At 40.0% G+C, this 72089-nt stretch overlaps 1 protein-coding gene and 1 non-coding gene across 5 annotated transcripts; both read left to right on the forward strand.

Moving 5' to 3' along the window:
- Positions 1-4194: 4194 nt before the first annotated feature.
- TMX1 (thioredoxin related transmembrane protein 1) lies at positions 4195-48556 on the forward strand. 4 transcript variants are annotated; one of them, XM_046007447.1, is made up of 10 exons: positions 4195-4423; positions 7368-7483; positions 8410-8455; positions 10650-10778; positions 12777-12822; positions 12922-13023; positions 13137-13203; positions 30076-30128; positions 42301-42389; positions 45824-48556. In XM_046007447.1, the coding sequence occupies exons 1-10, from the start codon at positions 4272-4274 to the stop codon at positions 45960-45962; spliced, it is 939 nt and encodes a 312-aa protein (XP_045863403.1). In that variant the 5' UTR covers positions 4195-4271; the 3' UTR covers positions 45963-48556. The 4 variants fall into 4 exon arrangements, with proteins under 4 accessions (XP_045863403.1, XP_045863406.1, XP_045863405.1 ...); XM_046007450.1 differs by lacking the exon at positions 42301-42389 and having other exon boundaries at positions 4198-4423; positions 46434-48556; XM_046007449.1 differs by lacking the exons at positions 42301-42389; positions 45824-48556 and adding an exon at positions 35047-35133 and having other exon boundaries at positions 4198-4423.
- Positions 7589-7721, forward strand: LOC123945144. The gene has a single exon (XR_006819061.1). It is a non-coding gene; the product is annotated as a small nucleolar RNA SNORA70 (small nucleolar RNA).
- Positions 48557-72089: the final 23533 nt, after the last annotated feature.

The raw sequence follows: 72089 nt of genomic DNA on the forward strand, positions 1-72089 counted from the left end.
AATGAATCAAAGATCTAAATGAGTGAGAGAAACTATAAAGTTCTTTTTTTTTTTTTTTTTTTTTAAAGATAGGGAGAGGGAGAGGTGGGGGAAGGCAAGAGGGAGAGGGAGAGAGAGAATCGTAAGCAGGCTCCATGCCAGGTATGGAGCATGATGTGAGGCTCAATCCCACGCTTAACCAACTAGGCCACTCAGTCACGCCAAAGTATAAAAACTCCTTTATGAAACCTAGGTAACCCTAGATTAGGCAATAGTTTCTTAGATATTGTATCATAAACACTTTCATTTCAAGGTGGGTGCCCATGAGAAATGAGAACACTATATCCACACAGAAATTTGTACATGAATGTTCATAGCAGTATTATTCCTAATAGTCAAAGAGCAGAACAAACCAAATGTCCATCAACTGATGAAGAGATCACCAAATATGTTCTATTCATACAATGGAATGTTATTCAGCAATAAATGGAAATGAAGTACTAATACATGCTAGCTATAACATGGGTGAACTTTGAATACATTATGCTAAATAAAAGAAGTTGGGGCACCTGGGTGGCTCAGTGGGTTAAAGCCTCTGCCTTCAGCTCAGGCCATGATCTCAGGGTCCTGGGATCGAGCCCCGCATTAGGCTCTCTGCTCAGCAGGGAGCCTGCTTCTTCCCTCTCTCTGCCTGCCTCTCTGCCTACTTGTGATCTCTCTCTCTATCAAATAATGAGATTATTATAAAAAAGGAAAAAAGAAACCCTTCAAGATTCCAGAAGAAAAAAGATAATGGCATGTATCAGGGCTGTGACAGTGGGATGAAGAGATAGATTTGAGATGAGTTTAGTTGTTAAAATCAACAGGACTTGATGAGTTAGTTGATTGGTTAGGAGGGTTAATCTACTAAAATTTGAACTTTAGTAATTCAAATTTAAGAGTATTTCTTTGCGAGCTTTTGTCGTAAGCCATAGCAGTGACACTAGATCATCAGTGGCTCCTCCCCCGAAGCCTAATGTAAAAACCAAAACAGTGAAAAACTAGCTCTCAGAGGAAGAGGAACAGCCCTAGCCTGGGTTAAGTCTTCAGTTACATTGTGATAGTAAAGCTGCACTAGTTGATAAAATATTGAAATACTTGGTTAGTAAACAGCTGATGCCTGGAGCCCAACTCCGTCACTGGGCTCCACCCCAGGACCCTGAGGTCATGACCTGAGCTCCTGGCAGATGCTTAGTTGACTGAGACACCCAGGTGCCCCTATGTATGTTTTTGTTCTTGTCCTTGTATTGTTGTCGGTTTTTTTTTGTTTGTTTGTTTGGTTTGTTTGGGTTTTTTTAGAAATAGTTTATGTGCATAGAAAAATTCTGAAAGCATACAAAAGAAAATGTTAATAGAGTTGCGTACAGGGTGCAAATTCTCACAGGAGCTGAGAAAAGATTTTAGAGGGTATTTCTTTTACTTTATAGTCTTTAGCCATAAGTGCACTTTTTTGTAATATAAAAATTCCCTTAAAATGAAATTTTAATAAATTATCTTGAATGACTTACAGTTTAAAAGAATATTCATTTTATCCTCTTATCAACCTTGCGACTATAAACAGCAGGCATTATCTCTATATTACACATAAGGATATATATACATTCTTCCTTAATACAGCTCATACAATATAATAAAAGCATGGCATATCTTTAATTATGATTTTCCTCATTCAGTCACTCAACAAATATTTACTGAGCACCTATTATGTACTAACTTCTATTAGTGGCTAGGCACTATACTTTAGAGATTATAATAGTGAACAAACCAGAGAAGTTTTCCACTGTCATGAAACTTAAATTTTTTATTAACATTTTATTTATTTATTTATTTAAGAGAGAGTGAGAGAGAGAGCATAAGCATGGTGCCGTGGGGGGAGGGAAAGAGCAGAGGGAGAGGGACAAGCAGACCCTGTGCTGAGTGTGGAGCCATCTCATAACCTTGAGATCACAACCGGAACTCAAATGGAGTCAGTCGCTCAACTGACTGAGCCATTCAGGTGCCCTGAAACATATTCGTAATGAGTGAGGAAAGAAATCAGATCATAAACAAGGACAACAGTTTAACATTATGCAGAGATTTAGAGTGGACTAATATGATGGGTAATATGACTTTTAAGAGGTAACATTTGAGATCAATGACAAAATGGAGTGATACAAAGACCAATGGATAAGTAGTGTAGGTAGAGGGCACACCCAGTGCTAATTCTCTAGTGTGGGAATAAGTTTGGCATCTTCAGGGAACCACTGGAGTGTAGCACGGTAAAGAGGAGGAGGGCAAATACTACATGAAGGAGCAGTTGGGCAGGTTTCAGATCATGTAGGACTTCTTAAGTGATAGTAAGGAGTTTAAGAAGTTTGGACTTAATTTTAAATAAAGTGGGAAGCACTTGGAGGGTTTTAAAGAGAAATGTCTTGATCTTATTTAGAGAAGCAAGAGAGGACACAGGGAGATCAGTTAGGAATCTATCATCATACTAGAGGCAAGAGATGATAGAGCCTTGGACTAGGGTGTTGGCTGTGGAGATGGAATTGGTGCTCAGCTTCAGGCTATGTTTTGGAGATGGAGTTTTTGGGACTTGCTGATGGAGTACATGGTAAAGAGAGAAAACAACAAAGAATTAAAATGTAAATTTTTGTCTTGAGTAACCTGATGGTCCTTGGGGCTCTTTACTGAGATGGAAGTCTAGGAGAGGGAGAATCAAGAATTTTACTTTTGGTTCATGTTATGTTTAAACCACCTATTTGATATCCAAGAGCTGTCCAGCAAAGAGTTGAATACATATGTCCAAAGTTCCCAGAAGGGTCGGAGCGGAAATAACAGGTATACAACCAGACTGAGGTTACCTGGAGCAGTGTGTGGATACAAGGATAAGGAAGGGCTGGTGGGGCATCCTGGGGCAAGCCGATAACTAGAATCACATAGAGGAGGACCCGCCAAGAAGCAGCCACTAGTGAGGAAGGAGAAAAAAACAATCAAGGTGAGGCTCAACTGAAGGAAGACAGTAAACCAGCTTCAAGTGTGGGGACTGTAGAATGCTACTGACTAGTGGAGTAAGATGAATATTGAGAAGAAATAATCAGCTTTGTTAACATGCAGATCACTAGTGCCCCAGAAAGTGCCTTTCAGTGGAAGGAGGGGTGAAGAAGTCAGCCAACTGGCGTGAGTTTAGGCAAGAATGTGAGGTGAGTTGATCTACTGGCAAAGACTATCCTTTCACTAGTACTTTCTAAAGACAGTGCACATTTTGATTTGAAATTGCATTTACAAACGCTTGAGAGAAAAAAAATCTCAAATATTTGTTACAAGCCTATGTGTTTTGTTTTCATGTTGAATTTCAGATGTCGCATCTCTGTAACTACTATATTTAAAAACAAATTGAGGGACAACATACACCCTAAAGTGCATAAAGTGCACTCATCTCATCATGTACGGTTTGATGGTTTTTTATGTGCACGCTCGTGTAACCAAGTGTTGAGACCAAGATAAAGAATGTGAAAAGCATCCCCTAAGGTTCCCTTGTGCACCTTTCCAGTCTGCAATCCCCCAGAAGTAAACCGATACTCTGATTTACGTAAATATTCATTGTTTTTTTTTTAAGATTTTATTTATTTATTAGAGATAGAGAAAGAGCAAGTAGGTAGAGCAGCAGGGAGAGGGAGAAGCAGGCTCTCCGCGGAGCAGGGAGCCCAGGGCGGGGCTTGATTACAGAACTCCAAGATCAGGATCTGAGCCAAAGGCGGCAGCTTAACCGACTGAGCCACCCAGGCGTCCAACATTCATTAGTTTTACTACAAAAATTTTCAAAAGAAACAAATGAAAAATCTGAAGGGCAGTTAACTGGAAACTGTGTAAACTTACCAATTGGCTTGAATAAGTATGAATACCATTATTTGGCGCCAAAATGCGGAAGCAGTTTTGAAGCCAGTCGTCTCCGAAGCCCCGCCCCATTTCCTACGCCATGACCCCTGTTTGCTCTTCTCCTTCCCAAAAGTACTGGGGCTCACCAGGCGGTGCGAAGAGACCGCTTTTCTGTCATGCGCACTAGGGATAGGCGCGCTTCCCTCTTTTCCACAAACCTAACTCACTAGGACCTGACCTCGTCATGCGCATTGAGAGTTCCCAGGAACGCGCGCGCGCACGCGCTGACCGCGCGGTCAGGCGCATGAGCAGATAAGCTCGTGAGGGCGGAAGTGAGGAGAGGCTGCGCGGAGGTGGGGGCTGCCGCGCTTGCTGTGGGGTGGGAGAGCTGCAGTATGACGCCCTCCGGGAGTCCCGTGGTTCCCCTGGCAATGATGCTGCTCTTGCTTTGGGGGGCTCCTTGGACCTACGGGCGGCGGAGCGACGTGCGCATCATCACGGACGAGAATTGGAAAGAGTTGCTGGAAGGAGAGTGGATGATAGAATTGTGAGTGTGGGACCGTTGTCTCGGATCCCCTCGGTGGGCCGAAATGTCCGTGTCTAGATCCCATTTCACCTTCATTCACCACCTCCTGCGGGTCCCAGGTTCTCCAGTACTCCACTCCGAGCCGTGGAGCAGGCGTCCCTGATTCTTCCAGATCCTTTAACTCCTCTTCGGATCAGCTTGGTCCCACCCCCTCCTCGTTTCTTACCGTGGAATATGAAGTTTCTTTTAAAATGTGCACCCTAGTTTCGTTTCTAGCGCTGTGGTGCACCTAAAAGACGGCGTTCAACTTGGAATTCTCTCAACTCACGAATTTGGGGGTGGAGGTGGTTCGTTTGACTAGTTTCTATACAGTTATTTATTTTACAATGATCCTTCACAAATTCTAGACTTACCTTTTATCAAATTTACAAAACAAGAAATTGAGCCGAAACTGTCTTCTCCTTTTATCTAATTATCCTTTGAAACTCCATTTACAGTGTTGGAATTTGAGACTCCTTTATCTTAAATTTTATTTTATAGATTGGGTATATTTTTGTTTTAGGTGCTGAGTAAATTCAAGTTGGGTTATTGTTAATTTTTTTTTTCTTTTCTCTTTCTCCGCATCTCAGTTTTCCTTTGGATGTGTGTTTTTGCAAAGTACTGAGTATCCTAGATTGTTACTCTTACGTCCAAGTGATACTGCATTAAAAAATTAATGTATGAGTGTGATTATAAACTCTTAAGACCACCGGGTCACCATTATATTTCTGGGGATTCTGTTATAATGTCTCTTCTGAATAGGTAGAAAGTAAACCCCCTGCTTTTGCTATAGTTGCTAAATTGGTGGTGGTGTTATTATTGATACAAACACCACTACTGAGTGTTAACTGTACTAAACACTGCTAACCACTTTATATACATTATCCTATTTAATTCTCTACAAAGTCTATAAGATGGGTATTATTTCCCTCATTTTACAAGTGAGAGAAATACGTAAAGGCTTTCATTAATCTGGCCTAGTATGGCAATAAAGCCTAAGAGTAGGTATGCAAATTGTTACAAAAATTGTTATAAAATTGTTATAAAAATTGTAATAATTGTTAGGACATCCCCCTTGTTTAAACAGAGTTCAGTGAGTGTTTTCCTGTATGCTTGGGTTGCCAGTTAATGGATGGAGGTGGATGTCCCTAAAGGAGAGCGCAAAAGGCCAAATCAATAACTCTAGAGTCATAAAATCGAAAAAGACATAGAACATTTATATGGGGGAAAAGATAGGGAAAAATGTTTATGTAGTGTGCCTATAATCTGTAACTTAGTGAAATGAATTTTCAGACACCATTGAAGCTGCAGGAGAGTGGAAATATAATCAAAGACAATATTGGGTTTTTATTGTCATGAATAACTTGTTTTAGCTTGTGTCAATAAAATATTCATAGTTTCATGAACATTAAACAATAGTGATTATGAATTTATATGCAAAATACAGTCAAGTAATACACGAGGTTTTTTTTTATTTAGCTCATTCAAGTAATACATGATTTTTTTTTTTTAGCTCATTTGATCAAACTATACAGTGGTCAAAAATTTATTAGATTTGAATTTAGAACTGCTCTGTGAAATTAGAATATACTGTAGTACTTGTTCTTTTTTTCCTTTAGCTTTCTGAGTTTGAGGTTAAGACTTTAAAACCATCTAAGAACAAAAGGAACCTGAAAACGGGGCCCAGTACTAGTCCTGTTGATAGTCTGCTCTTATTGCAAGTTTGTTATTTGCATTACATCCATCCTGATCAGTTTTGTTACAGAGATACTTTCAATGAAATATAATCTCTTGTTAAGGGCTTTGCCTTTTATGTATGGTACTAGTCTTGTTTTATAGTGCCAATTACTTTTAGGAATTCTATTTTCATAAAATAAGCTCAAATATAATGAAATCTAGAAATTGTACTCTTGTGTTCAACAAGTACTCGCTTTATTCTTCTTGGTTCCATTAAAAAAAAACTGAGACAAATTAGAAAATGATATACAATAAAGTGAAGAATAAAATCTTAGAGAGAATTCAGGGCCTTAAAAGATGTGGAATATCAGAGGAGTAATTAAAAAGCTAATAAACTTACCCATAGATTTGTAAACCTGAGGTCTTAGAAACTGGCTGACCAAGGGCTGGCCAAAGTAATTTTGTTTGGCTTGCCTAGTGTTTGTGTCTGGGTTAAGTTTTGAGGTAGCATTTTTACATAAAAATGCAGATTTTCAGCCTCTTTAAATAAGATAGAGCCTGCTACCTAGCTATAAATCCCTTCCTGATGGTCTTGCTGCGTGATGGTTCCCCTCTTAAGTAGGACCATGCATTTCCTTGTTCACCTCAGCCCCGGGCACTTCTATTTTTCCCATGTGTGACTCCTGTAGTGCAAATTGTTAAAACCAGTGAACTCCAAATTTGATTTTGAGGTTTCTGGTGGCCACATACTTACGGAGAAATTCAAAGGTGTTTTTTGTTTTTTGGTTTTTTTTTAAAGAATATTTATTGAGAGAAAGAGCCCATGTCTGGGAAGGGGCAGAGTGAGAAGCTGACTCCCCTCTGCTGAGCAGGGAGACTGATTCAGGGCTTGATTTTAGGACTTTGGGATTATGACCTGAGCTGAGGGCAGACACTTAACTATCTCAGTCACTCAGGGACCCTGAGAAATTCATAGGTTTTTAAAGAGCTGTTTTGCATGTGAACTTAGGAACTAATTTTTGCGTCTTAAGAACTTACTCTCAGAATTACTTTTCTGTGATTAGCATTATCATTTAGTTTTGACTTCCAGAATGTTAGACCCACAGTTAAAACTTTTTCATCTTCACAAAATTAGTCACTTTGCTATCTTGTGTTGTATAAAATATTCTTCATGAATTATACACTTAGAATTTTTATCTCCATATGATCATATTAGAGTGCTTAACTTTTTTTCTGTTCTGTTTCTCAGTTACGCTCCATGGTGTCCTGCTTGTCAGAATCTTCAACCGGAATGGGAAAATTTTGCTGAATGGGGAGAAGATCTTGAGGTCAATGTTGCAAAAGTGGATGTCACAGAGCAGCCAGGTACTGTAGGTCTGTTGTTAGTCTTTGCAAATTGGGTTCATAAGTTCATCCTGTTTGTCACATCACTTGGTCTTAACTACCTTTCATTAGGCTTTGAAAACATAACTGTACTACTTAAGCTGACTCACCTACCTCTCTGAGGAGGGATCCTTGTGCAGTAGCTGTAGAAAGCAGGTCCGTCGTTGTATATGCAGCTCATTCCTTTTGTGTGTTGCTCTAAGGGACCTTGGAAACATTACCTTCTCCCCATTCTTGCCCATTTAACTGCCCCTGATCTTTCTTTCCTTTGTATCCCAGGGCCCAGATTAGCGTGTAAGATGCCTTTAAGAAGTCCTAGAATACTGTGGATGCCAAGCCATCATTTGCATCTATACCAAGCTACTACTGTTAAATCGTGCTGCCCCATTACTTATCACTAGTAGTCTTATCATACAGTGGCATAAATGATCAAATGTTAGTAAATATATATTCAGATCACTTCAGCAGTCAAACTTTTATGTACTTTTAGTTGAGATGATACACAGTAGTGTTCTTTTTTTAAAGTTGCTTTCAGTACGTAATTGGGATTTTTTTTCATTGTTACAAAGCTCAGCTGTTTTTAGGTATAATTTCATATGCTTTCTCAGTTAGTATTTAAATAATTCAGAATCAACTTTTTTTTTTTAAGATTTTATTTATTTCTTTGACAGACAGAGATTGCAAGTAGGAAGAGAGGCAGGGGAAGCAGGCTCCCTGCTGAGCAGAAAGCCTGATGCAGGGCTCTATCCCAGGACCCTGGGATCATGACCTGAGCTGAAGGCAGAGGCTTTAACCCACTGAGCCACCCAGGTGCTTCCAGAATCAACTTTTAAGTAGTGATTGTTGGGTCATATAAAATCTGTTGTGTGTTCTTTCTTGTATTTATTTCTAATCTTTATCATTTTTAGGGCTGAGTGGACGATTTATCATAACTGCTCTTCCTACTATTTATCAGTAAGTATTTGAAGATTCTTAGTTATGGAGAAGGATGCAACATTGTATAATGAGAATAGTAGGCCTCTGGCCTGGATCATGTTTAAAGAGCATTATATTCAGTAAGGGTCATTTTGCTCTTAGCACTATCCTAGGTGTCTTTAGGTAGATGGATGAGGTATCAAACTGTCCCTGGTCTCAGAAGTTTGTAATTATTTTGGAGGGTGTTCACATGAAATGGTGTGATACCATATAGCGTAGTAAATGATTATGAGCCCAGAGTTGTGTTAAGTCCTGTAGAAAGTTTGGTAAGGGAAAAAAAAAATCACTGGGTTAGGGTGGCTCCTGGAGAAATGGGGATGTAAACACAACCCTGAATTTTCAAAAGAGTGCAGAAGTAAGCATTCCATCCTTTGAATAATCTCATGAATGGTCATAAATAGGGACATGGTGTGTTCAAAAATTGGCTAAGAAAGGGCTGTAGCTCAGTCTTCGGACAGTAGTAGGTGAAATGACAGTGCTAAATTGGAATGAGCAAGATTATGTAGTCTCCAGTATCAGGTCTTTTAGTTTGAATTTGTCTAATAAACTGGGGATAGGAAATCTCCATTCTGTGCAGGCATACCTCATTTTATTCTGCTTCCCAGATACTACAGTTTTTACAGATCGAAGATTTGTGGCAGCCTTGTATCAAGCCAATCTATCCACCATTTTTCCAACAGCATTTACTCACTTTGTATCTCAGTGTCGCATTTTGGTAATTCTTGCAGTATTTCAAACTTTTTCATTACTCTGTTTCTTATGGTGGCCCATGATTACAGCTTGGTGAAAGCTCAGATGATGGTTTACATTTTTTAGCAATAAAATATTTTTAAATGAAGGAATATACTTTTTTTTAAAGATATAATGCTATTGCATTCTTAATAGACTATAGTATAGTAAATATATACATGTACTTGGCAACCAAAAAGTCCTGTGACTTGCTTTATTGTGATAATTGTTTTACTGGGGTGGGACTGTGATACCATGGAGGTATGCCTGTACCTGCCTGATACCTTAAAGTTCATCTAGCTGGTGGGTTGAATGCCAGGAGGTACTTCTCATTTCAAATATGAAGCAAGCTGGCAATTCTTTGTGTGTTTATAGCTCCCTTTTTTTTGGGTCATCTTTTTTCTTTTCATGTTAATGCCTGTTTCCCTCTACCTTTGTATTCATCCCTACTCCCTTTGTGTCTGTTCATGTCACCATAAGTATTACTGTCCCTTTTCACTCAGTCCTTTTCTCCACATGTCCCTAAGTGGTGCTAATTATTTTTGTCATCTTCCTTCTTAGTTCTTAACATCCCCTCAACTTACCTGGAATTTCCTGTCCTTTCTTTAGCTTACATTGTTTATCATGCCTGTTCTTTTGCCTGTTGAACTCCTACCTGTTTTTCAAAAACAGCTCAAATGCCATTGCCTTTACAAAAAGTTCTTTTTTGGGTGGGGGCTTCTTGTGGTCTTTGACTCTGAATGACTGCAGGATCCTCTAACCCTACTATAGGTAGTAGGGAGCTCTTGAAATTTTTTGCACTTATGTGATAAAGAGAGAAGTATTCTATAGGATTAGACTGGAAGTATTATTGAGAGTATTTTGGAAATAGTGATGGTGTAGGAGTAGAGAGAGCATTTTTGAACCTATGAGAACTCCATACATTGGGAATGGGAAGGAGGGAGGGGGCTGTCAGGAAGAATGCAAAGTAAACTGTAGAGTAGAATTACTGAAATAGGAAAGGAAATACGACCAGATACCTCCAGCAATTTAAAGTAGCTTGGTTAAGATGATGAGATTAGGGCTGAAAATACCAGAAAAATGCCTTAAATTTTTTAACCTATATACTTAAAAGTAACTAGTAATTAATAAGTGCAGACACTGTTCTAACAATTTTTCATAGTCATTCTTTTATATGGGCATCACACATTTATTGAGATATAATTGATTTATTGTCTCATTGTTTTATTGTTTGGGAAGGTAAGACTAGTCTGAAGGCTTACGATTGTTTATAACCCCGTTTAAATAAATTTGGAGCTAAGATGTTATGAGTGCAATTAGTTCAATTTGTTACTTGTGCATTATTAATGATTTTGAATATAAGGATTGATTGTAGAATGAGGTTAAAAATAGCAATACAAAGTTTATTAGGTTTTGTTTAATATGTGATTCTGATCCTCTTTAGTTGTAAAGATGGTGAATTTAGGCGCTATCAGGGCCCAAGAACTAAGAAGGACTTCATAAACTTTATCAGTGAGAAAGAGTGGAAGAGTATTGAACCTGTTTCATCATGGTTTGGTCCAGGTTCTGTTCTGTAAGTATGAGGATTTTTCTTTTATTTATTTCAGAATTAACTGGACCAGTTACATTTTGTAGAAATAAAGCGTTTATACTGGGTTTTAATTCTTGGACCCTTAAGGTACATTCATATTTGCTGTGATATTTTTAGTTTGACTTTTTCTTCTGAGACAAAAATACTTTGATCCTTGTTAAGCTAAAAGGCAGCATTCACTGGAATTGAAAGCCTTTTCAGGAATATTTTCCTTTTCAGGAATAATCTGTGGATTATGGTCATTTCTATCATATTCAAAAACTAATCAATCTTCCTGAGCAATATGATGGGTAAAGTTATCATTTGAGCTTAATACTGAAATAAGAAGCCTTAAACATATACCTTTTAGATTGCTACCTCTTGCTACCTTTAGATTTCAGTTCTTAATGTGATTGAATTATTCTACCCATCTGATAATTTTTTGTTGAATGAATGTATGGATGAACAGTGACCCTAATGGCCTGAGTAACCACTGGGTTTAATATATATAGCTAGAGATATGGAGTAGTAAGAATTGGAGATGGCTAGCATATTTCCTGCTACCTATTGGGGGGTAAGGTCTCACAGGTCATTTGAGAGAAATCTAGAAATACTGAGTTTTGCTGAGGTCCCCATGAATTCATGCTGGTGTGGCTAAGCTATCTCTTCCTATCTCCTCACGACACTTGCTCTTGGAGGATGGGGGGGTTGTTACACCAATGGTCTAAGAGAGAAAAATGCTGTGGATTCTGGAAGTGGAGGAAAGATGATCCGTAAGCAGTATTTTGAAATAGAATTTTGTCTTTAGCACCTTTCCCTTACATCTTTCTTCCTGTGAGAATCTGAATTGAATTGTCCTGTATTTGTCTGAATTCCGCCTACTGAACCACCATGCCAACCCAGTTAAGGCACCTAATATTCCTGATAGAGCCTAATTAGTGCTGACTGTAGTGAGGCTACATAGTGCTTTGTTTCAGTTCCTTGTTCCTCTTCCCATTTTGCAATTTAAACAATGGAAGGAATATGATTGGATCACCTTTTTAAATTGAACTGAAATGCAACTGATTTTGTTAATTTGAAATCTCATAAATGATTCCTCCCTTCTCCAGTAGAAGAAGGGGTTGCTTGTAAGTCTTTGTTGAATCCTCAGAGATTCAGCAGTCCATGTCTATTGTCTTGGTGGACCAAATAAGAGGTATTTTCAAGTGTTAATATGGTCACCCACCCAATGATGGCCAGTGGGTTAGGTGATCCTGTGTACAGGAACTTTTGCTTAGGTGTGAATTAGTTTATGTGTTGGTGGCAACACCTGCACCAGAGGGGAAACAGTTGGGAACCCACAAACCCTTTTAGTTCTCAAGCATGCCTTTCTAACTGCCCATCTAAACTACTTGGGTTTATGTGAAAATAATAATTATTTTTATTTATATTATTAGTATTTATTTCCTGTGTAATTTCTTTGTATATTATTAAGCTATATCAAATTAATGGTATTGTAAGTTTTATTTAATTGTAATACAAAGTTAATTCCAGGATCAGTTCTATAAGTGCTCCCAGTTCTTCCTTCAGAATCCCTTCTCTGATCATTTTTTGAAGAATTTTAAGGATCAATAAGAGTTTCCATTGCCTTACAGTACATTTGACTCTAACTGGCTCCATAGAGCTTGTAAGCTGTTATTCGGAGTATATTGGAGAAATCATCAGGTGAAAGTCTAATGGCAAAGCAATAGAGAAAAGGAAAAAGGTTACCAAGTGTTTTATTTATGAGGACATCACATAGTGACAACAATTCAAGAACTGTTAATTTTCATTAATGAGACTTCTTAATACAGGCTTGAAATCAGTGATGTATCACTGATCTTGATTAACACTAGCAATAAAATCTGTCATGTCAGAGAAATTATAGAAATTTACCCAGAAGGGAAGGTATAGATATACACACATTCTGATTCAAAGCTGTGTGTCTTACTCAGTTTCTCAGTGCTCTCTCCTTTCTTTCAGGATGAGCAGTATGTCTGCACTCTTTCAGCTCTCTATGTGGATCCGGGTATGGGCTAAAGTTTTATTTCTATTCTTAACATTTTTGACACCACCCCTTTATTTTAAACAACCAGGTTTTTAGTTTATTTTTTAATTTTCATTTTAGACTTGCCATAACTATTTTATTGAAGACCTTGGATTACCAGTTTGGGGATCATATGCAGTTTTTGCTTTAGCAACTCTGCTTTCAGGACTACTACTAGGACTTGTAAGTATTTCGTTTTTCAGAGTACTAGGGAAAAAACCTTTACATCTGATAATTTAATATAGTTACACTAGCTCTATCACATACATTGAGATTTCTTGTGTTTGTTTTTGTAGTGTATGATATTTGTGGCAGATTGCCTTTTTCCTTCAAAAAGGCGCAGACCACAGCCATACCCTTCCAGTAAGTATGTTTTTTAGTGTTTATTTTTTATTCACTGTAATCCTGTTCATTTCTGTGAATACAATCACAACTCTAACAGGTTGCCCTTCTAGCTTAGTGTGCTAAATGTGGAATGGTAGGTTATATTGGAAGGGGCAAGGGGATATTTATTTCATGTAAGAATGACAACCTGGTGAATTTTGAAACAGTTATTTTCTTGGCTTTTATGATGTAGAGAATTTTAACATTGCATATAACTTGTAGATATTTAATGACATTGATCTGATGTCATTTTATTTGAACCATCATATTCCTGGGTCCATTTGAGTATACTTGAATCAGAAGAAGTTGAATATATTCTGCTCTTGAAGTCATTCATTATTATAGTGACTACATTTGAAGATTTTTCTTTGTATGCTAGCCAAGTCTTGTTTTTATGATGGGATATTGGGAAAAGTAATTCCCATAGCTGATTAGGAGTGGCATTGACATGGTACTACAAGATGAGTTTATATAATTAGAAATATTCACTGATGTCTTTCTTAGTATAATTGCCTCTCAAACATGCATTTAATCTTGAAAATTACAGTGTTATGGAAGCCCCCCTGTTTGCTGTTTATAAAGAACTTTCACATTGTGCAATCCCATTCACTTTCCTGTAACTCTGGATTTCATAAATGATACTCTTTCATTTTTGTGGTTGAGGAAAGTAAGGCTCAGAGAGATGAACTATTTTTCCAGGGTTACACAGAAGTGATAGAGTGGAGATTAGGGCCTAAATTAGACTGTTGGCATGACATTTTCATTGTGCTGCCTTTCATGACTTAGGATTTATTGAGGTCAGGACTCATGAAATGAAGTCAGTGGAGATTGCTGATAACAGATTATCTTTTCATTTCTTAGATCATTATGTCAATACTGAAAAGGACATATACAGGGGAAGGAATCATTTTATCCAGCAAGAGCCAGTGACCTCTAGGGAAAGAAATGCAAGCATAGATTACTTTGTAAAAGACAATTTAAAAGTTGGTGAATGTACATTTAATATTTATATCACTTGAAAAACCTTAACAGATTTGTCTCTTAAGTAATCTGTGGCACAGCTGATAGATAGCACACTTCAGTGTGATACCGCCCCTTCTATAGCAGGCCACATGATTTAAGTTGTTTTCTAGGATGTATTTAGCTTAGATTTTGAGTTGCTAGGGAAAGACCCAACTCAGTCCAGCTTTAAGCAAAATAGAAGTTTATTGCCTCAGGGAGCAAGGAAGTCTGGGGGCAGAGATGGCTGGATCCTAGGGCTCAAATGTTAAGAAGTTGTGTTTCTGAATTGCTTAGTTTTCTATGCCTTAGCTTGTTCCATTTTTGGCTCTTTCTAGTCCTTCGTGTAAAATGATTAAGCTCATAATCCGGAGTAAGAAGGAGATACACTTTTCCACTGTACCCGCCTATCTTAAAAAATTCGTGGTGCACTCCACTAGTGTAAAGAGCTCACTTGTTTGGAACAATCACTGTAAATCAGGGTTTCTCAGTCTGGACGTGTCTCACAGTTGGGCTGGTGAATTCTTAATTGTGACAGACTGTCTTTTGTACATTGTTGGATGTTCAGCAGCATCCCACTGGTTGGAAATAGCACCGTTCCTCTTAGTTGTGACAACCAAAAATATCTCCATACATTGCTAAGTGTTCTTTTGGCAGGGGGTGTAGGGTGGAGGTGGGTGTGGTGGCAGCAAAATCATCCCTGATGGAGAACTACTGTGAAATGTATGTGGTGCTCACAACTACATGCTATGTGGTACAGGGAAGGGGCTATTAACCCAACAGAAAGGGGGCGCCAGACCAAACAACAGATTGTCCACCATGTGGTAATCGCTTCGGTGTTTTCTTCTGCCTTGCACCCTTGCGTCTCCCTACTCTCTTCTGGATTGCCTAAGATTAGGGGCAGTCTAGGATCATTGAACAGATTGAAGCTCCTTGGCCCAGTTCTGTGTTCTGTGTCTCTTAGTAACCTGGTATGTTCTGAGTTTAAGCTAACTATCAATAGGCCTTGTTAAAAAAATAGAAAGGGTATGTGTGTGTGGACAGTTAAAAATTCATTGAGCTGTACACTTAAGATTTGTACATTTTATTATTTATAATTATGTCTTAATGAAATTATGTATGTAAGGAAGAACATTCTGAAACTCCTTGGAAAAAACCTGGATGGGAATATAACCTTCAGTTGTAAATGTCTCATTCTTGTTCACCTGGGAACTGAAACAAGGGTAGTGTTGGAGTTTGTTTCAGTGTACTTGTTCACTGGAAGATTTAATAGCAAATTAGGGTGGTTCTAGTGAATGCAGTGTATGTTCTTACAGCATCCACATTCACAGCATTAATTTTGATTTGTTAATTTCAGTTTGGTTCATAAACAGGCAGGTAATTGTAATGAATTTGGTAAGTAAAATGGATCTTCCTAACCACTTTTTGTTTTTACGGTGTCACTCTTAAAGATGACTTTTTCCTTTTGGAAATCTAAGCTTATGGTTGATAAATAAGTGGCAAAGCAGTTTATGGGCATATGAATTGTGTCTTCATTTTACTCTAATGCAAATCTGTTACAGCAACAACAACAAACATTTCTGGTCTTAATCTTTTTTTTTTTAAATGCTCACCGTGAATGTTTTTATCTTATTACTGACTGTATTCCTTATGCTGTACTTTTCATCTCAGTGACTTATTTATTTTATAACTGGAAATTTGTACCTCTTAATTCCCTCTGGTCTTTATCTTTAAGAAAAATTATTACCAGAATCTTCTCAACCGTTGCAAAAAGTGGAGGAGGAGCAAGAGGATGATGAAGATGTTTCAGAAGAGGAAGCAGGAAGTAAAGAAGGAACAAACAAAGACTTTGCACAGAATGCCATAAGACAACGCTCTGTGGGTCCTTCATTGGCCACAGATAAATCCTAGTTGGTTTTTATTAATACCATAATATTATTTTGGCAAAAAGAGAAGATCGAACATTTCTTTTGGTTTGAAGTAAACTGTGACATGCTTGTACATTGCAGGGTTCAGTCTAGATTGTCATTAGATTGAACAGACTACCTTCAGAAAATAAAAGTAGCACTACGTAAAAATGCATAAAAATGTTTGAAATAGGATTTAAGAATGGCAGTGATGGTTTAAACAATTCTTTAGTGTTTTGAAAAATCTGGTGCCAAGCAATAACATTTCACTATGTTTGTTTAATAATCTGTTTCAAGTTTTCTGAGTTGAAAAATTACATTTCCCAAATACTGCATTATTGAGGTAGTTAAGGAGATTACTTTGGAGAAAAAGATTTCTCATTTGGTATAATTTTTCTCAGTTTCACTGTGTGAAAAAAAGAACGTATTTCCCATAAATGGGAACTTTGCCCATTGTCTCAAGAAATGTGTATTTCAGTGACAACTCTGGTTGTTCTAGAGATAAATAGCCCAAAATTTCATCGTATTTTTAGATTATGCAACTAATAAAAACTACCTTGCTTAATTACAGTTTTCTACATGTGATAATACAGGATATGCTACTGATTTAGGAAGTTTTTATATAAGTCGATGGTGTTGTCTTGATTCCTATAAAGATTGGTTATCTTTTTTGTTCCCCTCTGTTCAATGTACAATTTGTATTTTTCTTAACCATGAGTTACATTTTTCATTTTCCAAATTGGATAATTTTCTGGAAATGTTTTTCATTCTTAATAAATAGCCCTTTTTTGTTGTTTCAAATCGAAGTTTACTGAGGGATCCTTAAAATTGAAGAGCTGTCTACCTATCATTTACAATTTTGGCCATTCATTTCAGATTTTATATCATTCTGTTGAACCTCTACTTGAACCTTTTTTTTTTTTGGATATGAAGGTGAACATTCCTGATTTTTATCTGATGTTGTGGAAAAGCCTTGATATTTTACATTTTGCAAATTCATAGAAAATTAGTTTGATATAAAATAAAGTTAGCATTCTACTCAGGAAAAAGTATTGTTTAGTGTATGTTTTCAATGTATAGTCATCCTCACAAAGTTCTTAATTTTACAAAGTCTGTATATGCTTGCTGTTTACAAAATCATAGCATTCTTACGTTTTGGACACATAGAATCTGTGTTCTGCTGTACTTTTTATTGTGTAGTATTTCACAAGTCAGCATCAGCAGGATGGGACAGTTAGTATGGTTTTACTCCACAGAGAGAGCACAGAGTTTTTACCTTACAGCAAAAGTGGGGAGGGGTGCTGGGTGGCAGTAAGAACTGTATTATGTACAAGAAGGGAAAAAACCATAACTCAGAGTGAATTACTTGTCCATTATGTAATAGTTTTTGTCATGTCCTCTTTTGTCTAGATTCTGCTTCTGTGTGAATCCATTAGACTTATACAGTATAATGTACAGCAGTTTTCTTGAAAGGCCTTGCCTTTAGAATATTAAATATTCTACCATTGCAGAGTTTGGATGTGTAATAATTTTGTGTTGCTTTAGAAAAATAGTCTAAGCACAAAATAAACTTTTCTAAGCACTTCATTAAAGCTGGAGATAAGTGTGATTTCTGGCTAGAAAAGCTTAATGTATTTAATGATGTTCCAATGAATAGTTCTGTCACTGTGTGTGTTCTTGATCTGTACAGTCAAAAGGCTAGAGTCCTACACATCTTTTTCTTTTTCTTGAGATGATAGAGAAAAATAGTACTCTTTAATCACGCATGTTGTTTTCTAGTGTTCTGGTATATACAACATAGATTTTAAGTTTCTAAGAGGTTAGAAAATACGATATATGTAGAAAATTAAAAGCAGCCTGAATAGGCAGAGACATGATATTTCAGAAAACATAAGCTTGCATTTCATCAGGACTCTGGCGTCTCTCCAGTGACTCTTCGGTCACTTTAGACATCTGAATAATCAATTTTCGGTCACACCAGCAGCACGCAGAAATGATACGGGATCATTTTACCTTTAACAGATCCCTTTTGTTTCCATTACTGAGTTAACGGTGCTCTATATGGCAGCTTAGGAGAGATTAAGGTGCAGTGTGAACGTTCTGGAGAACTCTTCTCCCCACTCCCAGTAATTACTCAGTGCTACTGTGGAAGTGGAAAATCTGATCACTCCGATGGAGAACGCAGTTCTAGCACATACTGCCTAGATACTTAATGAGCAGGAATGAGAAGAGTTGTAATGAAGAGTCCTGTGTATCTCATAGTAGCTTCCGTTCACCTGGGTTCTTTTTTCTTTTTTTTTTTTCTTTTAAAGATTTTATTTATTTGAAGACAGAGATCACAAGTAGGCAGAGAAGCAGGCAGAGAGAGAGAAGGAAGCAGGTTCCCTGCTGAGCAGAGAGCCCGATTCAGGTCTCGCTCCCAGGACCCTAGGATCATGACCTGAGCCGAAGGCAGAGAGTTAGATTGAGTTAGACTGAGCCACCCAGGGGCCCCCAGGGTTCTTTTTCCTCCACATTCTTGCCAAAACATTTATTATCCCTTGTCTCTTTGAGTCTACCCATCCTGACAGGTGGAAGGTGGTACCTCATTGTGGTTTTGATTTGCATTTCCCTGAGGGTGAGTGATGTTGACCATCTTTTCATGTGTCAGTTGGCCATCTGGATGTTGTCTTTGGAAAATTGTCTAGTCAGGTCCTCTGCCCATTTTAATCCAATCATTTTGGTGTTTTTGGTGTCAAGTTGTATAAATTCTTTATATATTTTGGATATTAGCCCATGACTGGATAGATCATTTGCAGATACCTTTTCAGATATCTTTTCAGTTATTCAGTAGGTTGCCTTTTTATTTTGATGTAGTCCCAATAGTTTATGCTTTTGTTTCCCTTGTTTGAGGAAACAGAAAATGTTGCTAAGGTCAATGTCAGAGAAATTACTGCCTATCTTTTCTCCTATAAGTTTTATGTTTTTAGGTCTTAAATTTAGGTCATTAATCCATTTTGAATTTATTTTTATGTATGGTGTGAGAAAATGGCCCAGTTTCATTTGTAAATGATGCTTTGAAAGCAGTTTTCTGTCAGGTTGTGTCCTTATTCAGCCCAGTTCATCAAAGGCATTCTTCTCCCATCCAAGTACTAACCAGGCCCGACCCTGCTTAGCTTCCCAGATCAGACGAGATCGGGTGCGTTCAGGGTGGTATGGCCGTAGACTGGATGCAATTACATTATGAGATTAACATTAAAGTAAACATTTTGACTCATTTTAGGGTTACCCAGAATATTCTGATCCATCACAACAGTTTAAGGTAGAAGTCTTTCAATAAATTATTTTTGTCCAGTTTTATTGAGGTATGATTGACAAATTACTTTTGATATGGCTCTTTTATTAATAAAATGATTGATTTGGGGTGGAATTTAAGTGAGTGGTCCTACTGAGTAATTTTATAATGGTAAAAGTAAAATTTTAAGTATCTTGCAGATTTAGATTTGTATTGTATATATAGCAACTTTTGCATTTGTTTTAATACCATTAAAAGTAGAACAATGATAAATTTAAATTGGAACTTTGATATTACACAAGTAGTAAGGTCAAGTTACACACTTGGACAGATCTCAAATATATCCTTTTTTTAAATGATTATTTCTTTTGACTTATTAATTACAAATGGTGGTAATATCAGCATTGTGGCCATTAGTGAAATCAGCTGTTTCTCCTTTCTACCCACCTGGCTGTCTGTGACATTATTTTTACACCTATTTTGGTTGTGTTTTGACAACTCAGACTGGTTGTATCCCTGAAAATGAAAATATGAAAAATGAAAATATAAGAGGTCAATTGACCAAATAGAGGTTTGATTCTGTGAAATTTCTTTCAAATCCAAATATAATTAAGGTCAGTTTTAAACTGAGTGAAAATATACTTAATTTTGAAGAATAAATTAAGTTATTAAGTATTTTTGAAAAACTTTCCTAGGTTCAGTGTTTTTAATACAGTATGTCACAGAAATAAGGTTACTAGTAGATTGGGGATATCAAGCCCAGTACTTAGGAAAATTCAACTTTTTGCTACCTGGGCGTTCTGAAGAAAATGTCTCTGAACTGAAGATGTTTCTGCTTCCACAGAAGCATACATAGTATATACTTGGTTGGAAATTTTAAATGAAATCAACTTTGTCTCCGCCTCCCCCCAACCTAATATTCCTGAAACTATTTGAACAAATCCTTTGTTGTTCCGTGAACATGTCTCATATTCCATCTGTTGGTTTAAGGGTCAGCTCAAATCCCTTAAGTCCTATTTGGCCCACAATATTTTTTCTTTAAAAACTAAACTAAAATGTATTTTCATCCTTCCCTGGCAGTTAAATCACATTATGTCTTGTGATATTTCTTCTCATATTTATTATATCAATTAACTGAGTAATAGAGCAAACCACAATACATCCCTTGGCCTCAATGTATGAGTTAAGTGATTTCTGGAGTTCCCTACCTTTCACAAGATAGTCAAGGCATTCATAAGTTGTCTCTAAAACATGATTGTCATCACCTTGAGCCCTGAAAATACTTTAGTTTGAGACAAAGCATACTCTTGGGCATAGACTTGGCAGGAGACCTTGGAAATAAGTCTTGTCTCTGTCCCTGACCAGGAATGTGACTACCCCTCTCTACACTGATGGTTCATTTTTGTGAAATGAGTGTAAGTCGAGTAGTCTAGTCGTTGGATAAATTACTTTAAGGAAGTTCTTGAAATGAACAGTGAAGTTACTTGCAACGTTAGCTTCCTGGGCAGGTTTCCTAGAATATTAATGCCACAGGAATGAATACAGTTGAATAGTCAAGCTGTTCATGTTGACAGTAAACTGGGTGTCACTAGGCACCAGCTTGGGTCCTCAGTCTACCTGGATGGGGGAGCAGGAAAAGAAAAAGGCTATATAGTCTATCTTCACTATCATTGTAAGCACTGATGTCTAGTCTACTCTCTGACATTTACATCCTTCACAGCAGAACTAAGATTTTCCGTTCTCCATCTTCTCTGCAGCCATATGCTTCAAGATAAGCTGACTTCCTCCTCACCTACTAGGGTTGAGTTTGGATTATTAAGACTTGATGATCCAAACCAGTGACTGACATTGTCAATGGATATGTGGTCCAGCTTGAGCCAGTGAGGAGGTAGGGGCTTCTTATAAGGTTTCTGCTTAAAAATGAAGACTCAGGGGCGCCTGGGTGGCTCAGCGGATTGAGCCGCTGCCTTCGGCTCAGGTCATGATCTCAGGGTCCTGGGATCGAGCCCCGCATCGGGCTCTCTGCTCCGCGGGGAGCCTGCTTCCTCCTCTCTCTCTGCCTGCCTCTCTGCCTACTTGTGATCTCTCTCTGTCAAATAAATAAATAAATAAATCTTTAAAAAAAAAAAATGAAGACTCAAAGGAGATGTCTTTTTCTTTTGGAGTTGACTATTTTCTTGGAATTTTGTGATCACTTTACAGCCCGAGGATGAAATGAACAAATGAGGCGTAGCCAAGAGAATCAGAAAAGCAAAGCTAGAACACATCCTACCTCCAGACATCTCGTTATTAGAGGTCATTTTTCTTATTACCTAACCATGTGGAATAGGCTTTTCAGTTACTTATAACTAAAGTTATCAGCATGTCACCTTTCTGGACTTTGTGAGCAAAGGCATCTTGATTTGGCTTAACTCAGCTCAATTCCACGTCATTTTCAGATTGCTCACCTCAAGCTGTGTGGTTTACTTTTCTTTCTGTGACATTCCAAGGTCAGGAAGAAGAGTTATCTTTATATATGTGGTTGAAGCTAATTAATGGGGTAAGTCAGATGTACTCCAAATAGGCTTGGTAGTGAAAAGTTAAGTGAGTATAGTTTTCTTTTTGGGGAGCTATTTTTTTTTTTTAATTTTGCTCACATTTTTATTACATTAATGTTAGGATCTATAAGCATTAGAGATGAAATCCTGGAAGCTAAAAATAGTATGTTGAGTGTAAGTATAGCTAGCTATGTAGTGTTCACTCAGGTTTTAAGCCTGAAATAGCCATGTTAGGCTTGTAAATTCCTCTTTTATTTGGATTTTGTGTTTAGTGAGCAAAGCTTATCATATATGACAGCGACTTACATTTTCTACTGAGAATGAGAACAATATGAGTTTGAAGATGGTAAGAAGGAATTATTTTGCCATTCTGTCCCATTTGAGGTGGAGCAAATAAAGGAGGTAATAAAGGGTGAAGTTTGTTTATGTTTTCTGGAATGTTTCTCTCTTCTAAGTTTATTGTTTGTTGTATGAGAAAATGAGAATGTATGAGAAAATGCCAGTCATAACTTAGCACATGCAAACAGCTTGATATGGAATGTTTCTTAATCTGATGTTTATGAAAGGGGATTCCAGCTGAATAACCCTACTGCTTAATAGACTGTAATTTGCACTGTAGTTTGAAATGTTTATTTTGCAGACCTGTCAAGAATGCAGTTACTTTTTTTTGATGCCTGAGCTCCTTGTCAATGTATGCTTTGATACCTTATTGTTGGAAGAGTCACACTGCTTGCTAACTTTGAGTTATATGCTGCATGTAAAAATTTTTAGTTGTGTTTGGTGTTTATGTATGAGTCCAAGTTGTTAAATGGCTTGAGCTTTCAGGTTGATTTTTATTCTGAAGATATGCAGATTGTGCAAAATGACGTGTTATGTATTCTCACCCTTGGATATGAGCTTACAGGGAAATTATAGTATACAAAGATAAGACACTGATGAGTTTTTCATTAAAGGCTGTCTTTTATTCTGGAATGTATCCTTCTTAATGTTTTTAAAATTAAAAATGCCATATTTTTAAAAAAATGATCTTACCTTGGTAAAGTTAAGAATTGACAGTCTTTTGTATCTTAAGTTCAGAGAATTTTAGTGGACCATAACATTTTGAAGTCTGGGAACCACCTGAAGTTTCTTCCCTAGACAGCTCATGAAGGACAAAGAGTAAGAATTCTAGTCTCCTCACAACCGATTTCTTATTTCTTCATAAAATTTTCTCTGAGTGGAGTTATTGGAAGCCATGCCATATTATGCAACTGTAAGCTTAAATGCTCTGTTCACATTGTTAAATAGAACCCAAGTCTGATCAAGCAGGGCTGTTGGCTTATAGGAGATCTAGCAGGTCACAGTTTGTATTACTGTGCAACGGAAGCCTGTAGTAACCTCATTTTTCTGTGTCTCTGCGTTATGCTGGACTCATCAAGGAGAACAATTGAATTTTTGCTTCATCAGTAACATTTCCACCTGTTCATGTACGGAGATGAGTTTAAATCTGATACAGGTGCTAAGGAATAGAAAGTACCAGTTGGGTACACTGAGGGTCTATATAGCATTATTTTTTTCTGGTTGAAGCATCATTATTATATAGTAGCAAGGAGAAGTACCCAAGTTAAGTTCGTATCAGTCACTTTCATGTTCTGGCACTACAAAGCTCAACAAATGTTTGCTTACTATATTTCTTAGCTGTTTACCACTGATCTCGAGTTAGACAAAGAAAGCTCTGACTTTACACAAAATGGTTTTTATTAGAATATTTTTCATTTTATTTCTCTAATAATATTCTGCCCCATGATCCCCATAGATTTACTTTATCTCTCCTGTGAGGTATTGTTGGTTTTTTTTTTTTTTTAAGATTTTTATTTATTTGACAGAGACTACAAGTAGTCAGAGAGGCAGGCAGAGAGAGAGGAAGGGAAGCAGGCTCCCTGCTGAGCAGAGAGGGCCATGAGGGGCTCAATCCTAGGACCCTGAGATCATGACCTGAGCTGAAGGCAAAGGCTTAACCCACTGAGGCACTCAGCCACCCCTCCTGTGAGATATTGTTAAGAACACCTTACTCACGGGGCACCTGGGTACCTCAGTCCGTTGAGCCTCTGCCTTCGGCTCAGGGCAGGATCCCAGAGTCCTGGGATGAGTCCTGTGTCCCTGGGGGAGTCTGTTTGTCCCTCTCCCTCTGACTTTCCCCTGCCCATGTTCTCTTGTGCTCTCTCTCTCTCAAATAAATAAATACAATCTTTAAGAAGAAAAAGCACACTTTACTCGAATGTACTGCTGTAGAGTTTACAAAGGGCTTTCACAAGCTTTGTCTCATTTGACTCACAACATCCTTAATGAGTGGACAGGGCAACTATTATTATGTTACTGTTAAGGAAATTGAAACTCAGACCAAAAGACCTTTCTGAGGTTACACAACCATTAAGGGGGTGGATTTAAGACTTGAACCTGGGCACGCACTTCGGTAGAGTTTGGTGTTTCTCAGATTATCTTAAGCTCACTACTCTCACAAGATGTTTCATGAAGAAGAGTCTCATGGTAAAATGAGTTAGGGAAAGCTTGTATATGCTGCTCCTTCTGGATGTTCTTAGTTCAGTCTAAAATCCCTGTGCCAGTAACACCAGGTTACCTTTGTTTAACCTGATGCTTCCCTTTATTTGAATATAGAACCTCTTTTTAAATTAAAATTCTTTAAACATCTCAAGGTGTTAGTTTCCCTTAAAGTACACTTTGGGGGAGTGTTAATGTAGGAACTTCTATACCATGCTACTCGCACCTTATAGGAGGTTTCCTTTATGGTACCTCATAATTTAAGCTTCCTACTCAGTTGAATGCTGGCTTCCTGAAAATATACCAGAATAATCTTATTGATTAAGCAAAGCTGAATTTATTCTTTACCGTGGTTAGGACAATCACTTCATTGACAGAGTCTTAGTATACTGTGTTCTGGAGAGAGGGAGAACAAAGGCAGATTATTTGAGTTCTTTTGGGGTCTGGTTTAAGGTGGGTTTCTTGACTGGAGGTCTTCTTTATGACTGGACAAATTTGGGACTAGAATTTTAAAGTAAACCTTGAAAAGCAAATAGTCATTCAGTGCTACCTGTTCTGAGAAGGGAGTGTATACTTTGCTTAGGGGAAGTTGAATAGTCTAGTGGTCAGATGAATGACTTTGAGGAAGTTCTTGAAATGAACAATAAAATTTTTTGCAACTTGAGCTTTCTGGGGTCATGTCCTAGAATATTAATGCCATGTGAATGAAGACAGTAGAATAGTAAAGTTGTTAATGTTGACAGCTATGTGATTGCAGGTAGTTTCAGTTCTCAGTATCACCCTCTTACTGCCATTCTTTGGTTTGAGCTGAGAGATTCATAACGGGCTGTGGTCTCACAATCTTTACTATAGGTCTTCACTGATGTTTGTGGCATTGTGGTCACGTATCACGGTTCCTAGATGGTTGTTTCAACATCCATAAAGTTACTTTTTTTTTTCTTTTCATAGATCATTTATTTAATTATATGGTGGGACACCAGTTGCATGGCAGCATTTAAAACTTGCAGGAGCACCTGGGTGGCTCAGTCATTAAGCATCTACCTTTGGCTCAGGTCATGATCCCGGGGTCCTAGGATCAAGCCCCTCGTGGGGTTCTCTGCTCAGCGGGAAGCCTGCTTCTCCCTCCCCCACTCCCCCGCTTGTGTTCTCTCTCTTGCCATCACTCTGTCAAATAAATAAATAAATCAATCTTTTAAAAAATTAAAAAAAAAAAATTTGCCATCACCCATCTGAGCCCCTCTATAACGGAGAGCTTTTAGGAGAAGGGTTATGATCAGAGTTTGTCGAGTACCTTTTAAACCTGAGCCAAGAGTGCCCAAATTAAGATGGAAGAACAGTTTTCATTTCCATCGTGATGAGTCTGCAGTACCAGACATGAGATTATTAGCCAAATTACCTAATTTTGTGATTTGTTAGTTTATCAGATCTCTTTAGAAGTATTAAAGATGCCAGAGCAGTCTGCAGGGATATAATCACACCATTTTCTCCTAAAACAGCACATGCTTCCTCTCAAGACACCAATATTATTTCTAATGGGCTCCTACTCAGTTCAATTTCCTGAATCTCTTGGATGAGGATTACCTTGGTGGAACTTTATAGGCTTAGTGGCTTTGTCTAGCTCTTGTGCTTTTTTCTCAGAACCATAGCATGTAAGGTGTCTCCCTATTTCTAGGCCACTTGCAAAGTGAAATAAAGAGTCTATCAGAGAAAAGAAGGCAGTCTAGGATCCGCTGTGAGTGGCTAAGGTTTCAATTTTCAAAACAAAACCTTAATTACATTTTCTAAGAGGCAGATGAATGAGTCAGAGTGGCTGATATCAGACTGTTTCTCTAGGCAGGTGTCCATTTACCCTGGTGACAAGCCCTTGTCCAGTTTGCTGCTAGTAGCCAATAGGCTTTCATGTTACAGATCTAATTGGATTACAGATTGATTTTGTGTCACAAAATGGAGTTATTGGTGGCCACCCAGTCATCTTTTTTTGGTCAGAATACCCCTGTGGGGTTGTCAAATAGTTTATGATTTGAGGCCACTTGAGAGTAGTCTGGCTCCAGGTGTTGAAATTTATTGTGTCAGGGTCATCAGTTAGGCACATCTAAAGTGAAAGAAAGAGTGTGTTTTACCTGTAAAACTAGATAAAGTGAGACAGCTTCCAAATCTCTGCCATATATTCCCTAGTTCTCTTCCAGGGTCAATATCTGAAGGTTCCGATACGAAAGCTAGCTCCTACAAAAGGTCCCAAATACTAGTTTTGGTGGATACGAGTCTTTTTTTTCTGCATAGAATGTCATAGAGGATTTTTTTTAAAATTTTATTTATTTGACAGACAGAGATCACAAGAAGGCAGAGAGGCAGGCAGGGCAGGGGCAGGAGCAGGAAGCGGGGGTGGGGGTGGGAAGCAGATGTGGGGCTTTATCCCAGGACCCTGGGATCATGACCTGAGCCGAAGGCAGAGGGTTTAACCCACTGAGCCACAAAGGCGCCCCTCATAGAGAATTTACATTTCTGGCTGTCCATATGTTGTTTGCCATCTAAAAATTTGCCTATTGAAAAGATTGAGTTTAGTTACCCAGAAAGTTACCAGTATTTCTGGTTTATTTCTGAAGTCAAATCAGCATTCGAATCATTAGACTGAGTAAAGATCTGCCCTATCAATGTGGGTTGGCAGCATCAAGTCAGTTCAGGGCCCAAATAGAACAAAAAGGCTGAAGGATAGTGAATTTTCTCCCCTTTTCCCCTTGGACATCAAAGTTCCTGTTTTTGGGATCTTTGAACTTGGACTGAATTATTTCCCTGGCTTTCCTGTTTCTCCAGCTCGCAGAGGAGATGACAGATCACAGGACTTCTTGCCTTCATAACCATGTGATCCAATTTCTCTCTCTCTCTCTCTATTTATTTAGTTCGTTCGTTAGTTAGTTGCTTCTGTTTTTCTGGATAACCCTGATACACCAATGTTGGTTCAGTACAGTGGCCAATTTTTCCTTACTGCGGTCAGTAGCTTCGTGTAAATTTTTTACAGCATCCCGTGCTGAGAGAAGTCAAGAGATCATCCATATGCAGTTTGCATCCAGAAATCTTCCAGTAGCTGCCTTCTAACTCTGGATCTAATTGCTGGCATCTTGTAATATAACTTCACCTCTCCAAAGGTTTGGTCTTTTGGGGTTACACGGATGCCAGGATTTTAGTAAGAGATGCCTGTCTTGCATGGTGATCAGCCAGGGTATTTTGTGTTGTGTTGTGTTATCCCTTTTGAGATGAGTTCCAACCATTATAATAACCAGTACTTTAGGAAACATTAGAGTATTGGAAGGTCTTTCATCTGCTGACTGATCTTAATTAGATTTTCTGCTGAGATCCAGACTCATACCTGTTACCAGTTTATGTATTGATTCTCTTATGTGTAAGTAGTCAGCAAGCTCTCTTGAGTGTAATGGCAAATCTGCCCCTTGCAGGGAGTCACATCCTAGAGGTGAAGTGTGAGACTTGTTACAGTGTCTTTCTCCTAATATTTTTCTGGGTAGGTTCATCCACAAAGAAGTTTAAGTCTGTGTTTTCTAATAAATCAATTTGGAGCATAGGTCGTTCATGCATAAAGATTAAACAGTTATGAGTGTCTCCTTCAGGTAATAGAAGGGCAGCAGTATTGAAAGTACGGCAACAATGAGTATAAATGCGTGTGTGAGAAAATAATAGGATTTCGTAGAAGGTAGGATTACCTGCTGAGAAATGTATATTTCTAGCAGGCAACAAAGACGGTACAGCATGAGACACCATCACGTTTAAAGGAGATTCCAAAAGCAAGTCTGCAGAGTCCTCCACCAGGTTAGCTGCTGTTCTTCCCAGGTCAGTAGGTTTTGCTGCTAGGTTAAGAGGAAGATTGTAGTTAGCACTTGGCCTTTAGTGATTCCCATGAAATTGAGTCAGAATGTTAAAAGTTTGTTCAGGTTCCTCTTGTACAATTAGAAATGTTTACGATAAATAGGAAAATCCATACTGAGATACTGCTGAAGAGCTCACCTTTGCTGTTGGAGCACAAAGGCCGTCTGGGATAAGCTGTAAATGAATGAGTGTAGGTGTGTCCCGATAATACTTTATTTCTAAAACAAGTGACTGGATATGGACATTTTCTTTCACTGAAGAATTTGCTCTTTACAATTTATTGTGGTTACTAATAAATTTTGGAGTTCTTTCCACCATCTTATTTTGTGCTTTGTAAGGGTTCTTCTTATATACCTATTTTCCCCTTTCTTTTCAGATAGAGATTTTTAAAAATTTTGTTTTAAAATCCATCTTCTCCATTGAATTGATGCTCTCTCTTAGTAATTTTTTTGTGCTCCCAGAAATTCTAAAAAGCATGTTTAACTTAACAGATACAAAATGTGATTGCTATTTTTGCCCATCATCCAAATTATATACTATTACTTTTTATTTTACTTCTCTGTATTTAACCCCACAATTTTGGTATCATCATCATTGCCTTATATAGTAGTATAGACTTTCTAATGCATTTTCCACTTACTTTGCTCACCATTGGTTTCTGCATCACAGATCATTTTTAGGAGGATTCCTTTTACTTCTTTCTGGAGTAGGTCTTCCGAATTTTAGAAGCCATTATTAAACTGATTTTATTAGACTGATTTCTTTGATGTAATCTTTTCCTCTAGCTGCATTAAGATCTACCCTTTGTTGTTCTGTAATGTCTAGTTGTGAATCTATTTAAGCATTTTAGGATTCATCGAGATTCTTGAATCTGAAGATTTGTTCCTTTTATAAGTTTTGGAAAAATTTCAGCTATTATGTTTTTGAATATTGCCTCATCCCTATATTATTTATTAGCACCTTCTGATAGTCCTACTAGGGATATGTTAAACATTCTCCCTCTGTTCTCAGTATCTATTAAATTTCCTTTTGTTCATCTCTTATTAAACTCTTCCTTCATTCTGAATAATTCAAAATTATCTTTAATAGTAATTCTTCAACAATGTCTTCTTTTCATCTCTTTATTGACTCTGTAAATCCAGTTATATGTTTTAAATTTCTAGACACTCTACTTATGACATATGCCTATTCTTCTCTTAAGTACTATCTTTTTATATTTAAATATAGTTGGTGTAGTTATTTCCAGACATTGTGAGTCTGATATGGTTGTGTTCTGTTTGAGTGTCAGTCATGTATGCTGATTTGTTTTCTCCTATACCTTAGGAATTTTTTATCTTAATTCATAATTTACTTTATCTGTAAATTCTTGGAGGCCTGGCTTTATAAAGTTCCACTAGGATTTGTGTTTATTTCTGCCAGTCACTTGGGAGTGTTTTATTTTATTTATTTTTTTAAAAGATTTTATTTATTTGATGAAAGAGAGATCACAAGTAGGCAGAGAGGCAGGCAGAGAGAGAGAGGGAGGGAAGCAGGTTCTCCGCTGAGCAGAGAGACCAATGCGGGCCTCGATCCCAGGACCCTGAGATCATGACCTGAGATGAAAGCAGAGGCTTAACCTACTGAGCCACCCAGGCACCTCAGAGGAGTGTTTTAAATTAAATTCTCACCTTGGAGTTTTTTTCACCCCCAAAGGTACTATAGGTTTTGTTTGTGTGTGCAGGGCCAGCTTGTGGAGAAACTCCCAGAGGAATCTTCCCTGCTTCCAGAGCTAAGGTAAAATAGGTACATTTCCTTCCTATCTCCTTCTGTGTTTGTCTTATTTCTGAGGGAGTTGTTGGTGGGTCTCATCTCATCTGACCTGTCATCCTACCTAAGTCCTAGATTTTTTTCTCTAGTGCCCTTGTTTGTATAAAGACCAAAGAGCTGGAATCCACTAACATTGATTAGCAGAACCATCAGTGGTAACTATTAGCTCTTAACACTTAGCTGTCTCACTTGATTAGTTCCTGCTTCATTTTTGGCCTATGGAGTGTTTCTTCATAATGCCCAGCCATGAATATAATTAGATTAATTTTTTTTTTATCCAGAAATTTTAGATGTCTGTCCCAGGAGTTTTTCTTAAGTTATCCATTCCACTAAATCATTTTGCCTGAAACAGAACTATTCTCCTATTCTTTCTGGTATTGTGGGTTTACACTTAAAAAAAAAATCTCTTTACCAGTACTTTAATAGTGTTTTAAGAAAATGTAGAGATTAACAAAAACTTTTTGTTGTGGGAGTTCTTTTAGCTATTACATTAGGGACTTTTATATACTGAAGCATGGGGTGGTGATGTCACAGACAGAATTGAATTTAAGTTTATACCTGCATCCCGAAAATTAAGTGTGATGCTTTTGTTCCTTTTATTGTCAAATATTTTCATTAGATCAATTGGGTTTGCAGATGAATGTGTGTATCTTAAAGGTATGTTCTTGTGTCATTTCATTCAGTTAAGCTATTATTACTGATAGATTGAATTGATAAATTCTCATTTTTTAAAAAGATTTTATTTATTTATTTGACAGAAAGAGACACAGTGAGACAGGGAACACAAGCAGGAGTGGGAGAGGGAGAAGCAGGCTTCCCGCAGGGAGCCCAATGTGGGGCTCCATCCCAGGACTCTGGGATCATGATCTGAGCAGAAGGTGGACGCTTAAAGACTGAGCCACCCAGGCACCCTGAATTCTGCTCATTTTTTAAAATTAATTAATTAATTTATTTTCAGCGTAACAGTACTCATTGTTTTTGCACCACACCCAGTGCTCCATGCAATACGTGCCCTCTCTATTACCCTCCACCTGGTTCCCCACCCCTTCAAAACCCTCAGGTTGTTTTTCAGAGTCCATAGTCTCTCATGGTTCATCTCCCCTTCCAATTTCCCACAACTCCCTTCTCCTCTCCATCTCCCCATGTCCTCCATGTTCTTTGTTATGCTCCACAAATAAGTGAGACCATATGATACTTGACTCTCTCTGCTTGACTTAATTCTGCTCATTTTTAATAAAACTTTAAAATGATATAAAGTAGATATCATAAAGTTATAAATGTTGAGACTTTTACTCTTAGATGTGCTTTCCATAATGTTAGCTCTTTATTAAATTTATAAAGGGCAGAGAGTGACCTTTTAATGGGACAGAAGAGAAATGAAAATACTTGAGATTTACTGTCTTAAGATCTTATTCACATTAAAAAAAAAAACCTATGTTTTGTAACAAAGGACAAAATAGTTAATTAACTTGATAATGATAAATGTTTTTTTTACCTTGGAAAGGGCACATTTGTAATTAGTTTTATGTCTGGGGTACGATTGACCCAGCAACAAATTCTCAATATGGTAAAATGCAAACCTCATTTATTTGGGTAGAAACAATAGAACAGAAGGGTCTGAACTTGTGATCTGGGCTTCATAGAGTTTGGGATCCCCTGAAATTATGTATAGTTTTACAGATATATTTATGTTCTTGAGTTTTCCTTGGCCCCAGCCCTCCCTAGCTGTCACATTCCTTTTGGCATAAGGTCCATTTATGCAGTGCACAAACTGTGTAACTGTATATATATGGTAGTTAGAGTTCCCAAAAGCTTGGATCCCATAGTTTGAGAAACTGAAAAACATAAATGAAAGCAACATGATTTTACGTACTGAAGAAAAATTGTCTTATGGGGTTGGGATTTTAAAAACTTAAAAGTCGGGGGTGCCTGGGTGGCTCAGTCATTGAGTGTCTGACTTCAGCTGGGGTGGTGATCCCGGGATCCTGGAATCGAGCCCTGCATCTGGCTCCCTGCTTGGCAGGAAGTCTGCTTCTTCCTCTCCTACTTCCCCTGCCTTTATGTTTCTCTCTAGTGGTCTCTCTGTCAAATAAAAATAAAATCTTAAAAAAAAACCACCAAAAAACAGCAACCCTTAAAAGTCATCCTTATCAGGTGTGTTAAGTGTGGAGGTGATAATAGTAAAGTCTCTCATTCAGACTTTATTTTTCGTGTTAACAGATCTTTTTTTTTTTTTATTTATACTGACATCCTTTTATGTGTGTTTACCATATCTGGGAGGGCTATCCATCTTTAGAGAAGTGGCTCTCCTGCAGATCTTTAAAAAATTGTTGGAGGGATGCCTGGGTGGCTCAGTTGGTTAAGCGTCTGCCTTCGGCTCAGCTTATGATCTCAGGGTCCTAGGATCGAGTCTTATATTGGGCTCCTTGCTCAGTGGGGAGCCTGCTTCTCCCTCTGCCTGCCTCTCCCCGTGCTTGTTCTTACTCTTTCTCTGTCAAATGAATAAAATCTTCAAAAAATAAATAAATAAAAACTTGATGGATTTCTTAAAGACTGGGCTTAATATGTGTCAAGCTAAGTGGCTATTTTTCCAGCTGATGTTTCAGACTGGCAAGGAACTTGGGCACTGGTTATCCATAGTTTTAGTTCACAGTTCTGTTTTTTCTTTTTAAGGGAAATAGCTAATAGATCTTTCAAAGAAAACATTACCAAAAGAAAGCAAATATGGGGAAAAGAGCAACAAAATCTTTGTGTGCCAAATATAAAATGATACGATTGGCATAAATTATTAGGCAGCTGGTTTGTTAAAAAATATTTTAAGCATCAGTAGGGCCAAGTTCATTTTCATTAACAAATGGAAATTTTGCTAAATTGTATTTCTTTTAGGCTTCTCTGCCTTTTTGTTCTTTGTATAAATCATTTCCTATCTGGTATTCCACACACAAAAAATTTCTCCCTTAAAAAAAATGTAGGACTTAACATTTCCTATCAACAGCCTTGAAATATACCTTTCTCTTTCCCAGGTAAGAATGCTTTCATTTTTCATCTTCTTGCTGGCTAGTGGTAGACTTCTTTGAGAGGTCATATACATACGTCCTTGAGCAGTGCTGATCGCAGTCTTATGACAGTCCTTTTTTCCATGTTGGCTAAAAGAAAACCCAGCTTGATATGAGTCCTGTGTTGTCTGTCCATGGATGTGGGATACCCTCTTTGCTTATTCAGTTACTCTCTCAAAGAGTTATTACTCCTCAGGGATCACCTCACAGTCTGCCTCCATCTGAAACAGATCATATAATGGGTAAAATTCTCATTCGTGAACATCTTTAAGACTATTTTACGCACTTGGCAAAGAGGGTATATTTCATTTTACAATGTTTTAAACAAGATATTGTCCTGCCGATGTTTTTTTCTGGGGTCCAACATCGTCCTGTAGAATTTACACATCAATATCTGCAGAGCTTACCTCCAGCAGTCATAATATGGTTTTGCACATGTAATACCCTTCAGAAATGTGCCTTGTAGGGGTGCCTGTGTGGCCCAGTTGTTTAAGTAGCTGCCTTCAGCTCAGGTCATGATCCTGGAGGCCCCAGGATAGAGTCCTACATCGGGCTCCCTGCTCAGTGGGGAGTCTGCTTCTCCCTCTGACCTCTCCCCTCTCATTTTCTGTCTTGCAAATAAATAAAATCTTAAAAATAAAAAAGAAATGTGCCATGTGGAACATGTGTTCACTTAACAGAAACACTTTTTTAAAAATTCTTTAAAAATTTTATTTTGAAATAAGTGTACACATACAGAAAAGATTGGCAAAACTAATACAGAGTTCCCATATAACCTTTACTCAGCTTTCTGTCATGTTGATAGTCAACAGAGTTAAGAGGGAAATTAATATCGACACCCAACTTTTAACTAATCTATAAACTTTATTCAAATTTCAACAATTTTCCCACTCATGTTGAAGTAATCCTCTGGTCCCAGATCTAACCCAGGATCACACACACACTGCGTGTATTTGTCATGTCTGTCTCCTTTCTTACTTGACGTTGACACTTCTGGAGAATACTGATCAGTTATTTTCTAGAACATCCCCCAATTTGGGTTTTTCTAATGTTTTCTGAGGATTAGATATGAGTTCATGTATTTTTCTGCAAGAACATCACAGAAGTTATGTTGAACCCTCCTCAGTGTGTCCTCTCAAGGGCACAGGATCTTGCTGTGCCTTATTCCTAGAGATGTTCACTTAGATTACTTAAGATATTGTGTGGCAGGTTTCTGCCCTGTAAGGTAACTGTTTTTGCCTTTGTCATTAGTATTTTGTAGGGAGATACTTTGAGACCATGCAAATATCCTTTTTCTCATAATACTTTTGCTTCCTGATTTTATCGTCCATTAATGGATCTTCTATGCAATAGTTAGTACGTATGATATTTGCCTAATGGTGACTTTGTTTTCTTCATTCCTTCCACATTTATTAATTGGAATGCTAATTTTAAAAAAGATTTTATTTATGTGACAGAGAGAGAGAGCACAAGCAGGGGCAGTAGCAGAGGCAGAGGGAGAAGCATACTCTATGCTGAGCAGGGAGCCTGAGGCAGGGCTGGAACCCAGGACCCTGAGATCCATGACCTGAACTGAAGGAAGACACTTAACCAACTGAGCCACCCAGACACCCATCCCCCTCACTCATTTTCTATAGGCAAAACTCATTAATTTATGGTTTAATCTTTTGGCATTTCTTTTGAACAAATGAATGAATACACATAGACACACATATATTGTTGTATCCCCTCTGTCTTATACAATACTCTTCATTTTGCTTTTTAAATTTAATATGTTCTGGAAGTCACTCCATATAAATTCACAGAGATCTTCATTCTCTTTTTTACAGCTGCATAGTATTTCACTGTGTGGTGTCTCAGTGTATTCGGCAATTCCCCTACTGGTGGCATTGAGCATCTAGGTTGCTTCTAATATTTTGTAGTTACAAGCAGTGCTGCAGTGAATCACCTTGTGCTTACTCATTTTTTATTGCTGGAAGTTTATCTTCAGAGTAGACTCCTAAAAGTGGGATTGTGGGGGCAGAAGGTAAGTGCATCTATAGCTTTTGTTAAGTGTTGTCAAATTTCATTCCCGGAAAGATGGTATCAATCTTCATTTCCACTGGCAATTTACAAGAATAGTTCCCCACGGTTTTGCCAACAGAATGTATTATCATACTTTCTAATTTTTGCCAATCTGATAGATAAAAGTGGTATCTCAGTGTTGTTTTTTTTCTTTAATTTATATTTCTCTAACTTTTTTTTCATATTTTTAAGGACTTTTTTATATTTCAGGGGTGAATTGTCTCTGTATCTTTTTTCCATTTATTTCTACTGGGTTTTGGTCCTTTCTTGATTTTCAAGAGCCCTTTACCTATTATAGATATGCCATGCAAATACTTTCTCCCACTCTGGCAATTGTCTTTTATCTTTGTTTATTGTGGTTGGGCTTTTTAAATTGTTGTTCTATATTGTACTTATTTTTATGTGGTCAGATTATTGGTCTTTTCTTTACGCCTCTTTAAGTCTTTGTCTCTACACCCAAATTGAAGAGGAATTTACTCGTATTTTATTCTAGTACCTGGATAATTTTGTCAGATCTGATACATTTAGAGTTCATTCCTTTGTATGGAGTGCAATACAGATCTGATTTTACCTTTTGTTCCAAATGGCTCCCCCCTTGTCCTGACACCACTTGAAAGTGATTTGAGATGTCACTTTTAGTGTATACTAAATTATGTCAAATCACCTTTGAAAACTCATTTTCGCTCTTTTTGTACTTAGTCATGGTGTGGTTGGTGTTATGTTATCTGTTCATTGCCTGTGGCCACACATAATGCTCCAGATTGATATTTGTTCTTCTGAAAGAATAGTTAATTAAGCCAGAGAAATTTACCTTCTGGCTATGTATTTATTAAACACTGTTACCCAAATTGAACCCACAGCTCTGAGGCATTGCGTTGCTCCTTCTGCCCAAATGTTATCTGAGTCCGTTTCTGTTGTTAGGCTAAAATGAGGCTTCCTAAAATGAGTTGCAGGGCTGCTAGCTTTGAACTACTGTATTGAGACCTTGAAGAATGGTCTCATGAGCACTAGTTTTATGAAGGTTCATTGTCTTTGGCTCCTTGACTTGTTTTCTTAATTCAGCTGCTAGATCTTGGGAGACAAATTGTAATACTGTGGTTACTACCAGACTAGTCATTAGAAATATGAGATAATTTAACTTTCACGTTATACCTACATCTTGAGTACAGAGTTGCCTGGCAACAATGACATCCTTGTTAAAATACAAAAAATCTAAAGCAAAGTCCAGACGTGGTCCTTCCAAGACGACTTTACATTGATATGAGGAGAAACACTCTCTTAGGGGTGCCTGGCTGGCTCAGTCAGTGGAGCATGTGACTCTTAATCTTGGGGTTGTGAGTTCAAGCCCCATATTGGGTGAAGAGATTACTTTAAAATAAAACCTTAAAAAAAAAAAAAAAACCCATCCTAAAGAATCTTCCTGTTTACAAAAGAAACAATGAGCTGTATGGGAAATAGATTAATGTAGGCTAATGCAGTATCGTACCTTTTCCCCATCCTATATAAGGCCTGCCTTAAATTTTTGATTGGTGCTGTAGTCTGGCTTTGCTTACAAATAACCTCAAATTTGGGGGCTTCAGATTTCAGAATATATGGAAAGTACCTCAAAGTCAGAGAAATTTTTATTTCTTACCCTTATTTTGTCCTTTTATTTGATACTTATTTTATTTTGTTATTTTTTTCCTGGCATTTTAAAGTGAAGAAAGTTGCCGCCCAAATGAAACCGGGGCATCTTATTACAGTGGTTTTTCATTTACAGACATGTTATTCATACCCTTGTCCTCCAGAGGGAGCAAGAGGGTTATAGTTAAATAGTAACGGATCCTGAAAAAAGCTTTCACCTCCCTTGTTCTCACCCCTCCTCTCCCTCTTGCCTTCCTTTTTTCTCTTTTTCCCTATCTACATAAACATGTTGGTTTTATTTTATTTTTTTAATTGAAAGATTTTATTTAGTTATTTGAAAGAGAGAGAATGAGAGAGACAGCATGAGTTGGGGGAAAGTCAGAGGGAGAAGCAGACTCCCCACTGAGCAGGGAGCCTTGATGTGGGACTCCATCCCAGGACTCCAGGATCATGACCTGAGCCGCAGGCAGTCACTTAACCAACTGAGCCACCCAGATGCTCCAACATGTTGGTTTTAAAGAATCATGTCTTCTTTATCATTTTCTATTTTCCTGCTTCTTTTGTGTGATGTCCACATAGGTTTCCCTAAACACTTATTAAGTGTGTTTGTCTTCTAGTTGCCAGCTTTGCTTCCATTCCACTATGCTGGTTCAGAAGTGATTCTCAAGGAACCCAGATGGAAATTTGTTTCAGCAATTGAGGATATTTTTTGGGAAATGGTATTGGTCCTCCACCCCCATCGCTGCACTCTGTCCCTCTCCCCACTCAGAGGGGCCGATGCATTATTCCCCCCCCCCCCCCCCCCGTTCCTACCCAACAACAGAAATGTTAGAGTGTATGGTTTTGGGTAGTCAGAGAGCCCACCCTCTGACTGGCTTCTGGGTTGAAAAACTGGTCCATCACAAGATGTTTTGTGGATAGAAAGATCCGTTATTCAGGAGTGCTTTGTTTCTCCATGATCTCCATGATGAAGGATCCCAAGTGTTTGTTACTTTCTCTCAGATAAAAGTTTGTACAAAAACAATTACCTAGTTCCCACATACACATTTTCTCTCTCCTCTGTGGTTATAGCTAAAACCTGGATGGATTTGTGGTGCCTGAGTCTGGACCTTAAATGTTACAGTAAATCCTGAGAGCTTACCTTGAAGTAGGTTTGGACTGGGTCGGGATTCTTCTTGTCCCCCTTGTCCTAACATGGCTTGGCCTACAGAAGCTTCCACCCTGGTACAGTCCATGCATGGACCTAGCCTTTCTTCATAATGTTTTAGGCACCATCTGTATGCTGCTGATTCTAAAGTTTTTATCATCGTCTCTGGACCCCCTTCTAAGTGGCCTATTTGACATGATCACTTAGACGTTTAATTGAAATTTCAAATTTACTGGGTGCAAAACAGAATCCTTGACTTTTCCTGCCTCAAAGCTGTTTCTTCTCTAGTATTCCCAAATGGACCATCTGTCTATTACTCACTTAGGAGTCATTCTTGGTTCCTCATTTTCTTCACCCCCTACAATCTTATCCTTCAACCAATTCTATTTTAATTCCAAAATATTTCCTCCATATGCCTACTTTGCTCTCCCTCTCCTGCTCTCTACTTCACGTCAGCGTGCTACATTTCTCTTTCATCCAGACCATTAAGATAGATTCCTAACAGGTGTAATGATGGCAATGACTTGGAAGAATTTAATGTGCTTTTCTCTTTTTCCCAAATATACCTGCTCAGAGAAGGGATAAAAGGATACAAAGCGAGGGGCACCTGGGTGGTTCAGTTGGTTAAGCTTCTGGCTTTGGCTCGGATCATGATCTTGGGGTCCTGGAATAGAGCACCATGTCATGTCGGGCTCCCTGTCCAGTGGGGAGTCGGCTTCTCTCTTGCCCTCCCCTTCCCCCTCCCCCGTCCCGCTTGTGCTCACGCACACGCGTGCTCTCTCTCAAACAAATAAATAAAATCTCTAAAAAAAAAAATTTTACAAACTGAAAAAGCTAAGATTTGTCTTCTGACATTAAAAAATAGGGTTTTCCAGAAAGACAGTAGACTTGAAAGCTAGTCTTTATAGGGAGAGAAAGGATTTTATAAATGTTTTTAGTGCCCATTTACATAGTAGAGATCAAGACTAAAAGACTAGATTATAAATGTCTCCAGCAACACAGAGAATGTCTTTACTATTCACCCCTCATGCTGAGTGAGTGAGAAGGCTGGGCAGATGATGGAGCTACGGTAAGGAGGCCTGCACACACCCTCTTACACGGATTTTTGGAGGAGGAAGGCAAGAGGAAAAGAAGAGAGGTGATAATGGTCGGTTAGGGAAGCCCAGGGAGAGAGAAGTGAATTAGATGCCTGGAGGTCGGGCCAAGGAGCTCCTCCTTGACCTCTAGTATGGGACACTGGTAAAAAGTCACCCGGGGGCCCTGTGAGGGATCTTTCTGGTCAACCTGGAGGGGGACCACATGTAAGTAAATTCAGAGATGTGGTCAGAGAGAGTGAGGATCTCATTTGTATCCCCAAGGCTTCCTCTGTTCTTCCAAGACATGAACATGGAATTGCGAGCCACCAGGGCTGATGGGCCTATTGAGATTGGGGCTGCGAGACATTCAGAGGGGCCTGTCATGCCAGTGAGATCAGAGGTGACTGCCAGCCCCACCCGGCTGAGAGGTTGGTACAGGTCAAGATGTAGACCAGCTCAGCTGCAGCTGCAGCCCCTAATGCCACCATTTAGGCTAATGACATGAGAGACAAGGGACATTGCTAGGGAGCCAGAGGATCCTACATGGTTTTGAGGACTCTTTTCCCTCAAATCCATAAGGTCATGCATCTTTCTCTCCCTTTGTACACCATCCTGGAGCCCAGGGGCAGTGCCAAAATCTAGAGATTAAGTGCATCTAACCACCTCCATGGCTTGCCTCTTGTCCTTTACTCTTTATCACTGCGTATTTTTACTTTCTTGCATTACAGGGATCAAAATCGGATTCTATCTTTTTTGTTTTGTTTTGTACTTGTCTCTTTGATTTGGACTATAGCTAAGAACAGCAAGAGGCTTGTCCGTAATTCCATCATGTGTCCCCAGTGCCTAGAATCGAGCTTGCACGTAGCAGGCAGCCAGTGCATGCTGTTCGAGGACATGAAGGGAGAGCTGATTCTTGCTCTTGAGAACCCTGGATCTCAAGGCTGGGTGTATGTGAAGGTGTCAGAGGCAAGTCAGGAAGCTGTCTCATTTTCTTGTAACTTTATTGCAGAAGGTGCTAACAGTGCCTCTCTGGTCCTATTTGCCAACTGACTTCAGTCACCAATACTCAGGAAGTAGGAAAGAGATTCAGAATAAGCCCTTTGAATGAAAGCATGGAAAGGTGTCTACACCGTCTAATACCTCTGTCTCCTTTACCCAATTTAGGTGTGTCTGGTCTCAGCTGTGTATGGAAGCTGTTTTGTGTTTCTTTGGGGTCTGGGAGTGGAATATCCTTCTGAGAGGACAGTTTTGGGCACCTGGGCTGCTTGAGGAGAGCAGGGTGAGTGCCCAGTGGAGGCATGCTCAACATTAACTGTCAGGGTCCCCCTTTGAACTTACCCAGTTCTCTGGGCCATGCCCCAGACCCCCTGAGTCCTACCTTTCAAGGGATGGACTCGGGTATCTCAACTTTTTCAAAGTTACACAGATGTTGCTAGAAAATGGGCCAGATGAGAGCCACTGGATGGGCATAAAGAAGAGGGGCTTTGCTTAGTTCCATGAACTCAAGGATCTAATCATGTTGCTTTAAACTTCCTGAACCATTAGCACAAGGCTGGCTGAGGAGCCAAATCCATTTTGTGTCTGAGCCCATCAGCGTTTCCTCTCATGTCTTGGGAATTATTTCTCAATGGCAATAGGGGCCTTGAAAACTTGGCATTTGAAGGCTAGTATTATTTTTAGTTTATAAAGTGAAGAAAGTGAAATCTGGAAGGGTTAGCAGACTTCTTCGGCCACAGTGGCCCTGAGACCACTCTCCTTCTCCTACCAAGTTGTATTATAACTCAACAGCCTATTGCACAAAATTCTTTTAAAAGTGTGACACCCAACAGGTCCCTGTAGAGTTTTCTCTTATTCCTTTCAATAGTCATGGATTTCTGTAAAGGGCCGCATCACCTACGAGTTTGGTGTTGTCATCGCCATCGTCTGCAAACCAGACTGATGCGCGCATTGGCCTGCGTCGGCTCTGGTCATCTGTGTACATACAAGTTGTATGGATTTATAGTAATGTCACAGCTGGGATCCTCTGATAGATAGCTCCCATTTGTAATATGCCGTGGGTATTTTGAAAATTTATTGAGGTATAATTTGCATATAAATTATACCAATTTAAATACAGGTAGTTGAACTTTGACAAATGTATGTACCCTGTAACCACTACCACAGTCAAGACACCAAATATCTCTTTCACCCCAAAATGATCCCTCATTCCCTGCCGCGGTCAGCCTTTCCCTCCACTTTTGGCCCCAGCCAACCACTGATCTCCTTTCCACCACTACATATTTTGCATTTTCTAGAATTTCACACAGATGATATCATAGATAGGTATGATTTTTGTGTCTCATTTCTTTTACTCAGCATAATGTTTTTATTTATTTATTTATTTTAAAAATTTATTTGAGAGAGGGTGTGTGCACCTTGAGAGCATGAGCTGAGGGAGGGACAGGGGTAGAGGGAGAAGCAGGCTTCCTGCTGAGCAGAATCCTACAGCGGGACTCAATCCCAGTACCCTGGGTCATGACCTGAGCTGAAAGCAGATGCTCACCCTCCTGCCCCTTAAACCAGGTAACTTAAGCTTAGTATGTATATTTTCTAGCCCTTCTATCAATAGTCATACAACCATGTGCACATACAAGAGCGCTCAGATGATTTAGTTTGTAAAGGTCGTCCTTCATGAACACAGACTAGAACAGCAACGGACTACGAATGGATTTGGAAGGGTAAAAGGAGAACAATCAGAGGAAGGTAGGTATTCCTGCTTAACAGATGAGAAAACTGGGACACTCAGAAGGCACCTACAAATGGCCACTGGCCAGAGCAGGTCTCAGGGCAGCTCTTCAGACTCCCAATCCCACATCTAATTTCCTTGCAAGAGGGTTTTGTGTTTTTTTGTTTTGTTGCTCAATAAAATTTTGAAGGCCCCAAAGGCAATGAAATGCAGGGAAATTGAGGACCTGGAGCCAAGATGGTTTTAGGGGTGATAATGGCAATGGGGATGCTATTGGCAGCCATGGAGACGCTGAGGATGATGGTAGCGGTGACGAAGGTGCTGGCGATGGTGATGGTGATGGTGGCGCTCCGAGGTCCAGGGGGTACTGAAGGGAACTGGAAATAAAACCTCATCTTTTTATAGCACTTTCACCTTTTTTTTTTTTTTTTTTTTTTGGTCATTTCAGCTTCAAAACAGTCCTTTGAGATGTATTATTATTGTTCCCATTTTAGAGGAGGAACCTAAAGGCAACTCCACCATGGGCAAGAGAAGCAGGTGATAAACATTTGGTCCACTCTTTACAGTAAGAGGCCATGAAAATCAACAAGTATTTTAGTGGCGTATATGAGGCATTTGACAGATTTGAAAAATATTCCAATTTTTCATTTATTTTTTTCCTAATTTTTTATCTTTAAAAGCAAATTTTCATGCCAAGTTATTGCTAAGAAAGAATGGGTACTCACTTGGAGGAATTTCTGTTTTGTTATTGTTGTCCTTAGGTAGGGAAACAAAGATACAGATATGTGTATATGGTAGGTTCTATTTTCATAAAATGAATACTAAACATACAGATCTCTGGCTTCCAGTTTGGTTTGGCTTAGCTGAGGCTGGTTTTCAGGAGATGAGCAGGTGGGAGGAGAGAGTTCAGGGGGTTATCCCCTGACTCTGGCCTGCTCCCTCTTTACTTGGCTCTAGTTTAGGCAGGGGATCACCACTCCCACTGGTCTCCCCTTTCCCACAGCCTTGACCCTCAGGAGGTCTCTATAAAGTAATTCCTTCTTCTGACCCCTTAGGCTTGGGGTGGTAACTGCCTCCTGCTGTTCCCAGTTGGTGGTGGTTTTATCATGCCCTTAACCTTGCCCCACACCTTTTGTGCATATTAAGCTTATATTGCTCAGCTCCTAACACTTTTTTTCTGTTATGTTAGTCACCATACAGTACATCATTAGTTTTTGATGTAGTGTTCCATGATTCATTGTTTGCATATAACACCCAGTCCTCCATGCAATACGTGCCTTCCTTAATATCTATCACCAGGCTCACCCATCCTCCCACCCCTCTTCCCTCAAAAACCATCAGTTTGTTTCTATGGAACCATGGAGTTAATGGTTCATCTCCCACTGATATCCCCCCCTTCATTTTTCCCTCCCATCTCCTAATGTCCTCCATGCTATTCCTTATGTTCCACAAATAAGTGAAACCATATGATAATTGACTTTCACTGCTTGACTTACTTTGCTCAGCATAATCTCCTCCAGTTCCACCCATGTTGATGCAAAAGTTGGGTATTCATCCTTTCTGATGGCTGAGTAATATCCCATTGTATATATGGACATCTTTATCTATTCATCTATTGAAGGGCATCTTGGCTTTTTCCACAGTTTGGCTGTTGTGGCCATTGCTGCTATGAACATTGGGGTGCATGTGCCCCTTCTTTTCACTACATCTGTATCTTTGGGGCAAATACCCAGTAGTGCAATTGCCAGGTCATAGGGAGCTCTGTTTTTAACTTTTTGAGGAACCTCCACACTTTTCCAAAGTGGCTGCACCAACTTGCATTCCCACCAATAGTGTAAGAAGGTTCGGGTTTCTCCATATCCTCTCCAACATTTGTTGTTTCCTGCCTTGTCAATTTTTGCCATTCTAACTGGTGTAAGGTGGTATCTCAAAGTGCTTTTGCATTTAATTTCCCTGATGGCTAATGATGATGACCATTTTTTCATGTGTCTGTTAGCCATTTGTATGTCTTCTTTGGAGAAGTATCTGTTCATGTCCTCTGCCCATTTTTGGACTCAAATATTTGTTTTTTGGGTGTTGATTTGAGAAGTTCTTTATAGATCTTGGCTATCAGCCCTTTATCTGTAGTGTTGTTTGCATATATCTTCTCCCATTCCTTGGGTTGCTACTTTGTTTTTTTTTACTGTTTCCTTTGCTCTGGAGAAGGTTTTTATCTTAATGAAGTCCCAAAAGTTCATTTTTGCTTTTGTTTCCCTTCCCTTTGGAGACGTGTCTTGAAAGAAGTTGCTGAGGCCAATGTCAGCATGGTTACTTGCCTATGTTCTCCTCTAAGACTTTGGAATCCATCAAAGCTTCTAACCCTTTAGTGCCCTTTTTGCTGCTGGGTTGGGACTTTGCAAATGACACCCCTCTGTGCCAACAACTTCCTGTCAATTCTGCCAATACTGGGTACCACAGGGAGCCTGCAAGGCCGAGGAAGAGGAGGGACCTGGTCCTCCCTTTGCTTGTTTTTCCTGTTCTAGTTCCCTCACAACAGCCAGGATTTCCTGAGCCATTAGCACAGCTGGGTAACCCGTAATCGGCATGGCAGCGCCTCTGAACTTCCGGGTTATAACACTCCTAAGCTCATCTCTTGCTTCCCTGGCCAGAGTAATGCCACCCTCTTTTCATAGTAATTTGTCTGTCTGTCTACTTATTCATTAAGTAATCTCTACACCTAGTGTAGGGCTCAAACTTACGATCCTGAGATGGAGTCTTATGCTCCACTGACCGAGCCACCCACATGCCCCTTGAGGCTTCTCTGCAGTTAACTTCTCTGTGTTACCTCAGGGAGCCCTTTTCACATATTCAGCTCTTCAATGCTTTTTTTTTCCCTGTGGTCAGAAAACACATCAGATAAAATTTACCATCCTAACCATTTATTTTTAAGTGTACAGTTCAGGAGTGTTGAGTGTGCTTACATTGCCATGAAACAGAGCTCCAGAACATTCTCATCCATCTTGCTCAGCTGACACTCTGAAACAACTCCCCTCCCCCAGCTTCTTGCAACCTCCATTCTGTTTTCTGTCCTTATGAATTTGACGGCTTTCAATGCGCTATGTAAAGATCTCCAACTCTTTTAAACTAATTTTTTGTTACTAAAACAGTCAGCATAATTTCTGTTTTCCTGATTGGACGCGGGTATATCTCTGTAAGTTGTTCCCTCTTTTTTTTTTTTTTTTTAAGATTTTATTTATTTATTTGACAGAGAGAGATCACAAGTAGGCAGAGAGGCAGGCAGAGAGAGAGAGGAGGAAGCAGGCTCCCTGCCGAGCAGAGAGCCCAACGCAGGACTTGATCCCAGAACCCTGAGACCATGACCCGAGCCGAAAACAGAGGCTTAACCCACTGAGCCACCCAGGTGCCCAAGTTGTTCCCTCTTTAAAGAATTTTCAGTTAAACTCTTTGAAGGTGCTTGATTCCTGTGCAATCCCAAATGATACTCTATCTGGAGAGGAATAACAATTGTTAAAATAACAATAAAGGTGAAATCCCTTTTAAAACCAAAAGCACTATATTTGAATACTAGGAGTCGAAGTAGTAGTGTTCCAAATGAGGCCATATCTGAGCTTCCTTTTTGTGTGGCTTGAAGCACTGACATCCAGAGACGAGGAATGACAGACACAAGAAAATGCATGCAACCTCAGAGTTTCAACAAATCCCATGGCTCTGGGCCTGAGGATCAGAAAGAGAAGCAAGATGGGAACTGACCCCTTTCCTAAGAGAGGGTGTGGGGAACATAACAAAATCCCACATTCACATTCACAAATTAACACGGGGTCTTAAGAAGCCAGGGTGTCTGTGTCCTTACGAGATACAGAGACACGGGCTGTGGTCAAGATGAGACTCTGATCCCACATGTCACCCCTAGCAATTCAGTGACACCTCGACATCCTAATAACGTCAAATGAAAAATCTGGTTGCTTTTACAGGGTTAGGAAAGACAGGAAAATCCTCAACCACCAGCCAACTCACAAATGCCAGAAACTCCTTGTCGCCATAGCCCTGGCTAGAGATGTCCCTGGAAGGGTGGAGTCCCCCAATCTCTTTAAGAGGAGCCCTCCTCTCTGAACAGGTCAGATTTTAGAATGAGGCCCTGGAGGTCTTACATAGGGATTTTAAAGGGGAAATGGAGGGCTGGGCCAGGAAATATTGTGGTCAAGTCCAGCAAGGAGGGCTTTGGCTCTTTTGAATAGTGCCTTTGCTGGCTGTGCATTCTGGAGAATACAGTCAGTCCCTGCCAGGAAAGAAAGACTCAAAACACAAGTCTGAGTGAGATTAAGTCGTTTTGTCTAGCAGCTGTTTTTTTAAATTAACATATAATGTATTAATAGCTTCAGGGGTACAGGTCTGTGAATCAACAGGCTTACACAATTCATAGCAATCACCATAGCACATACCCGCCCCGAGGTCCATAACCCAGCCACTCTATCTACCCCCCTTGACTAATAGCAGCTATTAGTCAAGAAAACCTTGAGCTCCAAGGGCAGGATATTACTCTCTTCTTAAACTATTTGACTGATTTGGTCTCTTTGTATTTAGGTAGGACTAACTATGACAGAAAGCTCCCCCACCATGAGTTTTGTGGCCGGATGTTCCAGAACACACACATGAGCTACTCATCCAACATCCAGGAGCTCTATAAACCCTAAGAAATTATTTGCTGAATTGTGTGGGTGTATGGGGATCTGGAACAATTTTCTATGACCTATAAATGTCATCTGATTCACAAAAGGGTCCATGCTCCCTTTCTGCCTCTCCATCCCCAAACTGAGAACAGCTCTAGACTATGAGTCACTGGAGGGGAACACCAGAACTTTCATCCTGAATCTCCAGCAGCATCCTGCTTGGTCTGCTTTATGCACAGTCTCTGAATGAGTATTTAGTAAATCGAACACATGTAAGCAGATTTGAGCTTCTAGGAATCCACAATAAAGCCTTTCCATCCTGAAGGGGGGCTTGTGATAGGTGACCCTTTCAGGGATCTCAGTGAGAGTTGCTTTCTGTTTGTAGGGTGGCTCTTTTCAGAGGGGTCTTGAAATCAGAGAAGAGTAAATACTAGTTAGGGAGGCTGCATCCCAGTGTTGTTTCCCCTGCCAACACTCCAGGATTTCTTTCCAGTTTCATCATCAGAAACATCATAGTCTCTTCCTGTCTCTACCACTCAATTAAGTTATTATGGGGATTCATGGTAAAAATGAGAGGAAGGAATTTTATCATAAACTCTTAAGTCATGTACTAGATAGTATTGACAGGTGAAATAGGAGTTGAGCACTTGCTTTCACTTCCAGGTTGCTGTAGGGGAAAAAAGGGACAAACAGAGAGGAAAAGAAAAAGAGCTGTAATGAGATACTGTTATTAAGATCATAGTAAAGTAATATGACATAGTGTAGGTGAGTGAGAGGAAAGATAGCATTGAGTCCCTCATTTTAAGATAGAGTAATGGAAATGAGTCAAAACATTATGGGAAGTAAAAACATTGTTATTATTTTTACCACTATCCTATTCTTAGTTTTTCGTCTTCATTTTAGTTATGACTGCTGGTCTGCTAGAGACATGGAGATGGGGGGCGGGGGTAAAGAGTGGGAAACCATATTTCACTGATTCTAGAACACACATTTTCCACCTTCCAACATCTTTTGGAATCAGATGGCGTCTGCTAAATTCAGCAGAGTTACAGTTACTAATACTTCCAAAACTCAGTCATAGCTGTTCATATCGTCATCACAATTGAGGTAAGTGTACTGTTGTTACTGTAAGGATTGAGTTGGACTGTTATGTAAAAGGTCCTCAGAAGATGACACTCTTATTTGGCACTGAAAAAAATCCTGTTGCAAAAAGGTGCAGAAACAGAGCTGTGGGACTGTAATATAATATCAGTGAAGCAGATATGCATGGTTGGAGGAATGAACAATTGCATGGTTTTTGCAAAACCACAACTGATTGCTTTCTGGAGCCTATGAACAGAAGAGCCATGCCCTCATGTAGAAGAAACTCTAGCTGAGATCCACAGTCAAGCTGGCCATCATCACAAGCCCAGCCGAGTGACAGGAGAAACTGCTAATGCATGTTGGGTGGAGGAAAGAGATGTCAAAGCAACGAAAGGCTTGCACCACTGCGGAGGACTGTGATTAAGACATGTGTTGCCATTAAATGAACACGTCCATTGGACATGGTGCATAAGAAAAGGTTTACCTTACAGTTAATGGAACATGGTACAAAATGCAGGATTACAAAGTTCAGGGAGCCACTACTATTTTACAGGAAAAGAGAGATTCAGTGCCTTCTCTGCTGGGGGCCTACAATTAGGAGATTCAGCATAAGGCTGGCCGATCATTGACCAAGCCTTGTGTGGGTAGGGGCATCCTGTATGCTTCTGCTGCTACGTGCCCAAATGACTGTACCAAAAGAACTAGAACAGGTCTCAAGAGCATGGAGGGGGCAAGAACCTGTCCTCTGAGATGTATGGACTTGAGATGGACAAAGGGATTTTTTTTAAAAGTATAGTTTTTCATTTAAAGAAAAATATTTACAGTTTTGGGATGCTTCATATACAATAGCAAAAAATTAAACCTGACTTCTTAAAAAGCTAACCTGTTTTCATACCCCACAGCAAATATAAAACATTGTCAAGTAAATTCAACTAGTAAATATTTAATTGTCTCGAAGATTATACCTTAAATTTGCCAAGCATGATTATTTTATGAGCGGATTAAATTCTATGTAGTCAATTATTAATGTCCCTAAAATAACAAAACTTCTTTAGATTAATAAAAACACTAGAAAGTTAAATATTGCATGTATCTGCATTTCTGTCAAATTTCTATTAACACGAATAAAAAGCACACATACAAATTGTTTCCTTAAGCATCCCACCCCATTCCCATCTTGACTTTGCTCTTGTGTGTCTAAGAATTTTTAGCCATTTCTGGTTCTTAATTTTCCATCATGTTTATGGTAATTCTTAACCTGGGGCTCATGGGCAGAGGGGCATAGATGGGCTCAAAAGAGCCTGTGTACCTCTGAAATATGAAAAATCTTGGGGGTTGTATGCTTTTTGATGGTGTTGAAGAGAGGGATTCTGGTGGTCATCAATTTCTCAAAAGTGTCCATTTTTTAAAGAACAAAAGAGTCCATGAATTACCAGTCTGCATTTTGGGTGACCTGGCTCCGGGAACTTTTAGCAGATGTTTGGCTGTATAGTGGGGTGGGGGGGCTAGACCCAACAGCAACTGAATGGGTAACTGGGAAATGAAAGGGGCTTTGTGATTCTGTCTTGGTTTTGGGATTTGGCTGCCAAAATGTCCCTGCTTGTCCTCAAAATACACAAAGAAAAGCCCTCACATTCCTGTGCCTTCCAGGTTCAGTCTGGTACTTTGAACTGTGTTTTCAAGTGACAAAAACCAGGTCCTAATCCTTTAGTTTTCCTCTCATTCTGGCAGGTCCGAGATACTCTGACTGTGATAAGGATAAGCTTGGAGAAGGGCTGAAGAGGCAGGGATCCAGGCCACTTGCCATTGGTGGCAAGGAATCAGGTTAGATGGAGTCTCATTTGGTCCCATGGAATTCCTCTACCTCGAACGCCTGGCTTGGCCAAAATTGATGCTCAGCCTCTGAAAGTCCTAGGTTAAGAAGGGACTTGAGAGCTAAGGGCATCTTAGACTTTAGTGAGCATCAGAAATTTATTGGAGAGCTTGTTCAAAACAGATTTCTTAGATTATCCCTAAAGATTCTGATTCAGTAGGTCTGCTGGGGAGCCCTGGAATTGTTCCTGTTTTATAGATCAATATCTCCAAGTGGTTTTGAGGAAGGGGCTATAAAGTTTTGCTTTTCCAAATGTTGAGAGCTTGGATGAAGAGAAGGACATCTGGGCCCTCCAACATTCTTCCTTCCATGAATTCATTCTGTTGGGTCTGGGTGTTCTTATCTTTAGAGAATGGCCTGAGAGGGAAGCCCTGGGTCTATTTTGATTTATTACAGATGTGAAGCAAGGGTCTTGGGACCATGGCTCTCTCAGTCTTGGCATGTGGGAAGCTTCTGCTCAGCCCTGCTACCTCCAGCACTTCAGGATTTCTCCCCAGCCAAGGGAAGAATCCCCTGAAAAGGCATTGAGTGTGGGATGAAAAATCTTGGCTAACTCAGCCAAGAATGCTTTATTGGGAGCTCTGACCCCACCAAGGCTGTGCACTGGAGATCTGCAGAAGACAGTGTCCAAAGTGGCAGTCGCTATAGGCTTCTTCCTGGCAGGAGGCAGAGTGGTAGAGTGGGAAGCCACCCATCTGGGAGGACTAAGTCATCCATCTATTCATTTATCCATTAGCTGAACAAATGTGATGCTTCCATGTGCTGAGCACTGGGTTCGGTGCTGGGATTCAAGAGTGAGCGAAACCTAGTCTGTGCCCTCGTGGAGCTCTTACTCTAGTCAGAGTGAAAGACATTAAAAAATGGTTCTGAAGTTCTACATAGGAGGGAATGAAGGCTTCCGTCTGATTTCACAGAGAAAGGGAGTGGCGTCGAGGTTCGTCCTTAAGGTGATTTTGCTCTGCAGAATGACTTCTCTCACATTATCTGTTTGTTTGGAATAGATGGTAGAGAAGAGCTGATGGAGAGTGTCAAGTGGTCAGAGACCCCTCCCTCCCACCATAACACAAAGCCACCTCCCGGTGCCAACATCTCAGAGTAAACAAATCATTATCTAATTCGTTTACTCAGTCAATCAATCAATCAAGTGATTAGTTAATGACAGCCGTAGTGCAAAGAAGTATAGGACCTTGTGGCAGCTCACAAGAAGGATAATTAGGGTAGGGCATGAGGGAAAGATATTTTAAATAGGTAACTTTGAAGCTGAGACCAAAAATAAGAGGTAAGAATGGGTGTAGAATGTGTGGTGAGCCAGGGCCCAGCCAGAGCGGCTGTGGCTGAGGAAACACAGGGAAGAATGTCCCGGTGAAGTTAAAGAGAAGCAGGACGAGATCCTGCAGGGGCTTATGGAGGTTTTTTCATTATACTTATTCGCATGTCATCTTGAGTAAGTTTCCTAACATCTCCCCTGTAAAAGGGTGGACAGAGAAAACCTGACAAGAACACAGCAAGGATGAAACATTGCTTCGTAAAACGTAGTCTTACAGAAGCCAAACGATTATGACTGCTCAGTGTCTAGCAACTCATTTTTGCCACTTAAAAATGGGAGACTGGTTTTGGCCAGAGCCCAAATGGGACCCTCCTTAGCTCTTCAGCAGCCTTCCTGTGTAAGGAGGGAAACAAGTCTGCCCTGTTCCATCAGCCCTGGCTCTGATGGCCATGCCTCTTCAGACTCCTCCCTGGGCCCAGTCAGAATCGGCATTTCCTCCAATGGGCTGTCCAGCTTCTGGAACTTTCTCAGTTTCTGGGTGTGCCATCACTTTCATTTACTTTTATGGTTTCTCTGACTTAATGAATTATAGCCCTTGTATTTTGTTGATTTTTAAAAAAGTAAGTTTGAGAACAGCAACATGTGATTAGACATTCATTTTTCATATCTCTGTAGATCCATATTCCACATGAGTGGAATCTGTAGACATGGATGAATCAACATGACATTTGGCAGTGGTGTCACTGAACAGGAAGTATACCTAGCACTTATTCCAGTTTTATTTATGAAGTTCCACATGGCACACAAATGGTCAGAGCAGAGTCTTTGATGAAATGAACTGTGTACTCTTCATTCATCTTGTACAAGTCTCCTTTATAGAAGTCCGGAGACTACACACATGCAGAAAGCCTAAATTAAGCCTGATGACCCGCTCTTAAGATGTTACTGTCCACTTTGTAAGAGTTGATATAACACTTCTTTTCCCATGGGAGGTACATCCCCATGTTAGCACTTTTTTTTTCTTTTTAGGGTTTATTTATTTGGGGCATGTGGGTGACCCAGTCAGTTAAGCATCTGCTTTCAGCTCAGGTCATGATCTCAGGGTCCTGGGATGGAGCCCTACATCAGGCTCCCTGCTCGGCAGGGAGTCTGCTTCTTCCTCTCACTCTCCCTCTATACTCTCTCTGTCTCAAATAAATAAAATCTTTTAAAAAATAAATAAGGGTTTCCTTATTCAGGTATGAAGCCTGAGATTTTGCTTTTTTTTTTTTTTCAGTTTTATTGAGATGGAAGTTTAAGGCATAAACAGCATAATGACTTAACATACGTATATTATGAAATGATTACCGCAGCAAGTTTAGTTAATATCCATTGCCTCATGAGATTCTACATTTCTAACAGGTTCCCAGGTGATGGGGATGTTGCTGGACCACACTTGGATTTGCAAGGTTCTAAAGGTCCATGGGTCCTTTGATACATTTTTCAGCTTTTCTTCGTGGACAAGCCAGCTTTAAGCAAAGACCATACAAATTTCTCAAGTTGTCTAGAATGACTTTGGATTCACTGAAGTGTTTCTCTTATCAACAAGTATGCACATTTTTACTGATTTTTCAGCATTTCTAGATCCAGAGGAGATAAGAGCTAAACCCTCAGTCCTAGTTAGAAAGAGAAAAGGGAGGAGGAAAGGGCTTCTTTAATTCTCACAGCAACCCTGTAAATCACAGTGTGATTTTACTGTGAAATTACTTTCTTAAGGTTGTACAGCAGGTAGATGACAGGGTCTATCCATACACCAGGCCTCTGATTTCGAGGTCCATGCTTTTTCCATTTCTCCATGCTGATTCTCGCAGAGGACACTAAGGACGAGTACAAGACGGCCCCTGGTTGAGTGATGATTGCTTGTTTCAGACCTGTCCATGATGATTAGCCACCATTTGCTCCTCCAGGTCCCTTCACCCTTCTCTCCATCCCAGGGAGACTGACTTCTGCCTGGGCTCCGGCCTCCAGTTGTGTCTGCCCAGTGGGAACCACCTGCAAAAGACTCCCTGAGTGGAAGAGACAAAGGTGGGATATTGGTTCACTCCCCGTCCCCATGGTTTCTTTACCTCAAGGCCATGACTTGGGCGGCCTCTTCAAGGACTCCCATTGGTTTTCAGTAACTGCTTCCTTCCCTTGTCTCCTCAGACCTCGGGGAGATCTGTTGCTAGTTCCCTGGGTCACTTTGTGTTTCCTTTAGCCCTGCCCACCCCTCCATACATAGTCCCCGTGGTTGTCTTTTTGAGGTGCTGCCTGTTTTCTCACAAGACCATGACTCACGGACTCATTTCTTAGAAGTTTTCAGGTAGCAGCAGATAGCAGTAAGCAGTACAGAAGTTGGCAGGAGGTCTGGGCTGGTGGGCTCCGACGGTCAGGACTTGGGAAGAAGGCAGGACTTCAGCTGGGGAATTTGCCAGAATGAGAGAAAATATTTGGGAAGAGCATCGGGAAAGTCAAAGATCAAAGGGGCATGGAGATCTACCTGCTTTGGGGGATCAGTTGGGAAGTAAGTGGCCTGGGGTAAAACAAAATAAGGGTGGGTTATAGTAACAGTGCTAACATTATTAAGTGCTGTGTATTGTGTTCTAAGTGCTTTACTCGAATGAACTAACTTGGTTCATCCTCAGCAGCCCTGGGGTCATCCTCCTTTTTTGGAGGGGAGGAGGAAGCAAAGGCACAGAGAAGTTATAAACTTGTCCCAGGTCACCGACAACGAAGTGGCCAGGATTTTGACTCTTTGTGTTCTGGCTCTGAGCTTGCCCTCAGAACCACTATGCTGTGCGGACACACAGATTGTCCTTGACTTTTGGAGGCAGGATGAAATCTGAAGAAACTGGGGCCTGGATGTGCAGGGTGGAAGCCATGTGGGGGAAGAGCAGAGGAATCCGACGTGCTCTTCGTGGTGCCCTCAGCTTAGCGTAGCTCTCGGTCATGGGTGGGAGTCCACCAGCTTGCATACGATTTTCCTCCTGCCCTTTTCTGGACATGATGACAGAAGCTCTGTCTTTCTTTCTCATAGTCCCAGGTCAGAACTCTTTGGTTCCCCAGTGGCGGAAAACGGAAGGGGCCCGGGTTGGGATGCCGGGAGCTGCGGGTGTTGCCAGAAACAGTTATGGAGAGGCCTGGGGGAGGACTGCTCCCACCCCTGGCAGAGCCTTCGCCCCTGCCTCATTGTGGATTGAAAGAGAGCACACGAGGACTCAGCATAATTCTTTTTGTTGTTAATCTGTTCACTGGTGAATTTCTTTAGCAGCCAAGATAGTCCCAGTGGGCCCGATGTGTTCTCTATTTTCCATGTGAAAGCAGATGGAGTTCGAGTCTAATTTTTCTCCTCTATGAACTGGGGGTAATAAAAGCTACTTGACATGTAATGTGCACACAGAGGTGGGCACGTAGCACAGAGACTAACCCAGAGTAGGTGTTCCCAAATATTAGTGGAATTTCTCTTCTCTCTTAATTCACCTTATCTCTGTCAAAAGATAAACGGAGGCATATTGAAAATTTTGAGAGTTGATATAAGCAAAAATTGATTCCAGTGGGGCAGCACCAAGTCAGAAGTGGTTAGCTGCACTCTTCTAGCCAGAGCTGGGGGAGGGGCTTTAGCAGAGAAAAGGCAGAGGCAAAGTAAGGAAATTATTGATTGGCTCTAGCTTAATTTTTTTAAGGTTTATTTATTTATTTGAGAGAGTGTGTACATTCATGTGAGCCGGGGGCTAGGGGGAGGAGGGGCAGAGGGAGAAGGAGAGAGAGAATCCTCAAGCCGACTCCCTGGTAAGTGCAGAGCCTGATGCAAGGCTTGATCTCATGACCCCAAGGTCGTGATCTGAGCCAAAACCAGAGTTGGCCTCTCAGCCAACTGAGTCACACAGGTACCCCATTATTGGCTTCAGCTTTAAAGTCCTGTTTGCTGTTTGTTATGGGTTGTTCTTAGGTTTCAATTTTGTAACCTTGAGGCATTTATAGGCTTAGGTTTTGGTTTGCTTACTGGGCTAGCTTGGCGTTAGAGCCACCTCAGCCTAAAGGCCTCCTTATTTAATTAATTAACACTTCCTTCCATTTAAAGTCATTATGAAATGATAATAAGCCTGTTGGGGGTAGTTTTTCTCCCTTCCTTCCTTCTCCTTTTCTTCCTCCCTTCCGTCCTTGCAACTTTATTGTGAAAAATTTCAAATATACTTAAGGGTATCATCTAAACTTATCAATGTCATCACCAAATTTTAACAATGTTCACCAGCTTGCCATATTGGGTTTCTCTATTTTATTTTTGCTAGAATATTTTAATACAGTATCAAACATCATCGGTTTTACCTCAAATACTTGAGTATGCATTTCTAAATTATAAGAATATTTTTTACCATGATGACACTGATACACCTAACAAAACTAACAGTAACTTCTTACTAGCAAGTTCTACCCAGACCATATTTAACTATGTTCAATGCCAACACAGTCTTTTTGTAGTTGGATTGATTGAATCAAGATCCCAATGTGGCGAGGAGCTACAAAGGGCCGTGTTTACAGTTCTTAGAGCTCAGGAATTTCTTTGCCTTTTGCACAATGACTCAGCTTTACCGATAAAGTGCACCCTAACGTTTGTGGTTTTTGACTGTCTGGAAACAACTCCAGATGTCCATGGCATTTAGCAAAGTCTGCCAAGCACAGTTGTGAATCCTGAGCATTTCCGGGGTTGTGTCTTGGAGGGACTTGTTCAACAAGAGTGTGCGCCTTGCTGAGAGCTGTCACTTGGCTTTTTAGTGATGTTCTGTTCTCTCCTTGTTTTTTCCTGATTTGGGATTTCACAGATTGGGACAATTTTTTTTTAAATTGGAGTCATACATAGGATTATTGCTTTTTTATTTTGCTAAGTAAGGACATTTTAAAGATCACCATTATTTCATAAAAGAAAGGACATTTTATTTTATTTTATTTTTAAAGATTTATTTGGGCACTCGAGTGGCTTAGTTGGTTAAGCGTCTGCCTTTGGCTCAGGTCATGATCCTGGGGTCCTGGGATCCAGCCCCACATCGGGCTCTCTGCTCAGCAGGGAGTCTGCTTCTTCCTCTCCCTCTGCCTGCTGTTCCCCCTGCTTGTGCCCTCCTGCAAAATAAATAAAGTCTTAAAAAAATATTTATTTATTTATTAGAGAGAGCACCTATGAGTGGGGGCAGGAGGGTGGGGTAAGGGCAGAGGGAGAGACTCTTCAAGCAGACTCCCTGTTAAGTGAAGAACCCAACTTAGGGCTCAATCCCATGACCCTGGAGATCATAACCTGAGGCGACACCAAGAGTTGGATGCACCACTCAGGTGCCCCAGAGAAGGACATTTTCATGTCCAAAGGACAGGACTGACATTGTTTCAGAAAAAAGGGGCATCGTCCCCAGGAAATGATAGTTGGCCACTTTATATTGACATGTATATGTTCTTTGGTTCCAGTTTTCCCATTTTGCCATGGACTGGTGAGCATTCTGTCACAGTTTGATGTTTGGGAAGCATCTCTACTCAAGATTGCTTGGATAGTAAAAACTTGCAAAGTGATAAAAATGGCATTCTTTCTTGAAAAGTAGTCATTGACTGGGAGATGAAACTTGAGTGAAAGCTGAAAATGAAGTTCACTTGTGAAGTGGGGGTAAGTACAGGAGAGAGGTGCCACTTGTTTGAATTGTGATTTAGGGACATGGCAGGAGCCAGGTATAAATTTTCCATATTTTCCTAGGGGGTCTCAGATTGGATCAAGGGATATCAAGAATTAATTATTTTCTTGTCATTAGACTTCTAATGAAACCTCTCCTTGGTTCCCAAGAACTCCTGTGATCTTGCTCCTGTTTTCCAACACCACATCACCATCCTTGTCCAGTGCCCCACACTTGCCAGGCAAGGTGTGAGGCGGCAGCCATTTTGTACACCCCTGAACCTCTCCCACAGCCTAACACCACCACTGAGCCCATGACTCGCACATTTGCAGCTCTCACCTACCCCGCTCTGCCGAGCTTCAGACCAGCAAACCCAGTTACCATTCAGCAGCCTCACATGGGTGTCTTTTTCCCAATCTGGCTCCTCCTCCTTGCTTCCTTACTGCACAAAATAGAAAAGTTGCTCATGCCAGAACCTGGGCGTTCTCCCTGACACATCCGTCACTCCTCACATTCACACCTTACCTATTCCTGAAGTGCTGACTGCAAAATATATTTCTAGTCTGTTTATTTCATGCCATGACCTCTGCTACTGCCCCTGTCTTGGTCACTGTTCCCTCTTCCCTGGGTTATTGCAACAGTTCCTCTCAATCCCCATCTCTAACCCCGTCAGTCCATCCTTCACACAGGAGGCAGCAGAAAGACTTTCTCAAGATGGAGACTGGGCCATGTTGCACCCCTGTTCAAAACTCTGAGGACATTTGGGATGAAATGGAAAAAAAAAAAAATTCCCTAACAGGGACTCCAAGGCTCATGGAGTCGGCCCATTACCCAGCCTTAAACCCATCTCAAGCTTTTTTCCTTTTCGTTGTCCACATATGATTGACACATTGTGTGCTTTGAATTTTTTGGACACTCAAAGCCCTTTCCTACTTCAGGGTAAGGCACACATGGTGTTTCTTCTGCTTAGAAAGTTCTCCCCACCCTTCCCGCTCTCTGCCTGTTCCCTTTCCAGACTGTAAGCTTCCAGAGGACAGACCTCTGTCTGTCTTGACTTTCCCTTGAAAGGGAAAAGTCTGTCTTGACTGTCCCTCTCTTTAATGAATAGCCAACATCTAGAACAGTCCCAGGCAGAGAGTAGGTGCTTAATAAATCTATATTGAATGAGTAAACAACTATTCCAATTAACATCAATATTATTCCATCTCTATGAAAGGAACAGAAAGCAGAGGTTAATTATACTTTAGAAAGAAAAAAGGCTATATTTTTGCCAGATTAGCCAAACTGACATTTAGCCTTTAGTAATCAGGCCAGTGTTTACCTCTACAGTAATAATAGTGGAACTTTCTGTGAAATAAAGTAAATCATATTATAAATGGGTACCAAGATCAGCTCCATTTTATATGCATTACCAAAATTGCCAAGGTTTCTGTAAAACCCCTATAATGGATGACCTATCTGTCTTTAATAAATGCTAAATCTGTCCATTTCTGAAGGACCTATAATACGCCCATTTAAGGAAACTAAGTTCCTTATTAGCATTGGTTATTGAAAAGGCTAAAATCAAATATACTTAAAATGGCTGCATAATTTAAGCTTACATTTTTATTACAGTATGAAGAGAGAAGAGTCAACATATTTGTAGAGCTATTTCCTATAATACTTTTCAATAAATTATGTAATTTTACTTTTTCTTTTGTTTAATGGAGATGAAATGTTTTCTGAGAACTGTAAGCCCATACTGAGCTTCCCCTTTTCTTATTCCCTTTTAATGCATGGTCTTAGTGGCTCCTTCCCACCACGTCCCTTTTGCTAATTACCTCTTCTTTCCACTTTAGCTTTTTACTACCTGCTAATTGAGTCTCTACATTTATTTTGTGGTTATGACTTATCCCCTCAACTATACTCGAAGCTTCTTATAAATAGGAGTTGGAGTCTTCTTCTGCAGCATCCTCAGTGTAACGATCAGGTCAGGCTAAGTCGTGTAGCCGTCACAACATGTCCCAGATCTCAGGGGCTTTCCTTCCTACCCTACCTGCATGTCTAATGTGGACCAGCAGGGGGCTCTGATCATGTGTCCTCTCAAGGACCAAGGCTAATAGAAGGCTTTTCATCTTCACCTATATCCCTGATGAAAACAACAATGGGAAGGAAACAGGGCACACCACACAGCCGGCTTTTAAAGCTTCACCAGGATGTAACACTTATCATTCCATGTGTCTATTGTTGGCTAAAACAAGCCACGTGGCTATGCCTGACTTCCAAAGAGCTGGGCAAGTGAAACCTTTAGAAAAGGGAGTCAGGGACGCTGGGTGAACTGCACTAATGATTCACACATGGTGCCTGCAGAGCCTGCTCAGTTTCAGGGCTCATGGTGGGAATGCCATCTTCCTCGCTTACTGAAGTTTGGAGACACCTGAAGGACTGTATGTGGGCTAAAGGTAAAAGAGAAGGCACTGGCTGATTGAAAATGAAAGAATTGCTATAGTATATTTGCATTCTCCTGGTTTCAGCTTCTAAAATCTGCAAATAGGGAAAGCCCTAGAGAATATTTCAAAATAAAGGATCTATGTGAATACCGCCTTTATGCAGCAGATAGCTGAGCATACACTAATGATCTGGCCCTACACCCTGACCTAGTAAACATTCCTGCCAATGATTTCAGTGAAGGCAGATGTTGACGCTCAGAAAACATTTGGGGACTACATGAACCTGGGAGGGGAGCAAGTGATTTGGGTGATGGAATTATGATTCAAAGCCGGAATTCTGGACTGAATAATGGGTTCCTCTAAGAGATCAGTGTGTAATGTTTGGGTCTAAAGACCAATTGCATAACTACAGGATGGCAGATCTTTGAAAGCACGTGTGAAAAATCTCCAGGGCTTTCTGTTGACATAATTGTACTGTTATTTTAGTAGTGGGGATGTGGTAGCCAAATGAGCTCATAGAATGTCCACATGGGAGCCTGATGCCCAGAACATGAGAAGGGCTAAAGGACTCTGCTCAGACAGTGCATGGAGCTTGAACTCAGTTTGGGATGTCACCATTTGAGGGACCTTGACAGATGAGCCTACCCAAAGGAGAGTCATTGGATCACCAGTGGAACAAGAACACTAGAGGAGTAGATGAAGGAACTGGGTCAATTTAACCTAGAGAATGGAGAGACTGGATTGGGGATGTATGGGATGGGAAGGGGCAGTTTTCAGATAATCAGAAGGCCACCAGTTTTAGTAGAGGGCATTTATCTTGCTACAGAAAACAGAAGAAGGACAGGTTATAGGGACACTGATTTTGACTCATGATCAGGAACAGAACCCTATGAAAGTTAAGTCTCTTGTAGGTTATGTCATCAAGGGAATTTATGAATCCAGAGATTAGAGTGACCAACTACCCAGTTTGCTCAAGGCTGAGGAGATTTCATTTCTCTTTGTCTCTCTCTCTCTTTTTTAAAAGACCTCAAACAGACTCTGTACAGAACCTCTGATGCGGGGCTCGCTCTCATGACCCTGAGATCATGACCTGAGCTGAAACCAAGAGTCAGACGCTTACCTAACTGCACAACCCACGTGCTCCAAGCTGAGGAGTTTCCTAAGACTTGGAATGTTGAGTGCTAAAATCAGAAAAATCCCGGGCAAACCTGGATAAAGCAGTCACCCTACCAAAGCGGGTTGGTTGCCTTTAATGTCATCTAAGGTCTTTTCCAATTTAGAGATTCTGTGATATGATGATTTTCCCAGAAAATGTTCAGCAAAGCAATTATTCTTATACACTATTTTTCCAATCCCTGCTTAATTTAATCACAAAGGACTTTGCATGCTCTTTGAGCAATTGTTCCACATTTGTGTTTAAGATTTAATCACTGCTGCTGGATTCATGTCCTACAATTGTGTCACATAATGAGGTGAACCTTTCCCTGCAAGTCCAAAGTCATTCATGGCATAAATGATCATTTTAGAAACAAAGAGCTGCACCTTTCTTTAGAAACCACAATGGATAATTTTTCGATAGTTTGCCTTGCTGTTATTCTTAAATAAAGCATTAAGGAGGTGGAGAGTGGTACAGGAAGTTAAGAAGTTTCATCATGATGAAATTTCACATGGATAATACACAATGCAGGAGCTGTTTGTGTTCAACACATCCTGGTAGACACTTTATTCTTTTCTTTTAATCACTGAGCGTATTTGTGATTCCGGAGTAAATTGAATAAATCCACCTGCAACCTTGCAGTTTTTTTTTTTTTTTTTTTTTTTTTTAAAGATTTTATTTATGTATTTGACAGAGAGAAATCACAATCAGGCAGAGAGGCAGGCAGAGAGAGAGGAGGAAGCAGGCTCCCCGCCGAGCAGAGAGCCCGACGCGGGACTCGATCCCAGGACCCTGAGATCATGACCCGAGCCGAAGGCAGCGGCCCAACCCACTGAGCCACCCAGGCGCCCCAGCAGTTTTGTTTATTCTTTGGGGTTCAGTGTTTGTATATTAGGACCAAGACTTCTACCAAGAGGTTTTGTAGGTTTAGCCTCGCATCCTTCCTGTTGATGTGCTACCTGCCTGTTCCAACTGTTTAACTTCAGTAAAACCGTAAGAAATATTTACTGAGTTTGGCCAACTTGCTAGGCCTTTTCTCTTATAACTCACTTGATAAAGCCATGCAAATAAAGCCCTTTGAGAAGAGAAGGGAAGAGAAGAACTGGAGGATAGGCTTTATTTTTTTGTCTAGTTGGTGATTTATAGAGGAGAGAAGGAATCCCTTCAATTTTCTGACTTTGCATCCAATGCCAAGAATAGAAATCTAAGGAGATGAGAGAATCATGGGAAGACTCTTGATGCGGCTTCAGGGAAGTGGCAATTTAAAAAGTTCTGCCTGAGAGGATGGTAATGGGGGACTAGCTGCTCATTCAAACCCACTCCACCACATGCTGACTCCGACTTTGGTTTGGACTCATGCCTTCTGGGAATTTTCCTTGGATATACACCTGACTCTGCCTCTCAAACAGAAATCATTCTGTTCTTACACCTGTGCTCTTGACTGTTCACTGGCGTTGTTGGTGATAGACTTGATATAGGGCCAGGAAAAAAAGTCTTTTGGTTCATGATATATAAAGCCAGTAACAGTAGGTACAATGTTGGACATTCTACTCATCTAGTTGTCATCCTTGCAAGAGAGGCACACACAACTGAGATCAGCCTCCTTGTTCTATCAGTGCTTTGTGACTACAGAGCCTTTGAAACTCTAGCTGGGAGCATCATATGAGTTAAAAAATGTAGAAGACAGTAATGCGTCCCCTGGAAGGCCTCATGAGAGAGAGATGGGATGGATTTGTTACTACAATCTGCAACTGTGCTCACAACCCCACCAATCTGTCACATTCTCACAAATAGCATTCTGGAACGTCAAAGTAAGCACAGAATTCTGGGCATACCTTGTGCAACCCTTCCTGTTGAATTGTAAAAAGTCAGGACTATGGATATTTTCAGTGGGCACTGCATTTTTGATCCAGAGTCTCTCTGAGCTTTTAATAAATCAACCTAATGGTAAATATTGGAAATCATTGCTTCAGTTCAGAAAAAAGGCCCAAAAATGCATACTAAAGGTAAATAGTATGTGTTCATCAACAACAACTACTTTTATTTTATTTTGTGGCATTCCAGCCACGTTGAAACAGTCATGGGAATGTGGCTGCCTTTCTCCCAGGTTTGCATCTGAAGTTGTCTGATGGGATCAAGGTGGATTTTTTTTTCTTCCTTCAAGTGACTGCTTACTTTCTTTTCCCTTGGTACTCATTCTTTCCTGGATTCACATCCTCTTCTCATGCTGTTGGTGTTGAGGGCGAGGGAATATCTCCTTACCATTTCCCATGATTAGGATGAAGAGGACATTTGATTGTTGAATGGAAACTTACTCTCAAGAGAGGTAACTAGAAGGGCAAGAAGTTGAGAAAGAGGATTGCGAAATAATTGGTGGGCATAAAAAGGAGAGATTTACAATTGTTCGGTGTGAAAATTCAGCATGGTGAGGATGATGTGGATGCAGTAACTCAACAATATCACTCAGTGTGAGAGAAGCTGTAGAACAGGACAGCGTAGCGTATGGGCTCCATGGCACAGACCTGGCAGGGGTCCCGGCATCCATCACTGGCCCCCTGTCTGCTAGCCACAGCTGTTCCTGCTAGGCTAATAGATCTTGCTGGACAAGATATAATGTGATCTCAAATCTACTGTGACTCTCCTTTTCAAATAGTAGTGTTTTAAATTTATGGACTTATTATAAGAAACGGGAAGTTACAGATTGGATTTATATCACCCATGAAGAAATTCTCCTTCACAAACACCCAAAGCGTCGCTGAGCTCTATTATCTACGCCTTCCTGCGCAATCGTTTTCCCCGTTTGCAGACTTTTCCCGTAGGCTGCCCTGTCAGTGTGATGCTCCCTGCACATGGACAACGCGCCACCTGTCTTGTCACCTTTAATCCATCCCCTGCCTGAATCGCACGGTCACGTTATAAATCCAGGAAAAGATTCTTGTTTTATTCAAACCGATATCAAAGAAAAATTACCCATGGGCAACCAAGCTGTTTTTCCTTTATTCCACTTGCTTTTGAAAGGCTTTATAAAACAATACCATGCATAATTTACAGTCATGAATTTAACTATGCTAGGGCAAGTCACCAAGTTGTTGTTTGGTTTATAACTTTTTTCCTCGCAGCATCAGTCACATGCCTGACATAAACAGCTAACACCAACACGGCCCTTTTACTTCCGGTGTGAGTTTTCTGTCGTCCCAATACACTTCTCAAGTACTTAAGCCAAGTTCACGCTCCATCTGACCTTTTCATTGAACCCACAGAGTCACTGCAAGTGGTGTTTTCTCTGGTAGTCTCAAGTTTTAAGTGAGATATTAGGTCTAGTTTCCTTGTTTGCTTGTTTTAAATTCCTATGGACTGTACCAACATAAGCTCCCATCTCATATTTATCATTCTATAGGAAGACATCATAGAGACAATAAATTTTGCTTAACCTGACCCTTTGATTCAGAGGATGAGTTGTGCGTGGGAGTTGGTAGGTGGGTGGGTGTGTTTTCACATAAAGAGAAAATGTAGCATGGGAAGAATTTTTTACCACAGTCGTTTAGAAGGTAATGAGCAGGTGTGATTCCTTAACACAAGGGCAAACTACTCTGATAGGCTCTATTTTTACCACATCCCAAGATGATTGTGTTGTAAACTGGGGTCATGGTATGTGGACTTCATTATCACTGTTGGACCCTTATAGTAAAATTGTTATCCTGATAATTAGCATTCTTGCTCTATGCTTTGTAGATAACAATTTGAGCCCTGGACATATTTTTCAAGTTGGTTTTGGGTCTATGAAAGAATTTCTTTGCTTATGTATTTTATTTTATTTTTAAAGATTTTATTTATTTATTTGACAGAGAGAGATCACAAGTAGGCAGAGAGGCAAGCAGAGAGAGTGAGAGGGAAGCAGGCTCCCCGCCGAGCAGAGAGCCCGATGCGGGACTCGATCCCAGGACCCTGAGATCACGACCCGAGCCGAAGGCAGTGGCCCAAACCACTGAGCCACCCAGGCGCTGCCTTCAATGTTCTTTTTAATCAGCCACTATTTATTGAACCTCCTATTTGTGAAGTCTGTACGAGACAGTGAGAGGGAAGGGACCCCTGTCTTCAAGGAATTTATTTAGTGGAAGTAGATGAGTTTGTATGTGGTTTAGAAGTGTGAATATGAGATTATTAAAAAGAGGCATTTTTAAGCCTCCTAATGAAATGTTTCTACGTCTGGGAACAAGAACGAAAACATACAGTGGTGGTTTACATGCCAAGGTTATGCATCTTTAGTTAGATTATTTTTTTAAATTTTTTAAATTTATTTATCTAACAGACAGAGATCACAAGCAGGCAGAGAGAGAGGAGAAAGTAGGCTTCCCGCAAAGCAGAGAGCCTGATGCGGGGCTCGATCCTAGGACTCTGGGATCATGACCTGAGCTGAAGGCCGAGGCTTTAACCCACTGAGCCACCCAGGCACCCCTAGATTTTGGTCCTATGAGAAGTGTTAGGCTATGCATACCATAATACACATATTTTTTATTTGTTTTTTTTTTTTTCATGCACATTTATTTAGATCAATGGCTTTCAACTGCATTTTATCTTTAAGGTAGCAAAGACTGACTGGTGTGAGTGGGAGTCAGACTTACCATTTACTTGTTTCTGCCGTCCCCCCTCTTCATGCACTAGCCTCAGAGCATAAGCTGAAAGGTACTGGTTCAGATCAGTAGATACCCAAAACTTTATCTTCCAACATTGGATTATTACAACTGTGATCCATTTACACAAACATAGTTCAGTACACATTATAATACGCTGGTTGATTGGTGTGTTGCTAAAGTAATCTTATCTCTAGGGTATGTCCCCCTTTCTAATCCAGGCCTTCCACCTCATTCAGGCTACTTGGTGTGTGAATTCTGCTCTGGTGATCGATGTTTTGGAGAGCATAGCGACGATGATGCTTTCATCTCTGGATCGTTAGTAACATTCCACTGTAACCTCTCATTTCTTTGATCTTTGCCCTTTCTCTACTCATTCTTTTAAACTTCTTAAAACTTTTTAAACTTCTGTAGGGAGTCAAAAGGATTTCCTGTCAGAAATTCCTGTCCAAAAGAAACAGAAAAAATATTTCTTTTGCCGTTTTGTTCAAATTGCTACTCTTCTCCAGTTTGTGGGAAGATTGTAACAGAGAGCTTGGCACCCTTAATCCCAGACAAATCTTATCCTAAATGGAAAGCTCCAGGTGGTGAGGTGAGTAGTCTCAGTGGAATTTAGAAGGTCAGAGGAAAGCATGGTTCAATTTTGAAGGGAATAAAGGTAGAATTATTTTTTTGTTTTAAAAAAAATGCTTTTCATTATTCACTGTAGAAAATTTGGAATACACAAAGAAGTGGAGGAATTAAGAGACATAAAAATCATCTCATAAACAACTATTTTCCATTTTGGTTAGTTCTGAATGAGGGGGCGGAAGTCACGTTTTGGGCAGACTGACATGCCCAATGAAGATTGGCTGTGGTGGAGAAAAAGGTGAGGTGTCTGTCACAGGAGTTTGAGATTCTGGTCAAATAGAGAACCAGCTAATGTGAGCTGAAGTTGGGAAGGAATTTAACATTTTAGTCTAGACAATCCATGGACCCAAGATGTTATAATGAATGGCATTGTAGCCAGAGAAATGCCTGGGACTTTAAAGGCCAGGGCACTCAGCCAGTGATAAAGAATGAGGAATTGGGGCAGAAGCAGCTGATTTGGAAGCAGGCTTGGGATCCGTAACAGAAGTGTTTCCTCCATAGAATTTGTGTGGTCAGAAACAAGGGGGTTTAGATAAGTGTAAGACAAATAATCTTATAAAAAGGCTGATCCTGGGGTCCAGAGAGAAAAGGCAGCTTTTTCCTGTGTGGTCAAAAGTATGGCCTGGAAGGGGGCAAGAGGGTGAAAACAAAGAGGGATCTAAGGAGTGATGTCTATAGTAGGGCCTTCAGACTAGATACTCAGGGAACCAGCAGAAGGGAATCACTGCAGGGTGCCCATTAATTTATTACCCAAATTGGGATACTCTTGAAAAGAGAAGGGGTGCTATGAATAGTTGTACAGTGAAATCCAGGACTCTCCCACACAAACCATAGGGCCACCTCTTTTATCATTAAGTACCTCAACCATACACAATTTGTAGCTTTACCACAGAAATTTTCTATAACCACATTGGCTGTTTGACAATAATTACCTCACTTGTTTTCCTAATAAATATCTGTGCCCTGGGTCAGGCATTTTTTCTTCTGAGTTATAAGGAGAACCTCTAAACCGGCTTTCTGTCTCCATTCTCCAAAGTGGTGTCTAAGCCATTCTCTTCCACTTCATTGCCAGCGGGATATTTCTAAGTCCTCCACCATTTCTTGCTTCTCTCTCTTTAAAAATTAGTGCTTTGCATGGTTCTTGAGGTAAGGTTTGAACTTGGCATGGCACACTAGTTCAGTGTGGTTGAGCTCATTGAGTCTCTGTTGAGATGTACGTTAGATGGGAGCCTTTCCTCAAGCCCCTCCTGCCTCACCCCTCCATGTGTGTGCAGTGATGTTTTCCAGCACCTCTGCACCTTGCTACAAGCTGTTCCCTCTGTCTGGCACAGCCTTCCACACTCTTGACTTATCCTACTTCCCCCCCACCAAACTCAGCTTAACTTTCACTTCTTTTTAGAAACATTTCCTGATTGTTCCCAGACTAAGAGCTCTTTATATTCCCCTTCTTCACGCAAATATGTGCTAGTATGTATTTTTGTTAGAATTCTGTTGCACTGGTTGTAATATTCTGTCTTCCCCTACAAGAACGTGTCTCCTTGATGGACAGGACTGTGTCCTGTTCATGGTTTTTTCCTTTCCCTGTATTATATCATCTAGCACTCTTCTAAATATTCCATTTTAAAAAATGTGAACTTGAACTTACCACACTGTTCATCTCTGGAGGATACCCTCTGCTTCAGATGAGTGTTTGTGTCTCTCCAAAATGCTTACACTGCATTTTGCATACACTAACCCACAGTGTGATGCTATTTGGCGATGAAGTCTTTGGGAGGTAATTAGGGTTAGATGAGGTTGTAAGGACTGGGCCCCCACGATAGGATTGGTACTTTTATAAGAAAAGACATCAGAGAGCTTGCTCTCTCTCCACGAGCATGCACCAAGGAAGGGCCACCTGAGCATTTAGGGAGAGAGGGGCTGTTTGCAAGCCAGAGAGAGAGTCTTCATGAGAAGTTACCAGGCTAACACCCTGATTGCAGACCCCAGCCTCCAAAACTGTGAGAAAATTACTTTCTGTTGTTTAAACACCCAGTCTGTGGTATTTTGTTATGGCAGCCAAGGGGACTCATAGACCTTCAGAGGAAGAACTGCCTGTTTATCATTTTGTTTATTGTCTCTAAGACAGATTTTAGTTCCATGGTAACTTAACATTTGAAAACATTTGCTTTTCTTTAGTTAAAAAAAAGTAGGGGCATGTGTGTGGCTTAGTTAAGTGTCCAACTCCTGATTTTGGCTCGGGTCATCATCTCAGGGCTGTGAGCTTGAGCCCTGTGTTGGGCTCTGTACTGGGCATGGAGCCTGCTTAGGATTCTCTCTCTCCCTCTCTCTTTCTCTTTCTGCCTCTCCCTGCTCACACAAGCAGGCACATGCTCTCGCTCAAAAAAAGTAATACAGGCTTAATGCACAAGAGTTAGAACACACACCCACAGAAAGGGGGAAAAAATCACCCATAATACAACACACAGAGAGAATTACTGTTAATATTTTGGTGTTTGGTTTTCTGATGTTATATACAATATAGTATACATATATATTATGTATCTATACACACATATATATATATTCCACAAAAATGGGATCATACACTTATGACTTTGGAGACTACTTTTGATACATAGTTCACATTTTCCTATGACAATAATTATTCTTCTGTAATATTATTTTGGCTACCCAACTTTCTATCAGATAAATATATAACTCAACTTTAGAAATACTTCTTGGTCTATTCTTTCAGAGGTAATTAAAATTTTATTACTTTATTAGTTCCCCAATCCAATAGTTTTTTCATTCCCACAAAGGTTATGTAGTTTCTTTTTGTTCAAGTGTGACAATTTATAGCAAGAACATTATGGAGAATGGTAGAAATCATTTAATCATTCATTGATAAATATATATTTATTATTTATTTATTAAATATTTTATTTATTATTTGACACAGAGAGAGAGAGCACACACACAAGCAGGAGGTGTGGGAGAGGGAGAAGCAGATGCCCCCCTGAGCAGGGAGCCTTATGTGGGGCTCAGGCCCAGAACCCTGGGATCATGACCTGAGCCAAGGCAGATGCTTAACCAACTGAGCCACCCAGGTGCCCCAAATATATATTTATTAAGTACCCACTGGATAGTAGATACTATTTCTACATTTCTGGAGAGAAATTCAGCAACATGTAGCAAGAATCCTAAAAATATGCATGACCTTTGTTCAGTTATTATTCTTTTAGAAATTTGTTGTAAGGAAATATCATATGCACAGATCGATTTATGTTCATTGCAGCATGGAGAGCAAAAGAACGGATGTGATATAAATTTCCACCAGTGGAGACATAGTTGAAATAATTGTGGCCCATCCATATGATAGAATATTTTCTAGCCATTAGAAGTATTATTTTCAAATAGTATTTAAGTATGTGGCAATTGCTTAGAATATAATGTTAAGTTTAAAAAAAAGTTAAAAAATTATGTGTACAGTATGTGATCCCAGTTCTGCACAAACCAAACCAAAACAAAAGTCTGTTCGAGAAAATAAAACGGAATACCAAAACAGTGATAGTATTTTTTCTAATACCTGGATTCTTGGTAATTTTTACCTTTCCTTTACATTCTCTATATTTTCCAGAGTTTGTATGGAAAACAGGTATTACTTTTGTTATTAAAAATGTTTTAAGCCGCTGAAAAATATTCAGGATAGTTTATTAATTTCAGAGAAATGTAGCATCTTTTACTAGAATCATTGTTTCATTTTGGTACAATGAAACTCTTTAAAAACAGATGGAAGATTAATCTTTATGGTGATGCCAGAAGCTCTGGGAGTGTTTTTGATGAAGGGGAAACACACCAAAAATCCAGAGGAGGCATCACCAAGATCCCTATACACTAATCACTCAAGACACTCCCCTCCCCCCCTTAAAAGCCACTCTCCTGGGGACACCTTTGTCTGCACCCTTCCCCAGCATCACAAACACATCTGGCCTGGTCACCGATCACACTGCATAGCAATTATGTTTCTTTTCCCTCCTCGGTTGTTCAGAGCCTAGCATGGTACCTGGTTTATAGCACTCAGTAAAATGCAGAATGAAGCAATGATTGACTCATCAAATGCCAGTATTTCCTGCTCATTGTGTGAAACCCTGAGACCTGAGCAAACCAGAGCTCGTATGTTGGACTTGATGGAGTGACACCAGCTTTACTCAAGAGGAACAACTCAAGTTATGGGATGGCCTATGTCCTTACAACCTCATTGAATAGTTTTCATTCCTTCCCCCTTATTCTTGCTCTCCCAGGCTCTTGCCTTACCTATATTAACCTTCACATTTCTGAACTGAGAACTGTTCCTCAGAAAGGAGGCTGTCTGCTTTGTGGGTCAACTTCCTGCATTATTTGGTCTTGAGTCCTGCTGTGGAGTGGTCCATTTCCACACACTGAACTTCTTTTCCAAGTGGGCTGGGGGAGGCTGCTGGGGTCCTCTGGCCTCAAAAGCCTAATCAAAGAGCAGCCGTATAGTAAAGACACTGGAGAGAGGGAGTATTGACCAGTGCTTTTTTTTTTTTTTTTTTTTTTTTTTTTTTAATGTGGCAGCACAAAAAGATGGGGGTCTAGGCTGGAAGTAGGAGTCTTGCTAACAAGCAACCAGCCCTCTGGCTGCTCTCATTGTCATGTGAAGGAACTGAAGTCAATGAGAAGATGGTTAGAGCACAGGACCCTTCTGTTAACTTCAAATTCCATTCCTATGGTGTAGGACTGATTAATAGGACATGGGTCATGTTATGCCTCCCAAAGCCCTGCCCACAATTCCTGCTGAAATCAGTGCGAACTATGGATTCATAGCTGAGGGCGGTTTGGTTTCCTTAGATGAAGAGTAGAGAGTATATGGTGTGTATGTGTGTTGCGGATCGGGGTTGGGGGGGCTGGGATTGAGAAATGCTGAGTATTGGTCTTTTCCAAGAGAAGGGACTAAAGACATCCCTCTGTATTTGGGGATAGCCCTGTCTTTGCTGTTATGAATCACTCCACTGATAGAAAGAAATAAGAGCTCTCATCTGTCATAGATTCCATTTAATATTCATGCCCAAAATAAACTGAGTTATTGCCCTAATTTGGTTCACTATTACTTTTCAGCCTCAGGGAAGGGATCATCCCCATGTCTTCTCTTCCTGATATTTGAAGAGAAGAGAGTGAGAGCAGAAAAAATGAAAAGACTGATTCTGCTTTGCAAGGAGTGGAATTAAGGCCACTGTCCTTCACCCAGGATTACTTTGTGGCCAATGGCTCATGCTGATTTTCTGAGGTGTACCCCCTCTTATTAACAAAGGCCATTTAAGGTCACCATGCTTGGCCTTCTTCTCTCAAGTGTCTCTCCCTGCCCAGCCAAGGCAGATCTCAACTCCTGTTTTGTTTCCTGATAAGGCTGCCCATTCTGTGTGGAATTCTGAAAGACTCTACTATATGATACTTTGTTTTACAGATGATTGCCAAAAAACCATTTACATTGTCCAGACAATGGAAGTGAATGCATTTACTGTTTTTTCTAGGAGCTCTTCATGGAGGGGAGCAGAGAATTCAACTTTATCATTTGACACGATCAAGCTGATAGTAGGTGTGTTTCAGTACAGGGCCTCCAAAGCTGTGTCCCCTGGGGGGACGTCCCACCCCAGCTCTCGGGGGCTCCTTGTGCTAAGAACTTGCTCTCTCACTTTGTGTAACTTGAAAATAAATTTTGATATCCTTTAGGGCTAATGATTATGCTTTGTTTTCTTCTTTAAAATTGGTATCCTTATTCCTGTGATTTTTTATATTAATTTTAGAATCATATTGTCATGTTCCAATCAAAGTTATCTTAGGGTTTGACTGCACTTTTACTAAATGTATAGATTAATTTGGAGAAATGTATCCCTATAGAATATTAAGTCTTGTCATAATGACATATCTCTCCATTTATTTGGTTTTCTTTCCTATATTTCAGGAAAGCTCAAGTTTTCCAATGGAAGTCTTATACAGGTTATTCCAGTATACAGTTCAGTGCCTGGATACTGAAACTTTTATTGAGTGAGTATATTTTTGTGGATATTATGAATACAATAAGAGTTCAAATTTTTTTATTCATATTTTATCTCGGAGTCTTTCTGAAGCATCTTCTTCCATTCTAATATTGGAGATTTTCTTGAATTTTCTATGTATATAATAATCCAGTCTGAAAATCAGTTTTTTCTTTCTAATCCTTATGCATCTCATTTTTTAAATGGCCCATTTTACTTGATATGGTTTCCAGGACAATGCTGAATAGAAACAGGGATGGAGGTGTGTTTCTTTTTCAGGAATGTAATGGGAAATCAAAGTCTCACCATAAAACGTATACTTTTAATGGATGCCCTTTATCAAATTCAGGAAATTCTCCTTCTATTCCTAGTTTTCTTTTCTTTATTTTTTTTAAAGATTTTTATTTACTTATTTGAGAGACAGAGAGGAAGTGAGGGGAGGACACAGAGGGAGAGTGAGTGAGAGTGAGAGTGAGAGGGCGAAGCAGACTCCCCACTGAGCAGGGAGCCCCATGCTGGTCTCCATCCCAGGACCCAGAGACCATGACCTGATCCAAAGGCAGATACTTGACTGACTGAGCCACCCAGGCACCCCGATTGCTAGTTTTCTAATTCTTAAAATCATGGGTGGGTTTCCAGTTTTATAGAAATTGCTTGACTAGATATGCTAATACTTATTTTCTGTGCGTATGTTTATTTGGTGTTCATTATTTAGTATTTGCTTATTGGAACACAGATGCAAACAGGAGGGAATATGGCCTGATGGTTAAGACTGCAGGCTGTGCAATAAGGTTGTGCTGAGT

The sequence above is a fragment of the Meles meles genome, chromosome 6 (genome assembly GCF_922984935.1).
Source record: "Meles meles chromosome 6, mMelMel3.1 paternal haplotype, whole genome shotgun sequence".
Classification (NCBI taxonomy): Eukaryota; Metazoa; Chordata; class Mammalia; order Carnivora; family Mustelidae; genus Meles; species Meles meles.

Coding starts and splice junctions, on each gene's coding strand:
- TMX1 (XM_046007447.1), top strand. CDS start 4,272: ATGACGCCCTCCGGGAGTCCCGTGGTTCCCCTGGCAATGATGCTGCTC. Junction 4,424..7,367: donor GGAGAGTGGATGATAGAATT/GTGAGTGTGGGA, acceptor TCTGTTTCTCAG/TTACGCTCCATGGTGTCCTG. Junction 10,779..12,776: donor TTTGGTCCAGGTTCTGTTCT/GTAAGTATGAGG, acceptor CCTTTCTTTCAG/GATGAGCAGTATGTCTGCAC.